The sequence below is a fragment of the Vitis riparia genome, chromosome 5 (genome assembly GCF_004353265.1).
Source record: "Vitis riparia cultivar Riparia Gloire de Montpellier isolate 1030 chromosome 5, EGFV_Vit.rip_1.0, whole genome shotgun sequence".
NCBI classification, from domain to species: Eukaryota; Viridiplantae; Streptophyta; class Magnoliopsida; order Vitales; family Vitaceae; genus Vitis; species Vitis riparia.
The window spans coordinates 20000957-20073045 of record NC_048435.1 but is presented as its reverse complement, the minus strand read 5'-3'; the positions used below and the strand labels follow the sequence as shown (position 1 = coordinate 20073045).

The window sequence follows — 72089 nt, the reverse complement described above, 5'->3', positions numbered from 1 at the left end:
TCTCTCTTTCCCAGTAACCTTCTCTTCCAGTCGAGGGGATTCTCTTCCCAGTCGAGGTCCGGTCGAGGACCGATCGAGGTCCGGTCGAGGCAACGGTAACCTGTCAAGCATTAAATGCTCCAACGACTAGTGAATTGATCCACCCCTAACTCGACCGGTCGAAGTTACCTTTTGCTGTTTTTGACTCCTGAGCTTAGAAACCTATAAATTGAGAGCTCCACTTCATTTATTGATAAGAGAACACTTGCAATCAATTGTCTACCTATCTATTCTTGATCAAAAAGCTCTCATTTCTTTCTTAGTGCATTAAATCATCACTTGCATATCCTTTAGTGCACTATTGTGTGTCATCCTAACTTTGTCTTGTATTTGAACTATCCTTAAGCTAGGTTGAGGGATTCTTTCTTGTAAAATATGAGTGTTAAAGCCTTCAAGAGGTTTGAACCTTGAAGAGATTGTGTAAGAATCCATTGGAGCTAGAATCCAAGTGTAAGAAGATTGGAAGCTTGGTTGAAACTTCAAGTTAGTGAAACCCTTACTCGGTTAAGAGATTGAGGAGAGTGGATGTAGGCAAGGAAGTGTCAAACCACTTTAAAACCCGAGTTTGAATTCTCTAACTCTATCTCTTTATTTTGCTTATATTGTACTTGAATTTGTTGTGATTGAAAAGATTTTAAAAACCCAATTCACCCTCCCTTTTTAGGTGTTTTTCTTAATTTAGCATAACCTTTATTTTCTCAATTTATTTACTAAAAGCAAATTATTTGGATTTTATTATCTAGGAAAATTATTATAGTTGTTTAAGAAAAAAAAAAAAAAACAATCCTAATAGTGATAGCTCTCAAAAGCTTTCAAAGTGAAGCCCAACGATGCAACCAAATCCCTTAAGCTCTCTCACAACACTCCTTAAATACGGAACTCAAAAAATATATATAGAGAACATAGAAACTAGTATCAAAGCCTATAAATAGGCCCAGTCTCTAAATAAAGGAAAGACAGGGGATGAGAGAGAGAAAGAGAGGTGGATGGAGAGGATAAATAAAATGAAGGAAAAATAGCGGGAGAACGGAGAAAAAGAAGATGAGTTTGATAATGATTTTGGAAAACATTTTTTTTTTTTTACTTAAAAAGTGTTTTTGAAGTAAAATTTAGAGTACATTTGGTACTGATTTTACAAAGTGTTTCTAACTTTTTTCAATACTTGAAAAATACAAATTTTCAAGTATTAGAAATATTATAAGCACTTTCTAAAATCACTAAGTGTTCATATTCCTTACACTCGTGAACTTTACCGAAAATGGGCATATTTATAGACCCCTTTATGGACCAAATGTTTTTTTTTTTTTTTTTTTACCACCCGGGAAAAGCTGGCAGTGGGTTTTTGGAATAGAGGACAGTTTTTGGAGGAGCCAAGCTGCATGGGACATGTGGCAAGGATTACCAACTTGTCATGGTGGTGGTTAAGGGTGGTGAGGTTTTCGCTGAACCAAGAGCAGTGAAGCTGGCAACAGGTTGTGAGAGAAGAAAAGTTGGATGGAAAAGACATGGGTGGGCAAAAAAATTGGTGAGCTGAGCATGGAAACTGGGGAGTAGAGAAAATGAAAAGGATAGTTGAAGCAGATTCCAGAGGGTGAGATAGAGCTGTAGGAAGAGAGAGGAAAAAACGAAAAGTGAGAGGGTTGTTATAGAGAGGAGGAGCTGAAAACAGAGAGTTGGGTACCTGAGAAAAAAAAAACGAAAAAATGAGAGAGAGAGAGAGAGAGAGAGAGAGAGAGAGAGAGAGAGAGAGAGAGAGAGAGAGAGATGTGGGGTAAAGGGGGACTGTGAGTAGAAAGCTGATAAGAGAAGATCCATTTTGTTTTTGTGGCAGCTGAGAAGAAGAGAGGGAAACAAAGAGAGGTTTTTTGAAATCTGGGAAGAAAAAATGGCTCGTGAGAAAAAAAAAAAGTTGGGGAACGGTTTTTCAGTGAGGGGTTTTTAGATTAAAAATAGAGAAAGAAACACATAGTTGGGTGAGAAGATCAAGGAGAAAAATGGAGGAGTGAGATAGAGGTGTGGGTTGGCTGATTCTGGAAGGGAGATTTTGAGGAAAGAAACGGGCAATAGCTGCAGGTTGGTAGCTATAGGAAAACGGAGGAAAATATGAGGAAGGAAGAAAAAGGAAGGTTGAAAAACAGAGAAAATGAAAAAAAAAAAAAAAAAAAAAAAAAAAAAAAAAACTAAGCAAGGATAGGGGGGTTAGTTTCTTGAGATTCAGAGTTCTGGGGAATTTTTGAGAGTTTGAGAGGAAAAAGAACGGGAGCAAAGGGCAAAGAAAAGAAGTTGCAAGAGGCAAACCGCGAGTAGCAAGGAGAGGTGAAGACCAAAATAGAGAGAGCTGGACTAAGACGAGAGGATGTTTTGAAGCCTTTCCAGGTATGGCTGCTATGAATCTTATTTATTTTCATTAATGCTCTATTCCATCTCATTTTCCGGGTATTTTGGCTTTTGCTTGTTGTTTGAATGTGGATTGCTTGGGCTGCATTTTGGGTTGGTGGAATCTAAATTGTCTATAAGTTTTCCATGGTTTTGGTTCATCTGATGTTCATTCTATGTCATTTTATCGAATGCAAATTTTGTTGCCTATCATAAGAAAATAATGCCAACACCAGCAAGGCAGTCCTATTTATGCTCTTGGGCTCCACCTTTGCATGGTCATGAGCGGCCATGCATGGCCACTTTTGGGTGCACCATTTTCATACCCACTATACCTGGGCACCCATGGAGTTGCCTCATTCACACGTTGTAGCTCTACCACCTCCAGTTGACACCCACTATGCTTGCACCACTGCTGCCAGTTTCAGTCCACCATCCCACAACCATCCCACTACTCATTCATTTGTTGATTCTATGGCATTTGTTTATGGAGTTTAATTTTCAAATTTGATGATTTGGGTTCTCCTATTTGTTGTTGGATTGAGTTGGTCTGGTTTGAGTTTTCACTTGGGCCTTAACTTTTAATTCTTATTTCTAAAGTTCAGAAAATTGTTTTGTTTTGTTTTTGTTTTTTTTAAAAAATTAATTTTAATGAAAGTTTGGAATTGTTTTTAATAAAAGCCCAAAGAATATTTTTAATAAAAGACCAAAAAGTTATCTTTCAATAAAAACAATCTAGAACATTATTTTCGAATAAAAACAGTCCATAATTTTTTTTATTGAATAAAAATAGTCCAAATTTTTTTGATATTTTATTTTAAAAGGTTCAAAAATCATTTTTCAAATAAATGTAAAGTTCCAAAAAATTCATCTTAGAAAGTTAAAAAAAATGTTTTTTTTAAAAAAAGTTTAAGAAAATTGATTTTAATAAAATTTTAGAAAATTTGTTTTTTTAATAAATTGCACAATTTTTTTTAATAAAACTGTCCAAGTTTTTCTAATTGAAAAAAAAAAAAACTTTTTGGTACATAAAAAAAATGAATAAAGTTTCTTTTACAAATAATTTCCAAATAGTTTTTTTTTTTTTTTTTTATAAAAAATCCTTTTTACTAATAAAATTGAGCCACATTTTGCGTGATGAGTTCTCACTCGAAGGCGTGACTTTTTTTTTTTTTTCTTTTTTTTTATTTGGTAAAATTCTTCATCTTTTGATATCAAAGTTTAATTTTCTAAAATTCCAATTTTCAGATTTAATGTTCAAAACTTCAATCTTCAAATAATTTTCAAAACTTCAATAAAACTCCAATTTTCAAGCAATTTTCAAATTCCAGTTTTTTTTCAAATATTTTTAATTGCATCCTAGTTTTCAAATAATTTTAAGTCATTTTTTCTTCTTCCTTGATTAGGGTTTAGAGTCACTAAAAATCTCGTTTTTAAATAAACTTGCTACATTTCCTTTCAGGTAAGCACTTTCACAAATTTTCTTTGATTTTAAAATAATTTTTTATTTTTTTTATTTTTAAAATAAACATGAATTTGATTTTCATAATTCCAAAACAATGGAATTTGTGGGATTAATTAATGCAAAAAAATCAATTGGGGCTTTGGTGGGGACCCTACATATGAGTTTTCTCTTTTGATTGTCGATCATTATGTTTAATGAATATTGGTTGATCTTTGTCTTGTTCTTTGATATGCATGTGATAATTTTATATTTGAGCTAACCTTGTTTCTATGATAACACACTATTACTTGCTGTTAAGGTACGATCTTACTCCTACTTTGCTCATTCTCATGCTCGATTTGTTTTATTATTTGATCATTTCATTGGTATATATTGATTTCATAGTTAATTGTCATACTTGCTTCACCTTATTTAGTAGAGACTTATTTTTAGGGGCTTAGAGGGGTGCTACGGTCTTTACTGTACATTCCCAATAAGTAACCTGACCCCCGAACCTAGGTTTGGTTTTTCAGATACCGTCTTTTACAAATAAGGAGTCACACTTAGGTTTTCTTTTTTATTTTGTTCTCCCTTGAAAAATAAAACAAAAATAAGTGGAGACTCCAAGTCTTTTCTAAAAATCATATTTTCATTAAATAAATAAAAAGTGAGTCATGTCATCGAGTCGGAACGCATCACGCAAAATGCAGGGTCCACACACTACCAAATTCATTTTTAAAATCCTTTTGGCAGTGATTCTAGGAAACGCTTTTAAAGTGTGTTTAACAATGATTTTAGAAAGTATTTTAAATATTTCTGACACTTGAAAATTTTTATCTTTCAAATATTAAAGATGCTAAAAACACTTCCTAAAATCCTTATCAAACATACTTTTAATCTTTCTAACCCTTGAATGTCTTTTATCATTCAAGTATTAAAAATATTATAAACGTTATCTTAAATCATTCCAAAACACACTTTTAGTATTTGACAAAAGTTAGGAAACACTTTTAAATAGTTAAAAAATCACTTATGGTGTTGAGAAATCATTTGTAAGAAAAACGTTGGATAAGTGTTGATAAATGATTTGAGGATTATTATACTATTTTCTCCTAAATTTGTGCTGATAAATGATTGTTATTGTTGGAATTAGTTGGTTAAAATGGATAAAATTATCATCATATTTGTGAATGTAATCTCTTTTATGTTTTTTTATTGAAAAGTAACTCACTTTTGACATAAATATCCTTAACTATTTCAAGTATTTATATATAATTTTTTTTAAAAAATATTATTTTTACTAGAAAAGAATGAGGCCATTTTTGTCAAAATATGATAAAAAATTTGTAGAAGGTTAGATTTTCAAAATTGAGTTTACAATGGTCATTTTAATTAAATACCCCTATATATATATATATATATATATTAAGAAAAGTAGGTTTTGACTCTCTAATTTAAAAAAAAAAAATTGAAAAATGAAACTAAACTTTTATGAATTATATTTATCTTTACCCATTTAAAATAATATTATAAAATATATGCATTTTTTCATAACTTAAATAATTATTTCTTAAAATGACCTTTTTACATGTTAATTACACCCATTAACATTTTTTTTTTTACCATGAGAACTGATTTGAGATTAATAAAAATAAGAAATTTTAAAAATTAAAAATATAATTAAAACTAAAACAACTTTAAAGCTAAAAATATAAAAATAAAATGTTAAATTTCACTTAATTAAAACACTCTAGTAGAAAATATTAATATCAAGAAAGAGTTGGAAATAGTGAGAGTAAATATTTTATTTTATAATTTTTTAAGTTTTTTTTCTTTTTAATTGTATTTTTTTAATTTTTAAAATTTCTTATTTTATTTTTTATGTCAAGTAACAAAATTTTTATTCAATTTTATTAAATAAAATAAGAAGATGAGGGATTTACATAATAGATAATATAAAATCATTATTAATTAGGGGATTAATAAGATTTTATTTATCACGTGAAAATCCTCAAGATTTTTTTCACAATAATTTATATATCATATTATATGATAAAAAATTTAAAATATATTTATTTGTAAAACATTTTTATCATATTGAAATCATAAATCAATTTTGGATAATTTTATTTGATATTATCAAGTAAAAAGGTATTTTACAAAATAATTATTTAAATTATAAAAATATATATATATATATATATATATATATATATATATATATATATATATATATATATATACATTTCAAAATATTTTTAAATAGATGAAGATCTTGATATTTTTTTTATAATTTTTAAATTAAAGGAATAAAACCCACTTTTTCCCCTTTTCCCTGATCAATCAAGAGGAGGGTGTGAAAAGTGAAAACACACTTTTTTTTTCCAAACCTCCTATCTTTTCTAAATTCAAACCTAACCTACAGTCTATTACAAGCCCAAATGGAAACAGGCTAGCTTGGCCCAAATTCGTATTGGGCCGAACCCTTATGAGGCCCGGCCCATTAATAGCCCTAAAATAAATTCTTCTACACAGTTCGCGTATCTTCTGTTTACCTTGTGTATCAAGACAGCCCCCAAATTTAGCTCCCCTCGATCAACAAACCTTCAATCCAACCCTCTCTCTCTAAATTACAATATTTTTAACCTAACCCTATTTAACCCTAGCTTTCTCTATCTCTCCTTCAATTCTTATTTCTCATCTGTGCCTCTCTCCCTCGCTGTATTCGATATGGTAAGCTTTATTTTTATTTTTATTTTTAATTAATTGTTATTATTATTTTATTTTATTTTTAAACAATGCCTCCATAATGCTATTCTCTTTATATTCTGTTTGGTTGCTGGGAAAATGGCAGGAAAGAAAACTTGTGTTTGAATTTTTTTGTACTAGGTATTTTGGTTGTTTGGGACATGCGGAAAAGGTTATCATTGATACAGCTTTCTCGGCAATCAAAATGGGTGTTTTAGATTTTGGGCTTTGCGTATTCGCTGTTATTTTAGTTTCTTGCTCTCCTTTGATTGTTTGTCTTCTCCATGTCTGTGTTGCCGTGTGTATTGTGGATTATTAATTGTTTTATTTATAATTTTCTTTTGGGTATGATTTTGCATCAAAGAGATGATTCTTGATTTGGAAAAACGTTATTTGGAAGTAAAATGAAATTGGAACATGTATGTAATATGTTGTCATTTGATTTGCTTTTGTTAAATTCATGGTCCTTTCAACTGAATTAATTGGAAAAAGAAAAATGTGAATGGATTATTAGTAGGGAGTCAGATCTTTGTCCAAATATGGTTTTTGAAAAATTATCCACTCTAAAATTTTTAATATTTTTACGGGCAGTCTATCCACTCTCTACATTCATTATGAAGAAAAATATATTAGTATTCATAAATTTTTCAGAATTTGTCTTCTTAATAATAGTCCAGCCCACAAATGAAAATTCCTGCCGTTGAAGGTAAAATGAGGGCCATAAGCATAGAGAGGTTTGTCTTCTCTTTGATGATAGAGTGATCTTGAAATCTTTCTTTTAGGGACAGAAGATGTTGAATATTAGAGTTCCAGACATACTCTCCAAGCTTCAACAACTATCTTCTGTCAAAGAAGTAGAACAAACTCAATGTATCATCACCAAAGCAGGTCTCTTCAATCACCCTTTTGTAATATCAAAGATAATCTCCTTCCTGTCCTTGTCCCCATTAGGTAGCCTAGTATATGCTCAAGCTATCTTTGAAGATACCGCTATGGACAATCCTTTTGTGTGCAATACTATGATTAGAGCTTATACTAAGAGTGTGTTCCCAATCAAAGCTATTTATCTCTACAACTTTATGCACCGTAAGGACATCAAATCTGATCATTTTACGTACCCATTTGGGCTCAAGGCTTGTGCTAGAGTTTTGTGGTGTAATGAAGGAGACATTAAATGCACTCGGTTAGATATTGCATGTAAGGGGGCTGAAATTCATTGCCGGCTTTTTAGGTTAGGGCTTGATCAAGATTGTTTCATTCAAAATTCGTTGGTTCATTTGTATTCTCAATGTGGGTTCTTGGATCTTGCTCGTCGTGTTTTTGATGAAATGACTGAGAAAACCATCACTTCTTGGAATGTAATGATATCAGCTTATGATCAGATCAATGATTTTGATTCAGCTGATTCTCTAATTGGGTCAATGCCTGGAAAAAATGTGGTTTCTTGGAATATGCTAATAGCACGATACATCAGGTTAGGTAAGATTGAGGATGCAAGGGCGGTATTTCAAGAAATGCCTGAGAGGGATGCAGTTTCTTGGAATTCAATGATTGCTGGCTATGTTCAGATTAAAGATTATGCTAGAGCATTGGCGCTGTTTCGTGAAATGGAAATTGCTAATGTGGAAGCAACAGATATAACTCTAATATCAGTTCTTGGTGCTTGTGCTGAAACAGGTGCATTGGAGATTGGTAGGAAGATCCATCTGTCCTTGAAACAAAGAGAATATAAGATTGAAGGGTATTTGAGTAATGCCCTTGTGGATATGTATGCTAAATGTGGGCATCTGAATTTGGCTTGGGAAGTATTTAGTGAGTTAAAGATGAAACATATAAGTTGTTGGAATGCCATGATTGTTGGCTTGGCTGTCCATGGCTATTGTGAAGAAGCTTTAAGGTTGTTTTCAACCATGGAAATGAGTGTTGATGGAGCTCGGCCTAACCGGGTTACGTTCATAGGGGTATTGATTGCTTGTAGCCATAAGGGTTTAGTAGATGAAGGTCGCAAGTTTTTTAACTGTATGGTAAATGAGTACAAAATCATGCCTGATATAAAGCATTATGGTTGCATGGTTGATCTTCTTAGCAGATGCGGTTTATTAAAAGAAGCCCATCATATGATCAAAACTATGCCTTTTGAAGCAAATTCTGTATTGTGGAGGACATTATTGGGTGCTTGTAGGGTACATCACCATGTGGACTTGGCTGAGGAATCTTTTCGACAGCTTGGCAAGATGGAGCCTCTTAGGGATGGGGATTATGTTTTATTATCAAATATTTATGCTGAAGCTCAGAGATGGAATGATGTTGAAAGGGTGAGAAGTGAGATGATTGGTTCTGGAGTTCCAAAGAAGCTTGGATCCAGCCATATTGGGATAAAATAATCAAATTGTCCGCCAATATGATTGCTGCACTGAGTTTTTCAGGTCATACTGCCTAAACTAATGCCTAAACACACGTTTAGTTTCTGACCTCCATAAAAGTAGCTTTCGGATCCAATCTTGAGAACATGTGTTTGACAATTCAGAGCACTCCATTCTATCATCTACTTAAGCTTTTTCCAATTTTTCTTCATGCCAGTGTGGGTTATTTGGAAGAATTGGAATGGTATTATTTTGGAGGGAGGAGGATTCAGAGATTATAGAACCACGAAGCAGTAATTTCTTTGGGTGCAGGAATTTGGCAGGCGTAAGTTGTAAGGCAGCTATTAAATGGCAACACCAGATCCTGGATGTTATATAATTCATGCATATACGATGATTTGCTCTCCAGACTAGAAATGTTAAAGAGTTGGTGTTGTAGTTCAAGACTGATCATGAGGTGATAGCATCAAGCTGGGAAGAAAGCAAAGGGTTTGTTCAATTCCACATTGAATCTTTGGCTGCTCATATTTTAAAAATATTTACTGTAGTTTGATTTAACTACCCTCTGCAGCCACCTTTCCCATCCACTCATTTCTATTCAACAATTTGAACTTATCTCTGACTGGTGGCCTCTTTCATGATCCACCTTCTATGTATCTCTACATTCACTCTCTTCCTCCCAAAGAAGAATGACTTGAGGAGAACTTGTTCGACTGGAACAGAAAAGAAGTGATCTTTTGAGCATATAAAGAATATTATTATAGATGATTGGTAAGAAAAAATAAGGATGCATTTGGTTTAGATGGTTAGCATTTTCTAGTGATTTTTTTTTTTTAAAAAAGCAATTACATTTTAAATATGTTTCTCCATTAATCTCATTTAATTAAATGTGAACGTAGTTATTTGATGGATCACATTTCTAATGCAATTAATTGTTGGATAGGACTTGGACATTTTATATATATATTTTGTAGTGTGTAATATTTGTATGAGTTCCCATTGGTTTTGTGTATTTTATCATTAGAATCCGAGTTAATGAGAGACCTAAATAATGAGTAGGCGAATTGTTGAAAACTTGTGACATGCAATATGTGATAGGAAATAAATAAGAAGAGACATTTCTGATTAAAAAAATTAAGTAGAGAAATTAGTGTATAACAAACATAAACTCAAGGAATTAATAAAACTTCACATGTGATAGTGGAGATTAGAACAAGGCAGATATTTTTTAAAACCTGTAAAAATCTCTTCAAACCAAAATTGACCAGTACAATCATCTCTCTTAAAAGACTCTACTCAATATCCCCCCCGAAAAACTCCCTTAGGCTCTGTTTGGATAGAATTTTTGGAAGCCAAAGAGATTATGACTATGGGAATATTCTCCAAAACGTAGGAAAAAGTATAAGCATACACAATTCTAGGAAGAGAGAGACAAACTCAACTCTTTGAAAATTTGAAACACTGATCACTCTTGAAAGGCCCTACTAAATATACCCCAAAAAATGTTGCCTTGGTGCTCTTTGGATGAACTTTTTGGAGTCCAAAAGCCTTTTTTAAAAGTGAAATTGTATCTGTTTGGGTAATTCTATTAAAAGAGTTTTTGGCTTAAAAAGGATTTTAACTTGGAAATTAGAAGAATATTGCTTCCTGTGGAAGTCCCTTTTCAGGTGAAGTTATATCTTACACTTTTGAAATCATTGCTACAGCTTCAGTTTAGTTTTTAATAAAAACAAAAAGCTATCCCAAATGAGGATTTGAAGTAGAATCCCTTCAAAAAGGGATTGGCACAAAAAAGGCATTTGAGACAAATTACTTAAGAAGAGAACATGCAATATGGTGGTCAACAAAGGCTCTACTTTTATTCTTTTTATTTATTATTTATTTTTAAAATGTATATGCTTCAGCATTCAAGAATTATATGTAATCAATGCAGTCATGGCATGTTTTCTGTTTCTTCTTCAGGAGCTCTTTCTTTTGATTTTGTTATTTTTCCTGCCAGTAATATTTAATTTTTTAGCTTTTTACTGTGTTCTTGTCTGTGCAGGCTTCAAAAATCCTTGCAAACTTGATTGTAATGGGCTCTGGGATATTAGCCAGAGCTTTAGTTCAGGCATACCGTCAAGCACTTGCAAGTAAGTTCCATGCTTGTACTGTCATAATTCTTTGAAATAAATGGAACTTCAATCTAGATCTGACACCAAATATCAGTTTTAAATTCTTCCCCCTGATTTCTTGTTCACTTTCAGTGGGAGCTGGGGTCTTCCACAACCTCACCAGCTCTGATAGTAAAACCTGTGTTCTATTCTAGTGGCTGTGGCTTATCAATTCATCATCTTTCAAGGTTAGGGTCTTGAAGCTAGTTGAAAACTATGTTGCAAAGATCAAATCATTGGAAAATTTTCAGAAAAACACGTTTCAAACACATCAAGGTGACAATAACAAACATTTAACATTCTCCTCTTCTATTCACCTCTCGCCCCTTCCTTTTTTTTTTTTTTTTTTCTCTTCCTCACTTAAAACTTTCACTTCAATCCAAGCCTCCGGGAGCCCAGGTATCAGATTCGCCCCCAAAATAAAGAGCCTTGAATACTAGAAGAAAAACACCTATACCTAACAAGATTAAGTGAATACCCAAAATTGTGGTCATTTTCTTTTTATCTTTCCATACATAACCGAAGAATGGAAAAGATACTTCAAGAGTCTTAGGTACTGGAGTAAAGTCATCACCCCAAGCAGTAAGAACAGTCTGTGTCAAAGAGCTCCATCTGCTGATAAGATAGAGGAGGTTTTGGGCATTAAGATTTATGTATATTTTTCTCTACAAAAACTAGTTTTCTATATTAATAATAAAGATAGATCTATCCTACATGATTACTAGGTGTTTATTATCTGACATTAGCTAAATGGATAACTTTAAGGTGGATAGTGCCAAATACAAGGAAATAAAGAAGGGACATGAGTGTGTTGGTGAGATGTTTGCAAGTGGATCCAGTTGTGGTAATCATGATGTTTTGGACATGTGACAAGAATCAAACAATGCAGGCTTGATTTGATCCAAGTCAAAGGTGCCAACAGGATGAGAAGTACCTGGCTCAAGTGGCAAGGGGTTGGCCAAAGCAAAAGGGAGTGAAGGCAGTCTGGGAAGAATGATTTCCATGAGAAAATAGAAGGAGCTGAATGGACAAGAAGGATTCTTGTAATCGGTTTCAAGTAGTTTGGATTAGGCTTGATTGAATTGAGTTTGACCTAAGGTCTTGCACAGTGGGGAATGGATGTGGGATAATCTGCAAGCTATTTGGTTGACAAAATCCCTTGCTTCACCTTCCTCCATTCTCTCCCTTCACGACACCTGTGAGAGATTTGATTGAAGTCACAAGAAGAAAGAGTAGGCTCCATAAAAAAGGGGCATGGATCAAGTTTGTGAGAATGACATGATTATTTGTTATTAAATGGACACCTGACCCTGGATGAGTTGTTGAAACAGGACTTCTGTGCCTAGCAATTTGTTGGGATAAGCCTTAATATGTGCGTGTGTGTGTGTGTATTCTATTCAAAATTGTTGAAATCAAAAGGGAAGAAAAAAATATTGTAACTTCCCGGGCACAAGGCTTTTTCCAAAATTTGTGGAACCAAGTTACTGAAATAATTTCACAATAACCCATGATCCTCTGTGCCAACCACTGCATCTACAAACTAAGGAAAACAACTTGATTAAACTTCTTCCAAGACAGCTCATTCATGAATTGTATGTTGATAGAAGTTACTTTTACCAGTAGATTCACTTTTTAACTGTTCATCAGCTTTAGCACTGGACTCATGGTCCAGCAGCTAGCTAACTTGCAGGAAGTACCAGGGTTTTTGTCTTTGAACCCTCTAGCAACTTATACGGTTGGGTAACAGCGAAGCCTATATGCTGAAGCACGTTGTCGGCACTATTCAAGGAAACCACTCATCACTATTCATTCTTGACTAATTTGATATCCACTAAGATATAACAAGCTATGAGGTCATATGTCCATTGCCTCATAGGTTTTGGCATTTATATGTTGGAGAAATAATGCAATCTGGGGAAGCTTTGTTTAATCTTTGCAGCAATTATTTTAAAATCCTGCCAAGGAATTATTGTGTTAGATCTCCATCCATCCCTTGCATATGAATTATTTTTCTTTCTATAATGATTACAGATGCCTCAAAATCCGGTGTTGCTCAAGAAACGATACAGAACACTGTCCGCCGAGGAAGCAAAGCCATGATGGAGCAAGAGGCAAGGCAGATTCTTGGTGTGACTGAGCAGTCCACTTGGGAGGAGATTTTGCAGGCAATGTCCCTTTATTTGTATTTCTTTGCCGTACTTGCCTCTTTCCTATGGTAAAGTTCCATAACGTCTTCCTTTTTACCTGTGCAGAAGTATGATACTTTGTTTGAAAGGAATGCCAAGAATGGGAGTTTTTACCTTCAGTCAAAAGTTCACAGGGCTAAAGAATGTTTAGAAGCCGTGCATCAAGGCAACAGTCAGGGTACCCCTAGTTGAGAATCCTATGGACTTACTCTGTTTCCATACCCATGATGACGGCCAGGAATATGAAAATTGTGTCAAAAGGAGCATAGTTCTGCTCTTAGTCTCTTCTTGGAGCTATAATGTTTGTCAAGTTCTCGTCACTTGTGGTAAATAAATATATAGCAATTCTGAAACAAAGGATGGCCTAACTGTTAGGGTTTTGATTTCTACAGATTGATTTGTAAAGTTAGTAAACAAATGGTCAGCTTGGGACTATGAAAGCTGCTTTTGCTGGTAAGCTCTTGAATGCATTGGATCATTGGAGTTGCAATTTTGCTTTTTGTTATTTAATTTCAATAAAGCTGTAGTCGGAAAGCAAGAAATCCTTGGTATATTATAAAGATCATTAGCATCTAAACCTCAGTGATCAGCTTTAGGTGTCTTCTCTATATTGGCATTGAAAAAGGGACTCCCATCTTAGTGGTGCCTAGGGCATCTTTTTCATATTCAGAGTCCATTTTCAGTGACCCAATAAGTAGACAATAGAATATGGGTATCCAAGCTGGCCCTTCTTGTAATCATCTTTATTACAATGCCAGAAACCTTTTTCTTGGTAGTTCCTCAGATTCTCAAACCTTTTTCTTTCAATTTTTTAATACACAATCTTGGGTAACCAACCATGATATATGCTTGAACTTAATTCAATAATTTAAATAAAGAAGAGAGAGAAATGAAGTAAGGTTGGGATGAAATACTAAGCAAAGAGTTAAATTTGAGGGAATAATTTGGGTTGTACACACAGGGCCTAACAAAAGGAATCTTCTTTCAAGAGCATCTGTTTGGTGCCTTTACTTAATTGTTAAAGCAACAACACAATCATTCAATGCAGTCATAATCATCATTATATTAAATTCATCTCCATCCTAACTCATTTGTCAAATGGCTACATCTTCCTTGTTCTTCCTTTTTCCCATTTCTTCTGAATAGTGGGGTTTCAGGCTTTATTTTGCTTCAATTTGTGAAATAGAATTAGAGGATGTTTGGGAATGATTTTGGTTAGGGATGATAATTGGACAGGTTCTCACCAATCGCTCTCTTCTTGACTCCAACCCATTTATATGAATTAATTTTTATCTTATATATATATTATAATTTTTTATAATTTATTTTACTGAAAAGTACCTTTTTTGTTATTTATATATTTTAAAGATGGAAAAATAAAAAAGTTTAGATTACTTTTAAATGTGTTTTAATAAACAAATTTAAATAAATTACCTACAAAATACTAATCTAATAATTATTTTTAATGATTTTTAAAAATCATTTTTGTAACTTTGGGAAACAACTAAAGTAATTCCAAAGTATTACTAAGTTTGGTTGGTTGGTAAGATAAGGTTCCTAGTGTGTTTTTAGGTTTGAAATGATATTTCTTAGTTGGTTTGTTTAAAGCATCTGATTAATTTTGTCTTTTTTTTAAAAAAAAAAAATGATATGGTAAGAAAGTTGACACTAGTGGATGTGTGAAAATGCATGATAGGATTGTCATAATTTGGTTTATATCTTGTAAATATTTTATATTAATTACATAAAATAATAATAATTATAATAATTATTTTATAAGCACAATAATGTTGAATTACTAATTTAATTTTTTTAAGATAAAGTTTCATATTTTGAAATATTTAAAAATTTATTAAGCTAATTTTGATCAAATTAGTAGTTGTTGAATATCTTGAAACATATAAAATAAAAACAAATATGTTAAATTTTTCTTCTTTTTAATGGCAAAGACATCAAATTGTACCATATCAACTTTTTGGAGAAACCATGCGTGAGGAAAATTTGGCTCAATTTATGAATTGTATTGAAAAATAAAAATAAGATATAAAAAAAAACAAATAAAGGGAATGGCGGTTTAATTATCAAATATTTTCAAAGAAATTAATATAACTATTATTTTTATATTACTCATTACTTTGATAGGTTAAATTAAAACAAAAGATATGTGTTGGATGAATCTCATTCCATATTAAAAATTTGGGGTTTGTGTGGTAATTGTTTTTTAAAATAATTTTTGAAAATTGTTTTATAATGTTTTATGGAATAAAAGTCAGTTTGAAACCTAAAATGTTTTTACCTATTTTTAATATTTTTATATTTTTTTTTAAAAAAAAATCCTTAAAAAACAATTGAAAATAATTTAAAACAACTAAAATATGTTCTCTAAAAATACTGTATTTTTTATTCTTAAGAATATAAAATAGAAAATAGTTTTTTTATCTTAAAATGTGTTTTTCCAGTTTTTTATTATCAAATGTATTTTTCTAATTTTTTTGTTCTAGACAACATAAAATTGTTTTAAAAAATAATTGCTAAACAGACTCTCAATATTCCTTTTTTTTTTTCTATAATTTCCAAGACTCTAAACCCCTTATTCTAACAAATTTCCCAGGTGTTGGAAGAAAATGAAGATTGAAAAAAAAGAAGAAAAAAAAAACTTCATTGCCATATTGGTTTAATTATCTTAAATGATGAATATTTATATACACTTGTTGTTCTCTTTCTAATTGAAGCAAAGACTTGTCATTATGCCTAGAAAGACAAATAGAAAGAGGGAACCTATCCGAAAGAGACCCTTTGGTTGCTTCCACCAAGAAGTTTCTTTATTTGAGGGAACATCGGACAAATTTCAAGACATTTTTACCATATAAGGCTCATATGAAGCTTCCATTTATAAACTTGAGTGAATATCATTCCATATTCCATATTAAAGCTTACACCCTGTTTGGACACTACAACAACATAAAACAGTTTTCTAATATTGTGTGTTGCTTATCTCTATGAATATGAAAGAATTTTTCCATTACTACTCACTAATAATCATGGACGAGCCAATCCATGAGTCCATTTATAACAAAACAAGTTTTTATAAGATTTTTAATACAATTAGAAAATATTAAGCACAAGCTAAATAACTCAAAATACATATATATATATACTTTGGACCAAAAAATGCTTTTTGTGAATTTGTTGTGAAAATGGGTTGCTTTCTAGAAGAAATTTGAGATTTTTTTTAATAAAGTTTTGGGTAACAATTGGAAATAAGATGAAAAATATTTTTTTAATAATTATTCTCGAAAATTACTTTTTAAGAATTATTTTTGAAAATATTCCCATCAATATCCTTCTCATTTTATAGTACTTGAGCAAAATTCTTTCTTAATTCTAATTATTTAATAAGGTTAAACTAATTGTAATTTAATGTTACTTCATTGATTTTTTTTTAATGTTAATCATTTAATAGTGTTAGACCAAAATCTTTCCCCAAATTTGATTAACACATAAGGATGTAGTTTTATTTGTGATCAAATTACATTAATTAAATCGGTTTAGTTGTGAAAAATGTGATAACTCGATGGAAAAATAGAAAGTATTATTCTATTTCAAAATTTTGAAGTTTAATTTGAATTATATTTTTTAGTGTTGTATCTCTATCCTTGTATAAAAATTTCTTATTGAATATGACATCCTTGCTTCTAATCAATTTCTTATTTTGGTCATCCCTAAACTTATAACCAAAATCATCATTACTATAACCAATGAAAGTACATTTTAATGATTGAGCATCAAGTTTGTTTCTATCATAATTACTAATATATATATAAGACATAACCAAATACGTTCAAATGAAAAAACTTCACCGTTTTTCAATCCACACTTCTAATATTTTGCGCTCTAATGGTGCTAACAATTCCTGATTAATCAAGTTGTTGTGTTGATTGTTTTTGCCCGAAAGTATTTTGGCAACCTTGCTTGTATACTTGTGCACTCTCTCACATAGTGTTTTGTTCATTTATTCTGTTATACCTTGTTAGGGAGTCATTGGCACAATCTTCTCTTATTTAATTCCATTTTTATAACAAAACTTCATGAACTTAGAGTTTTCATACTCTCCACCATTATCACACCACAATTTCTTGACTTTCATATTTATCTTATTATCCTGTACTGCTTTCCATCTCTTGACAACATCAAACACTTCTAATTTGTGCCTAATAAAGTATACACTTACTTTCCTTGAATTAATGAAGGTCATAAAATAAGACCTTACACCAATTGATGAAACTAAAGCGAGTCCCCAAATATCTATGTGAACTGACTCAAGCTTTGCTTCTTTTGGAGTTCTTCCAACTTTTTTGAAGCTAACTCTTCTCTATTTCCCAAAAATGAAATTCTCACATAGGTCAATGTAAACCGACTTTAAACCTAATAGTTTTCAGTTTGAGTGCATAATTTCTAGTCCCTTACTACTCATGTGGGCAAGACTTTAATGCCACAAATTTAGATCTTCTTTGCTCTCAACAATTACAATAGACCCATAACTATATGTTGTCATGCAAGGAGTGCCACTCTTCTCTTTGTTGTGCCCATACCTTTGTTCTTGATTTTACCTCTACTCTCCATGTTTAACTTTGATCTTGAATTAGAAAAGCCTATTTCATGCTTTTTGATATCGTCAATGCATTATCATGTTTACTACCTCTGAAGACACTAATATTGATTTCCTAGACAAACCACTAATCAAGGTGATGATGTCTTTCTAACTCTCAAGCAATTGACCAAGGATTAATAAGATTTAAATCTCATCATTAAATTTAATGTCAACCAAATTTAATTAATATATAATCTCATTAAATTCATTTAAGTGTTGCTTAAAATTTTTGTTCTCAAGCATTTTCAAATTAAACAACTTCTCTAATCAGGTGTACCTTATTTGTTGTAGAAGGTTGTTTGTACATATTAGTTATGGCAACCATGAGGAATGCCACTCTGTTATTGGTTTTTAATGTGTTGAAAGCAACTGATTTTAAACTGAATTCCATTCCTTTTTATTCATTGACTTCAGCTTCTCTTCCAACATGAAATACAGATCTTTTTGGTACAAATAATCTTTCATCCGTGTTTTCTAAAAACCAAAATTTATATTATCAAATTTCTTAATTTTGTATAAATCCTCATTTGATTCCATTACTTCTGCTTAAATGATGATTGGTCGAACACATCAATCCTAGGATTTGCGAACCTAAGCGCTTTGATACTAATTGTTTACTAAATCACACACACAAGCAGAAGAAAAAATAAGAGATATTTAATGTGGTTCGACGATCAATATGATCCCTATGTCTATAGAGCACACTAACACTCAAAAATCCACTTATCAAACAAAAAAGAAAAGGTTACAATGATGAAGGCTTTCCTACTCGACTCTCAATTGTGGTTGCACTTTAATTTTTTCCTCTTTAGAATAAAACCCTAAATCATAACAAAGTTAAAATACAATAGGGACAAACTCATCATTCAAATATATAAAATATAATAGGAGCTCAACTTTCGACATCCCCTTTAAAGTGCAACAAGATTGATTCGAGTTTCACAATCTAAAAAAGCGTATTGAAGCTTTAAAAAAAATTGATGACAATTTAGAAGATGACGATACTAAAAAAGTTACCATTTTTTATGATTCATATGTCGATCCTAAGTTCATCTTATACGGTGGACCCATGGGTCAATATTAATAATAATAATAATAATAATAATAATAATAAACCTATTTAAAACACTATTCATTCTATAGTACCAACAAAACACTATTCATTCTATAATACCACTGTGTCATTAGGATTCAATTTTCTTCAAGACCGCTTGGATTCAAAAGAAATTCAAGTCCATGGAAGTTCTTTATAAAAAAAGCCCCTCTATACATAAGAAGACAAAGCGAAAAATAGATCTTCCTAGCTAATCACCTTGTTGTTGTAATTTATTTCCATCTTATTCTTCCCTTTATACTCAAGTCTTTTTCCATTCATCAATTCAAGCTCAAACTCTTTGCATCTCAAAGGTATTATTATAATAACAAAATTTTATTTCCACTTTCAATTATTGTTTCCTTTATTGTATTATTATTTTATTTCAATTTTCAATCATTATTGTCTTTATTATAGTCACTCAACAGTAAAATATTATCATATTTTCATATCATTGGTTTTTTTTTATAATATTATTGCTTTATTTCAATTTCAATTTCAATTTTCAATCATTATTGTTTTTATTATAGTTGTTTAGTAATCATTTATTGTCATCATATATTTATTATGCTTGGGCTTGAAATGTTATAACCAAATTCCACTTAAATTTTCATTTAATATTATAAATTGAAATCTTTTATAATCAATAATTAAATCCTTGGCAAGCCCTATTAACAATTTAGTTAGAACATTCGTGTTAGTAATTTTAGGTTAATCCAACCTATAGTAATCACCCTAGAGGGGGGTGAATAGGGTGATGGTCTCTTTTTTTCAAATTTAAACTAAGTGAATGTAAGAGATAATTATATGCAAGTATATATAATAAACAATATAAAAACAATTGCATATAAATTAAAAGAGTAGGGAAGAGAGAATATAAACACAAGATTTATAGTGGTTCGGCGCAACCCGGCCTACATCCACTCTCCTCTAACTTCAATCTCAAGCTTGAGGTTCCACTAATTCAAGACTTCCAAACCAAGCCTTCAAGCAATACAATTGGATTATGATTCCAATCCACCCTCTTGGACTTTTGGCTCCAAGCACCCTTTACACTTCTCAAGAGATACCACACTCTTGGAAAACTTCCTCTCAAAGATTTACAATTACAAAGATCTCACAAAATCATAGTACAAAAGCTTTAAGCTCAAATGATACAAGAAACTAGGATTGAATGGTGCACTAATGATATGCAAGTTTTGGAACAATGGTGCACTCAAAACACTTCTTCAAAGGCTCAAATATATTCAAGAAAGGTTTTGGAAGGTTAAGCTATTGAAACAATGAAGATTGGAGCTTTTTTATAGAAGAAAAAAGCCAAACTAGCCGTTTGGGGTTCGACCGGTCGAGCTGGGGGTCGACCCGTTGACTAGCCGTTAGCATTTAATACTTGGCAGGTGACCGTTGGGCCTCGACCGGACCTCAACCGGACCTCGACCGGACGAGGTTCAACCTTGACCGGTTTGAACAACCGTTCTGGAAGAAATAGAAAATTTTTGCATTTTTCAAACGGTCGACCGGTTACTGTTCATACCCCTCAACCGGTTGAGCTGGGGGTCAACCGGTTACTGTTCATCCGGTTCAACCGGTTGAGCCATTTTTGGCTCAACACCCAACTTTTTCAACTTAAAACCTTTAAAACAAGTTTGGAAAATATTTGACACAAAGTTTTAATTGAAAACATGAAATCATCCAATTTTAAAAGGATTTAAAATGAATTAATTCTTGGATGATTTTGGTGCATAAGTAAAGAATGTAATGCATAAAAAAACCTAGTGCACCAACAACCTTACAAAGAGATCTTATGAAGCTTGGGTCTTGAAAAACACTTCTCTTTGAGGTGGTCTTCTTCTTCATGATTTCTCTTTGGCTTTATATGTCTTTGTAATTGCCACTTTGGAAATCATCTTACCTAATCACACTTAAAATATAATCATTAGTTCTAAACAATGTTTTGTTATCATCAAAACCGAGATTAACCAAACCTTGGTTTCACAATTGGTATTATAAATACTGCTATGGATAGTCCTTGTTCAGAAAATTCTATAAATTAACAAAGAACTAAATTGTGATTATTCTCGATGATAATGAGTAGTATTTAAAAAAAAAAAAGTAGATCTGGCTCATCCAGATCCCTTAGGTCAAATAGTTTTACATCTTCGTCATCATCATTTGCATCATAAAATCAAAATGTTGATAACAGTCAAAAAATAAATGTAACCAAAATAAAAAATCAATTACATAATTGGTCAATACCTCATACGAAAACCAATACAATTTATCGAATAGAAGCTTTGATTTTAGTCAAAACTATTCTATAAAAATAGAAGAACAAACCATATATGTTAATCAATACATTGAATCATTACAACTATTAAATTAAAACATTATAAATCATCATAAAGGGAAATATAAATACATTCATATTAGTTTAACTCAAATAACAATAAAACCTTTATTCTAGATAGGATTATATATTTCAATATTTGCTTGTTTAAAAGAAGTTAGAGCTATAAGATTTTCTAATTCAGTTCTTAACATGATTGATGCAAACCTTGCAAATGGTCTTGTTTATTTTAAATATTTTTTCCAAACTTCTTAATGAATTTAAATGATCCTATTATTTTGTCAAGTTTAAGCTTTAATGTAAAGACAAAAAACACGAACATTGTAGAACAAGCTCAATTGAATCTTAATGTTGTGAGTCAATCGAATAAAAGATGAAACTTCATTATTACAATATAATCTTGAAAATACAAAAGCTTTTGAATTCTAAACCTCTTACACCCTTAATAATCTCAAAAATTATAGAACTTACAAACGATATTCAAACTGAATTTCATATATCTTTAAAAAATCATTTCTGTCAAGAATATCTTTTGTTATGACTGGCCATCTACTTCAAATATTAACTTAAATAATATAAACTTTTCTTCAAATATTCTTATTTCTATTTGTCAAAAAGAATCTACAACTATGTCTCATACACAAACCAACATGAATACTTCTCAAGTAAATGTTATTTAAAAAGAAAATCAATTTATTCTAAACAATGTCTTTATTTAAAAAAAAAAGACTTTTTTTTCTTCTTATAAAAATACCAAAAGAATTATTTCAAATCTCATCCTCCTCAAGCTGGAAATACTATAAGAAAACTATGTGAAAAATATATGCAACAAATTAAAATGATCGTCCTTTTTTTTTTCCATTGGTTTTTTAAACTTAGGAAACCTCTTGAAAATACTATAATCGTAACAACAAAAGTTGGATCACAACCATCAGCTAACATCTTCAATTTAGTTTTGATAATAATTTCATTAATGCCTCACCCTTTAAAATCTTTAGAACTAAGGATGAACAAAGTTATATATTTTACAAAGCTATTATGCAAGTTCAAATAACAATTAAATTATACAAATCAGCCTCTTTAACATCTCGGTGAACAAATTACAAAAATTTCTTAAATTTTCTTTTCTTTTACCTGAGGAGGGGAGATAAGAGAATCATCAAAATCATTTAGCTCAATAGATTAATCTTTATTATCCCAGTAAATGCTACAAAAACAAAAATACAACTTTCAATACCAACAGAAATAATATTACAAGATATACAACTTAGAGTAGATCAACTTAGTCTCACTGACCATAGCCAAATACAAACCATAACAAAAGGGATACAAAAATAGAAATATTATAAAGTCAATTTAAAATGATTCCTACCACAATAATTAATAGAATGACTAATAATTATATAGAGAAAAATTATTATTCAAAACATTTTTTTTTCCAGATATTTAATTAGAAGTCAGAAATTATCAATTAATTGCTAGTTATAATAGAAGTAATTTTTACAAGTGGAATATTAGATGTTATGAAAATCAATAGGCATACGAAAAAGGATGTTTTATTTATAAATGAAACACAACTTGAAGAAACCTTAATATCTTAAGGCAAGTTTTGATTTGCTACCCATAATGTTAAAGTTCTTTAACCTAATGTTTGGTTCAAGGAAAGATCTAAGAAAATGATAATGTGTTAAAATTATTTCTTATATTTAGTTTATCATAAAAAATATGAAATAAAATAAAATATAATTAAAATTAATTAAAAATTTATAAATTTCCAAATTATTTAATTTTTATATATAAAATAACTTATTATCTTTTAAGTTTATTTTCTATTTTCCTTCATATTTTCTATTTTGTTTTTGTTCCTTCCTTTTTGTCTCAAATTTTCTAAAAACTTAGGGTAAGTTTTCCCATGATATTACATTAAAATCAAGCCACAATAATGAAATTGACTAAAAAGTCTCAAAGGTATATTTGGAAGGACAGGAAAATAAAATATTATGAAAAATTAATTTTCAATGTTTGGTTTATTATAGAAAATATAAAAAAAGTTAATATAATTTAAATTAGTAAAAAATTTATACGTTTTTTATATTATTTAATATTTATATAAAATTAAAATAAATGAAATGACATATATATAATTTATTGCTTTAAATATTTCACACAAATATATATATTTTTCAACAAATTTTCCAAGAATCAATAGAAGTAAAGGTTATTGATTTGCTAGGTATTTCAAAAATTCGATTAAGATTTTATTTGACATACAAGTAAAAATGGAATCTTGGTGCTGGTTGGGATGCACTTTATATATTTATATATATTTTTTCTTTTTTAAAATATTAATAATATTTAAATAAAATATAGTAAGTGTCGTATAAAAAGTATGAACTTACCTTATTTTTAAAAGTTCTAAAATTTGAAGTAATAAAAATGTTTAAATACATTAATTTTTTTAAACAATTTTTGAAAATCATTGTTTTTAAGGTAAATTTCAAAAAAAAATTATATTTTATATAGAAATTACTATCATTTTCTATTTTAAAAATATAAAACAAAAATAATATAAAAACGAGACTCAAAATGTTTCAAAAAATTAGATTAAATATGAAATCTCTTATATAAAATAAAAAAGGCCTCTAGATAATCTTTGAAAATAAATCTAATTAAAGTATTTTTTTTAAATGTCAGCTAAAAATTACATTAGCAATATATATAGTAAACAAACATTTCATTATCATAGACTAAATGAGTATAAATGATGTTAAGAAATCCTTATTTAGAGAATAACAATCATATAACTCTTATTAAAAACGGAAAAAACCTATCTACTTTGAGAAGTGTTAGAGGTTTAAATCTAAAAATGGTATAAACAATAATGATAAGATATCCTTCTTTCGGGAATAACTATTATATAACTCTTATAAAAAACGCAAAAAACAAACTTATCTACTTTGAATTGTATTAGCGGTGTACATCTAAAAATGGTTATAAATATAAACTCGATAACTTAGGAGTAGAAAATCCCATAAAGGGAAAGAAAAACTATTTAAGTGATTTAAATATATTTCTTGTTTTTTGTTTTTAAAAATAGAAAATGACAATAACTCATATATATATATATAATACATGAGCTTTTTGACACACATCTTAAAGGTTAATAGTTTTTAAAAATAGGTTAAAAAAATTGAGGTCTTAAAATTTTTTTTACTATCTAAAATTTTAAAAATTTTAATAATAATTTTTAAAACCATACGATCGATACATAGTTTTTATATATAAGTTATTTCATTTTGTGTAGAAGTTACTATTGTTTTTTCATCTTAAAATAGTAAGAAAAAAAAAAGTGTATCCAAACAAGTATTCAACTTACACATCATTATGGCCTAAGGGCCTTGTGAGGTTTCCTTACTTGGAGAATTAGTATTAACTTCCATATTTTGTGACTAACCATGTGAAAATTTTGACTTTGAGTGGGGCTTTAGATTTTTGCAAATAAAATTTATAGGAATAAGGGATTTGTGAAGCTGGTAAAAAGAGAAGACTTTAAAGAATGAATTGACAGGGAATAGACCTAATCGTGTTAAATATCAAATATCAAATCCTTGGTGGAGCCAGTAGGGGCCCACTGGACACATGCTGGTCCCCCCCCCCCCCCCCCCCCCCCCCCCCCCTAAAAAAAAATCTCATATATTTAATTAAGGTTTTCAAATAATAAAAAATAAAACAAAAGATAAATTTAATTTTGATTTTTTAAAATTTGATTTAATTTTAATATGCATTTAACATCTTATTTATTTTTCATTCTTTCATTATATGTACATGTTAATTTTATTATAACTATTCTAATAATACTATTTTTTTTGGTAATTTTATATTTGATATTTTATTAAATAATTTTTAAAAATTGTATTTTCTCTTTTGAATTTATTTTTAAAATATGGAGACTTAATTAAATAATGTCTAATTTAAAAATAAATTAAATAATTATATTAGATTGTGTGCTATTTAATTATTCACATGATGAGAATTTATATTTAGCTTTAAAGTTTTACTTTGCTAATAGTATCATTCAAATGTGATCATATCATAAAAAATTTTAAGGAAAAAAATCTCATTACTTTTAATTGATTTTGTATTTAAATTTTGTTTAGTGACAAATTTCTAAAATAGTTTTTTGTCCTTTTAAAATAAAATAAAAAAAACATATTTTACAATAGAAAATATAATGTTTCAAAGAACATCATTAAGTTGTTTTCCATTCTTTTGACTTGTGTCTTGTTTTTGTTAGAGTTTTTTAAAATATAATTATATAAATCTATAAAAAAAATTAAAAAAAATAAAATATAGTATATAAAATATATTTAAAAATATAGAAAACATGTTAAGAATATGCTAAACAAAATTTTATTTTACAGAGAATAATTTTTTTCAATAACACTTCTTAAGCAGGACCTTATGTATTTGACAAAAAAATGAATTTATTAAAAAAATTATTAAATTCCTAAAAAAATTTTAGTTTTTTTTTATAAGAATTATTGAAAAGTTTATACTCGTAGTGCTTAAGTGTTTATATACATTATGATTGTGCATATTTCAACTTTACCCCTTTGACCAAAATCTCTGGAATTCGCCTTTGCACCAAATATTTTCCTTCAACCAAAGTTTAAAATCATCACCCACTAAAAAATTGATATAAAAAATCATTTCCAAGCATTACAAGCACTTTTAAGTCTCTTAAAATCACTTATAGGAAAGCTCTTAATCTTATTGTTTTTGGAGTTAAGTATTATTTCGACTTTGATTTCAATTTTAAATTTAAATGAAACTTTTAGATTAAATTCGATCATATTTTAGATAAACTAAAGACTTAAAAGTGACTGAAAACCATTTATTGTTTTTGGCTATTAGGTAACCTAGAAGACTAGAAAATGTGTGAGCATGGAGTGGACAGATGAAAGGTCAAGGGGTAAACACTCCCTATCAAATTGAAGCAAGGGGCATTCAGGTAATTTACTCCTACACCACACTCCAGAGCTCTCACCCGACAATATTAACTATTAATTTTATTGAAAATAAAAAATAAAAAAATAAAAGAAATAAAAAAAAAACCCATAAAAACCGAGGAAAATGGACCCATAATTCTTGCACCATCTTCGGAGCTCTCCCTAATTTTCTCCCCCTTGTTCAATTTTCTCTCTCCACCTCCAGCTATCCAGAATTCTGAGATCTTACTCTCTTTGTCCCAATTCGATCGGCTCCGATCTATTGACGCCATATCCAGATCTGGGTTCGTTTCAATTTCCCTTCTTTCAGTTTCTTTTGTTTGTTTGATTTTATGTTTCGGGATCGTCAGATCTCTTTGATACGTGGATTATATTGTTTATTTCTTTTATCCCATATTTAGCTCTGTGTTGTGCTAATTTAGGGCTTGATGCTTTGTGTCTTGGTGGTGATTCTGTGCATGCGCGTTTGGTAGAAGATGGGTTTATGTGATTGCCCATTTTGTGTTTTATTCGGAGAATAATTGTTGGTTTGGCTTTTGGTTTCGGGTTTGAATTCAGCTGGAATTGGTAATTTGTGGAATCGGATTTTTTTATGAAAATGAGAGTGAAGGTTAATGTTTCGGGCTGTGGTTGTATGTGATGGATCTGCTTGCGGCTCATGGGGATCTGAAGGATTTGGACGATGCTTGTGTCCCATTTTATGCTATATCTTTATGATCTGGAATTGGGGTTGGAGATTTAATAAACATTAGAATTAGAATTGGGGTGTTTTCAAAATTCCAATACCAGCTCCCGATTCTTTGTTCATTTTCTGATGATGGGCATTTGGGATTCAAAGACTTTGGTTAAATGGGAATTTCATTTTTGTGTTTCTTTACCGGTGCAATTATTTATGTTTGTGGATTTGGGTCTATTGAGTTCGATTCAAGTTCAAACCTATTGGCCCATGAAGCAACTAGCCAGTGGATTTGGAACTGGGCCTATAATCTCAATCGTCATGTCCAGATTCCATGCAAGAAAAATATGGCCATAGTGTTTTTCTTTGAGATACCATTCCGTTTCTTTCTTTATGAAATGAATTTGTGACTTTTCAATGCTGGAATTCAAAGGATTTGTCTTTGGTTTGATCTAACATTGCATTACATTTCTTTTTGACATTTATAGATGGTTATATTCTGCTCAGGTGATTTGAGTTGTTAATATTTGATTTGGAAGTCAAAGTGGGGCTAAGACTTCTTCTTCTTTCTTCCTTTCTGTTTTCTTTTTGGTTTTTTTTTTTTTTCCTGTTTTAGTTCTTTGCCTTTGATTCAGAAGTCTTGATGATGCATTTATTGTTTAATTCTTTTAGATTCATGTGTTTTTGGTTTTAATGTCCTTCAATTATGAATGTTACATCGGCCTATTGTTTTTATCATAGATTCCTTTTTGATGTACTTTTAACCATAAAATTTATATGATTGGACTTGGTCCAATTTGTTGTTCTTGTGTTGTAAAGCTTTCTTTCCTATATAATTTCTATCAGATTCCCTTATTTGGCACAGTTCTAATTGGTTAACTTCCCTTCTGGCAGCACAGAAAAGCTTCTAAGTCAGCTTCAGTTGAAGGGGAAGGGGACACTGTGCTTTGAGCTGTAGTTACAATGAAGAAGGCCATTGGTCAAACTGTTAGGGACCTGTAAGTTTTGAGTAGTCTTTTAATTTTAGTCCTTACCAAACTGAATTAGTGACATTTATAATTTTTTGAGGTACCCTCAAAATTGTTTTAGAAATAACAAGAAAATGCTTCTTGAATCTTTTTAAAAATGTAAAATATAGCAAAAGCAAAATGGGTTTAGTTTGTTTTAAAAAATTTGTCACATTGACTCATGTAATCATTTATTATCTTCCAAATTATTGAGCACCTGAATTGTCTTATTCTTTTCTGTGCTTTGGCAGTAAGAGAGAGGTGAATAAGAAAGTTCTTAAAGTTCCAGGAATAGAACAGAAGGTAAACAATTTTCTTTCCTTTTTTCTTTTTTAATTTTAATTTTTTTTTAAACTCCATTTGGGAATGCTAAGCTTCAAAACAAATGCATTTGAGAGGGATGTTTAATCGTGACTGACGATGGTAAATATTAAGGATGAAAAATGGAAAGACTCTCCTGCCAGCTGACCATCATGCATGGTAGTTATCTCCTCTCAATTCTTTTCCAATTCAAGGATTTCTGAGCCACTTCAGATCCATTGAAAGTCTCTGAATCCTGCCCATTAAAAGAGCCTCCTGAAACAATGATGAAGCAGACTGTGTTAGTCTTATTCTTGGCTGATCTGTATGGGCTAGGATAGTGGGGCATGGAAAGTTTGTTAGTTATGTTATATTAAACATTCCATGTCTGATGGCTGGATTTAAAAGTTTCATGTTTTGATTTACATCTATATATTATGTCAATTGTAGCTGCCAGAGATGCAGTGTTTAAGATAATTTTCCTTTCAATGCCTGGAAGTGATGAGCGAATGGTAATAGTGAGACTAAGATGATCAGCATCATCATCGTCTTCTGAGGGTCTTTATGCAGTATATAGAGATTTTTGATGGATGGGAAGCAGAGGGATCTCTGAAGCTCTTTGGATGGCAACATGATGCTGTCTTTTTTAAGTTATGGAACTTAGTTGTTCCTCTTAGGTTGTGTTTCCTGAACTTTTAATTCAGGAACCCATGGGCTGTTGGAATGCGTTGTACACTTGTCTACATCTGTGTTAGATATGTGTATAGAGTGTTTCATTCAACATATATACGAGGGTTTTGGGCATGGCAACTCCAATTTAGACACAAGGATGCGCCTCTACTTATGTTGGTTTTATGAATTTCTTATTTTGGACACATTTGTGTGTACTTCAAGCTTTTTATATTTGGAACAACAAAGAGGTTAATTAATGATGAAACTTCAGCAATAACTTTTAAGTAATTTATCTGAGATAATATTGTATATGGCTGTTCCTTTTTACATTGTTGAAGTAATGGATGATATCTTGTAAGTGCCAAAAATGATGTTAATTGTGTTGTCTGTGCTATTTTGTGTCAAAATGTCAATTTTCAAGATGAAGAAGTGTGCTCCATGTCATTGTGTATGTGGGTGCATATCATTGAGATGTAACATGAGTGTGCATGTATTGCTTTTTGTTGCATGAATTAGTATTTGATAAGGAACATAGCTCATCTCACCTTACTAAATTAATATCCAGTACGATTTAATTATAACTTAACCTGTTTTTTCCTTTCTTTTCATTTTGAACAGCAGTATTTATGTCAAGTAATGATCCCTCTTTAAGATGTGTCTGTCTCCTCGTCAAATAGCCACTCTATGTCAACAATATTTAGCATTGTACAGATGTTATATGGATATAAACAATTATCATCAAGGTACTTGAAAAGAATCATATTGGGAACACTCCATTCCCTGGCTGTTAGGATCATCTAATTGTCTTTGGGGCAATTGTGAATGGGTTTAATCGTTTAACTAAGGTCATTGCGAGTGGTTTCAAACTTTCAAAGACGTGTGGTGGTGTTTTGTTTTTCGGTGCCTTGCTTGTATACTTAGTGTAGTTCGGTTGTGCCCCCTTTTGTTAAGCTCTTTTGATTCATCTTTTTTTTTTTGTGTGAAATAGAAAAAAAAAGTGGGTTTCAAGGTGTAAGGGGAAGGTTGGATAGGGGTTTGTCCTTTTCCTAGAAAAAATAGGAAAGTAAAAACATTATTAATAAAGGGAAGAGAGTGTGAAGCAAAGGATGAGAAAGAGAGATTTCGTTTCTGATAAAAAAAAAAAGGATGAGAGAGAGAGAGTTGACCACTTAACTAAGCCCCAGTTAGGATGACTTTTTGTTTTCTAGCTAAAGCTAAAGCCAAAGTCATGATATTTTTTTTTATAGAAAAAAGCACTAGTTTTGTAAAAAATGAAATAACTTCTTACATAAATCATAATAGAGTTTCTACAAGAAATAATACTCTCTTAGCTTCCATGGTAAGCTCTCATTGAAGCCATAAGCGCTCTTAACAAAATTACCCAAACTGGTATAGAGGCTTTTATTGAGCTTAAAAGAACTTTTGACTTCTCAGAAGATGATCCAAACAGTGCCTAGAAGAAAGTGGATAATTCCAAATGGGTGTGCCAAGGTAAGGAATCCATGTAATTGGTAGATCTCTTATTTCTACTTTTACCAGTAGATCCAATCATTTGATGGTGGGATGCTGTATTAAGGCTGGGAACAGAAGAGTATGAGAGCTTGAATTGGTGCCATGTGCAACTTTAGGTCTTTTAGAAAGGCAAGAAAAATGGAATTTTCAAGGACATCGAGTTCTCCATTTTGAAGTTGAAGATATTGTTATCTTGCTGAATGACTTCTATTTTTTATTTTTTGGCGACAGATGTGTTAAGAAATATTTCTTCTGTTTTATTTTTTTAATCTCTCTTAGATTTTGATCATACTTTCCTTTTTGGATAGTTAGAATGTTTGCCTCCCAGTGTGATGTGGTTTGTCAGTGACATAGTCACAAGTTTTAATGCATGACACGGGCAAGTTTCTAATGTGTACTCATATGGTCTCTGGTCATGAAGTCTATTTAAAGTTGAATTGATAAATATTTATTTTTTTATCTGGTCATGAAATAGATTTGTTGGCTAAAACCCATGTACCTCCATTAGCAGATTGTGTGACTGAAACTTTGGTCATATGAAACCAAGTCACATGTAATTGTCCCCTTAATTTATGAATGTGATACTGTATCCTTCTGTAGAAGTTAAGTTACAGCTGTTGATATTTAGGATCAACGATGGTGAGGATGCCAGGGGATGGTGACTCATGACTGGGACAGTAAAGTCCTCAAATCATGAGTAACTTGATTTTGAAATGTTGGGAGTTCTTTTTTGGTGAATGCAGAATAGCTCCTTCTGTGTGAAGTGGTTAAATACCGCATGATATTTGGGTGGAAGCTTTTAGTTGATTTCTTGTTATTTTTTTTTTCTTCCAGGTTCTGGATGCTACTAGCAATGAGCCTTGGGGTCCCCATGGAACACATCTTGCAGATATTGCACAGGCTACCAGAAACTAGTATGCTTATGCTTGAATGATATTTATGGCTGCTTTGTATTTTCATTTTGTTCCAGAGGAATTCATGTTTGTTCATCCATGCAGTCACGAGTACCAAATGATCATGTCAGTAATCTGGAAGCGGATTAATGATACAGGAAAGAATTGGCGGCATGTCTACAAGGTTTGCATTTGTTTTGATGTGTCAAGATTTTGTTGTTGGCAGAGTCTCAATTATATTTTTTCCCCTTTTTGATGAGTTCAATGGAATTGTTTAGGGTTATTTAATCTTTTTTCTAAGTGTACTTTTGCATGTGAGTGCAATTAATTGTACAATGATAACCCTTACGGAGTTCTGTTCAAATTGACTTATTTATTCTTGTAGTTCTTGCTGGACCTTGTCTTTGGTTATTTTATTTACTGTTTCACAATGCCCTGCTTTTCTTTCGTGCACCGCACTTAAAAATTCAACTGACAAACTCCTTTTGTTGAGCTTCAGGCTTTGACAGTTCTGGAATACTTGGTAGGCCATGGTTCTGAGCGTGTCATAGATGAGATTCGGGAGCATATATACCAAATATCAGTAATTTTCAGTTCCTTAATTCCATTTCATTTTGATATAGTTTTGATAATATGTTCTGCGTCCTTCCAACCACCTGAAAATATTTGGTCTGGAGTTGTATAAGTGAAAATGTCCCTTGTTTGACAGACTTTGTCAGACTTTCAATATATTGATTCAAGTGGGAGGGATCAGGGAAGCAATGTCAGAAAGAAATCTCAAAGTCTCGTGGCTCTGGTGAATGATAAAGAAAGGATACAGGAAGTTAGACAGAAGGCTGCTGCCAACAGGGACAAGTGAGTATGCCCTTCAAACGTAATTCATGTTCTGGCATATCTGTTTTTGAGAAACATATCTGCTATCATAGTGTGATATTGCAAGCCTGAAGTCCTGTTTACTTATGCCTTCTATTCATGTGTTATTGGTTCAACCTGCACCAAATCACTTCAAATGTGTTCTGTTTGGTTTTCACTTTTCATGTTGAACTCCAGCCATCTCATAAACAAAGGGAAAATTTCTTTTCTCTTGGTTTTAAAGTTATTAAGATATGAGTTCTCTACTAAAGCGCTCTTCTGTACTCTTGCGTTTTCATAATCTTTCCTGGTTTTCGTCAGCATTATCATTTTCCTGGCATACTTCTAACCAATATAATTTTTTCTTTTCTCTTCAATGTATCTTGAAATATATCAGATTTTTGCACTATAGGATCGTTGTCCAGATTCCTTATTCTTTTTGTTTTGATATTTATTCTGCTTTTGACTATCATTCTGGTTAGGAGCAGCATTCTGACTCCTTTCTCATTGTAGTTCTTTTGACATGCATTCCCCCCTCCCCCTCTCTTCCTTTTTTCCCTGAATTCTTCCTAAATTTCTGTTGGAAAATGTGGTGTAGCGTTCATGGCTTTTTTAGTCATCATGTCCATGTGTCAATATTAAGTTTTTCTTATTTCTTGTTCATCATGTCGCGATTAAACATTAAGTTTTTCATGTGTACTGGGTTTATAAATTTTGTGTCAAATCTCTTTTAGACTGACCAACTGGGGATAAAAAAAGAAATAAAGAAAAAATGAAATTAATGGAGATTACCTATATATGAGATTTATGGTTTTTTCTTGCTTTTTTAATTCTTTTTGTATTTTTGCAACTAGGTTTCGCAACACAAACTCAGCAGGCGGTATGTATAGGCCCAGTTCATATTCTAGTTCAGGAGGATATGGTGACCGTTATGATGATGATCGATATGAAGGCCGCTATGGGAGAGACGAAGATCGAAATGGTTATGGGAGAGAAAGAGAATGGGGCAGCAGAGATGATGACCGGTATGGTAGAAATGGGGACTCATATGGTCCTGAAGGGGATCGCTATGGCAGAGATTCTGATGAACGGTATGGTAGAGATGGTTATAAGGATGATGATTACAGAGGAAGAAGTCGAAGCAATGAGGACTACCAGTATGGCTCTAGAAGTAGGAGTGCTGATAGAGATAGGGACCGTGCTTTTGATGAGGAGAGCAACCATTCATCTAGGTGAGCATCTGCTCTCCTTGGAGAACATGCTATGATTTTTCTAATAAAGAGTAGTATTGATTTTAATTGTCTTTTCCTTTTATTTTGTCATTTACATCTATATTTGGTTACCAAAATAATTGGACCCTGAAAGGAGCTGGTAGTTTAAGCATTTAGCAAGTCACTTGTCCGGTTCAGGTCTGTAATTAGATCAGTTAAGGTAGTACCCCTGACAAAACTGGTTAAATCCATTGAGACAGGAAATCTGACGCAGGCATGTGAACCTGTTTACTTATTAAATGTTAACCAGTTACAGCGCTTTAAGACCTAGTTATTTTTTCTTTTTATTTATTTTTAAGTGCTTGTAAAGGATCTGATAAGAAAAAGTTTATAAACGGGAGTCCGGGTCTGGAGAAAGTGTGAAGCGTCTCTGCAAAAGATAATAAGCTAAAAGGAAAGCAATGACCAAGAATGTTACTAGGAAAACTTTGCTTTAGAACATAGCAATGAATTACTTTTATATTGACTATTGTAGAAACTGGGGCTGGATGGGTGCAATATTTTATTCTTGTTTATGAAGTTATAGTTCTTTTTTATATTAGAAGTAGGATGATATTATCTTATTGAGAATTTTGACCTAGAAGATGTAGCTGACTTAGCCCTTTTCTTGCTGTAGAGGTGGTGCCCGAACTGATGAGCATCCTCAGTATGGAAGGTAATATCTTAGTGGATCCATTCACAACTAGTTGGTGTTTATGCTATAGTTTTAGGTCACTTTTTCAAAATTCAGATTGAATGCAATTAAACTAATTAAAACTCTGTATTTGTTTATTTATTTATTGCACAGGCAGCTTGAACGAAAATTTTCTGAACAAAATCTTGATGCTCCTCCTAGTTATGAAGAAGCTGTAGCTGATGCCCACAGTCCTGTTCATGATGAGAGGTACTAATTTTATACCAAGGACATGTATTAAGATTTTGCTAACCCAATGTTTGGTTATTCCTAACTTTCTTCTTGATATAAGGGATGGAGCAACCCCAGCAGCACCTGCCCCTAAAACATCTTCTCCACCTGTAAGCACTAGTCCTAGCCAAGCAACAACTGCTGTTGGTCCTTCTACATCTCCTCCTGCCAACAAGGAAGTTGATGCTTTTGATGAATTTGATCCGCGCGGCCCAGTTTCAGGTATGGAGAATCCTAGAGATTTGTCTGTTTGCCAGTATGTGCAGCTTGAGTCCAAACAATTTGCTTGCGCTTGTTAGTACAAATTTTATGATAGTTATATAATTCTATAATTTTTTATTAGGTGGCAGTTTTGAAGAAAATTTGAAATGTTTTTCTATAGAAAATTGTTATATTATTGTTAGGAAGTTAGTTTTAGCCTTTAGAAAAAGATATTAAAATTATTCTTTTTCCTTTTTTTGCTACCTTTGCAAAAAAATTCCAGCCATGATTGTCAAAATTTAGTACCACTTATTAATGTTGTCTAAGTTTAAGAAGGCTAATGTCATAAATTATTAATATTCAGCAGTTCATGGAGAATTACCCTCCAAAAATGAAATTTAAAATTTTTTTAGGTACAGATTTGAATGTAAAATGTGTACTAAAAGATCAGGCATAATATATAATTAGATAAGAAAAGTACTAAGTGGAGTTGCACAAACAAGAGGAAGAGAGGCTTGGGTGTTAGATGTCTCTCTTCATTCAACAAGGCCATTCTTTGTGAGTGGAGCTGGCAATATGCATCTGAAAGGGAGGATTCAAAGATACTTTTTGATCAGTTTATTGTATTTTTTAGAGGATTCCTCATCCTTTTTTAGTATTTCTTTTTCCATATTTATTACATTTTTTGTTTTTGAATAAAAAAATGATTTTGAAAGGTAAGCTCTATGGAAGAAAGTCATAGGTGGAAAATATGGGGAGGAAGAACGGTTGGCATTCTTGTAAAGTGAGAGATGAGTACGGGTTTGAGTTGAAAGGATTGAGATCTCTTTAATAGTAGAGCCTCCTTTTTGTTGGTAATAGGAGGAGGGCAAAGTTTTGGAAGGATAAATGGTGTGGTGATAAGCCTTCGAATGCATCCTTCCCCTCTTTATATGTCTTAACCATATCGAAAGAGGCTTGGGTGGCGAACTTATGGGACCAAACCAGTGAAGGGGGTCACTTGAATCCCCTTTTTTAATAGGCATTTGAATGATTGGGAGCTAGATGAAGTAGGGCATTTCTTTTCTAGACTACAAGGGAAGACAATGATTAGGGAAGGAGAGGATGGGGTGGTTTGTATGGATTCGAGTAATGGAACTTTTTCCATCAAAACTTTATATTTCAGGTTGAAGCTAGGAAGATCAATTCTTTTTCCGGAGTAATTTGGAATTCCTGAGTATTGTTTAAAGTGAATTTTTTTGCTTGAGAGGTTAGCTAGGAAAAGTGTTGATTTTAGATCAGCTTCAGAGGATATGGCAATCGTTGGTAAACAAACGCTTACCTTGTGAAGTCGAGGAATAATCTATTGATCACATTTTCCTTCACTATGCCAAGACAAGCGTTTTACTGCAGTTGTCTTTTTTCTGTGTGGCATACCTTGGGTGATATCTTCCTCAGTGAGAGAGACTATCTTAGGCTGGGATAAGGAGCATTTTGATCAAAGACCGAAAAACATTTTTCTTGGTAATCTTTTGGTTTCACTATTGATGACACAATGTGTCATTTTTGGAATGCCTTTGATCTTAATCCCACTTTCATTCTAAGTTGTATGTATCTGTATCTATAGGATCAGAAACCACCATTTTATTGCAATAAAGTATTAAATACAAAAGAAGGATGAGGAATTCCTCCACCAAGTATACAATCAGCTGTACAATTGATCAAAAGCAGAAGGTAAGTGTATGCTACTCCAAACATCAATGCTAACTAAACATCTAATGATGGTTGCAAGAACAAAAAAAAAAAAAACTCAATATAACTCAGGAAGGTAAAGAATCCCTTGTGAAAAACATCAAATGTTTGGCTCCAAGCTTTTACTAAAGGTTTGCTCTGTGATTGGCTAAGTGAGGGATCAAAGAAAAGAACAACCCAACTCTGATCTTAAGGAATGAATATTTGACGCTTATTTGTCATGTGAATAAACATCACTTGTTATTTATCATTTTTCTCCAGTAATAGCTATATTTTTTCATTTAGTTTTCTATTTCTTTCCTTTTAAAAAAAAATAAAAATTCCTATCATATCTTTTATATTGATGCAATATGATACATGTTAGAAGTGTAGAAGTACAGAAATGAATACTTATTATGGTACCCCATTCAACAACTATTTTCTAGGTCCTTTGTGTTTTGGTGCTTGCCTGATCGATGTTTCTTCAATGCTAAAGAATTATACTTATTGAAGCCTGGGCCATCTATGTATTTTTGCTTTATTTTTTAATTAGCTTATAATTTTTGGCTCTGCTGATGCATAGGTTAATTAGGAAGTTGTGCATTTATATATTTCCTGTCACATTTCTTTTTTGGATGTATATTGCCACTATTAGTTATTTCATGCAAAACAGTTATTTTGCAATATCTCATCTTGGTGGATAGCCGTCTACAGTTGTTCAATTGTAAAGCAGGTGTTTTTGTGATTCAGTTGTTATTTTCTATTTCTTCAGTGGAATGATTGCTATGCATCTCTGTATCGAACATGATGTATTTTGATTGGAAAATTTTGTGGTGTTAAAAATATTTCTGGAAAAAAATGGTTTGTGGAGGATTCAAGAATGGGATAGGGTTACTGTTCTACTGGTATTTTTGTAGTAAATATAGGTTGCAAATGGGAACTTAGAGTTTTATCTTCTCTTTGAACAGCTGTCCCAGCTACATCAATTAGTCCGGAAATGGACTTACTTGGCTCTCTGTCAGAGTCATTTTCTTCAAATTCATTGGCTCTTGTGCCATCTGGACCTGCAACCACAACATCTGAGGCTGCTGTCCTTGGAAATGCTGGGTCTGCACCCGCATCAGCAGCAATGCCATCTGGATCTGCTGTTATGAGCCAGGTAAATTTAATTATATTTAATTTGAAAAACTAGTGAGAAAACTGTGATAGTCTCATTTTGATTTATAAATAAACCCAGACTTTTAAATTCTCACAGGAGCCCCTCCTTTTTTTTGGGTCAAGGTATAAATGCCCTATCTACAGTATTATAATTGCTGGATTGACTGCTCATGTCAAACTTGTGTTAATTGGTTAGGGTGCATTTTGTACATCCCACATAGTGAAATTATTCCATTCTGTTTTCCAATAGTTTTGACAGAACTGCTTTACATGGAGTTTACAAGAAATGAAATATGATAGTGCAATGTTCCCAGCACTTTCACCCTGAACAGTGTTATTATACATGCAGTGATTCTGTTAAGGGAAAATTAGATTCTAATTCAAATGCTGTATTGCACATTACAGAATGATATCATTTCTGTGGGATGTCAAAATGTGCAGCAAGGATCATGTCCTTGACAGAAAAAGTGAGGAATCTCCAAATGAAGCCAGGCAATGAATTGCTTTGTTTTAAGGCTATTCATAACATTTGTCCATAAAATGGATGATTTTCATAGTTAATGTCAACCAATAATAAAAACTAAGACTTTATTTAGCTAGTGATGCTCCATGGTATAAGTGAATGTGTAACACCTCTTATTCAATTTTTCTTTGTTTCGAATTATAATAAATCAATTTTTTTTTCTTAAAAGTATTTCCTCTTGATGCAGTCTTTTGAAGACCCATTTGGTGACTCCCCTTTTAGAGCTTTGCCTTCAGCAGAGAGTGTACCAGCTCAACCCCAGGATTCAGCTTCCACAACTTCCTTCCAGACCATGAATCAAACATCAGGACCACCCTTCCCAGTTACCCAAGGAGTGGACACGGGTTCCAACTTTGACTTTGGGGACACTTTCCCTGGCATAACTTACACGCCATCCGGTGTCTCTACTGCACAACCTCCTTCTGCAAGCCCACAATTTTCACCCCAAGAGCAATGGATTCCCCAGCAGAACAATGATATCCTAGCAGACATTCTACCACCTTCAGGATCTTCAGCTCCTGCCATTTCACAGGCTGCTTTCCCAGCTCCAACTGGCCAGTCTGTGCTGCCAAACCCTAATGTTGTTGGGGGCTTTCTTGCACAGTCAGGATCTGCAGATCATGCAGCTTCACAATTTTCTCCTCAGATTCCAACTGGACCAGCTGCACAATATAACAATGGGAACTTCCTTTCACAGTTGGGTTCTGCAGCGCCTGTACCTTCACAGTCTCCTTTTCAAGCTCCTGTACCTTCTCAGTCTCCTTTTCAAGCTCCTGTACCTTCTCAGTCTCCTTTTCAAGCTCCTGTACCTTCTCAGTCTCCTTTTCAAGCTCCGGTATCTTCACAGTCTCCTTTTCAAGCCCCAGTGCCTTCACAGTCTCCTTTTCAAGCTCCAGGACTTTCACAGTCTCCTTTTCAAGCTCCAGGACCTTCGCAGGCTCCTTTTCAAGCTCCAGGACCTTCACAGGCTCCTTTTCAATCACCAAGTGGGCCAGTTACACATCCTAGCAATGATAACCTTGGTGGCTTATTTCCACAAGCTGGACCGCCTGGATCAGCGATGTCACAGTCAACTCCCCCTGCTTCAACAGGTTCACTTGCTATAGTTCCTCAAGCATCCAAGGACAAGTTTGAAACCAAGTCAACGGTTTGGGCTGATACACTGAGCAGAGGATTAGTCAATTTGAATATATCTGGAGGTAAGTGCTTGCAACTCTTAATTTACGCATGTGAAGGTTTTAGTAATTTTATATCTACTTTGTCCCAAAGGCTAAAATAGTGTCTTCATATGCAGCTAAAATTAATCCATTGGCGGATATTGGAATTGATTTTGATGCCATTAATCGGAAAGAAAAGAGGATGGAGAAACCTAAGCCTGCTACCACAGCTCCTGTATCTACTACTACAATGGGCAAGGCAATGGGATCTGGCTCTGGAATGGGTCGTGCTGGTGCAGGTGCACTCAGGCCTCCACCAAATACTATGATGGGTTCAGGTATGGGAATGGGCATGGGCATGGGCATGGGCATGGGTAGTGGCCCTGGTGCAGGCATGAGTATGGGTATGGGTGGTGGTCCTGGTTCAGGCATGGGTATGGGTATGGGTGGTGCCCCTGGAGTGGGCATGGGTATGGGTATGGGTGGTGCCCCTGCAGCAGCGGGTATGGGTATGGGTATGGGTATGGGGATGGGAGGAGGCATGGGCATGGGAGGATATGGAGGCATGAATCAACCTATGGGCATGGGTATGAATGTGGGCATGAATATGGGAATGGGGCAAGGAGCCCAGATGCAACAACCAACTGGATTGCCTCCTGGGGGTTATAACCCCATGATGGGCTCAGGTGGTTATGCTCCTCAGCAACCATATGGTGGTGGCTACCGATGAGAATGATATACATATATATGTATATATATCCCCTTGAACCAAAATTGGGGATGGTCATGGATACCTATTATTATATCATAAGATGAGAAGGAGAATAGCATAGTGAACCCCCCAGTGTTCTAATGAGAATCCCAAAGCAGGCAGAGAGAGCTGTATTTTGTTTCAGTGGTGTAAGCGGTGGTAGCACATGCCCATGTATGTTTATTCAGCTTAAAAAAGTTTTACTTACTGTCAGTTACCCTATGATTCCTTTTTGTGCTTCAAGAGTTGTGTTGTGAATGTGTAACAATGAAGATAAGCCTTTAACAGGTTGTTTTTGAGATAAATATATTTTTTTGGATGACTTTTGTGGAATATTGAAGTTTGTTTGATTACTTACTGAACAATAAATCAGATTTAATTCATTTTTCTGCATAATGGAATTTGAAAGATTTGGTTATAGAATTTGGTGTGGTAGTCTTGATGTCTTCATTTTTCCTTTTAACAAAGGTATCAGAGTCACAGGTAAAGGCCTTCATCATTCAGTAAATGTGAGGGAGGGGTGGATGGCTTTGGGTTTTGGTGAGTTGATGTGTGATTTGGCTGCCTTCATTTTGTGCTGGGTTACTTTGATTGAATATTCATCCATCTGATTGACGGGATTTAGTTCCCCATTAATTCCTTTTGTCATCAGTTTTGGTGGGGGGTTGTGGGGTTGTTCAGGGAATTCAACCTCCACTTTTATCACTGAGCGCTTCGGGCTGTTTCCCTCTGTATCTCTACGAAGCTTATCCTCCATTGTCTCACAGGCTGACCTTGACCCCTTGGGTTAGCTCTAGTATTTAGGGTTTGCCTTGATTTACTTTTGTGGAAACACAATGCTTTTCTCCTAGATGTACAGGCAACCACTGTGCTTAAAAGCATTTCAGGGAGAACCAGCTAACTCTGGACCCGAGTGGCATTTCACCCCTAACCACAAGCTTAGACATTCAATAAATATGATTTTGTTGTGAATGTAAAAGAAAATAAGGTTTCATTATAATTTTTTTTTTTTAATTAAATATAATTAAATTAGTTAAAAATTTATATATTTTAAAATTATTTAATTTTTATATAATGAAAGAAATGAAGTAAAATAAATTTAAAAAAACATGTAAAAATAATTTATTATTTTTTAACATTTTTTATTTTCTTTCATTTTTTCTTTTCCTTCCACTTTTCCTCTTTATTTTCTTTTCCTCAAATTTTCTGAAACCAAACATACCCTTTATGTTTTTCAATTTTCTCTTTGGGGTTGCAATTCCCTTTTCCATTTCTCCGGTTCTTATCTCCACCACCCCCCCACCCCAAAAAACGCAAAAAGCCATAAGATGAATATTAATTTATCTTCCACCACTTCAAAATGATTTGTGAGTGAGTTACATGAAGGAAATATGCAAAGCTTGGTTAAAATCATTCCATCCAAGATATTCTTCATACTGCTGGAGATTGTTGACTTCTGTTACTCCAGAAAGACCTGAATCCTATCGCCCATTGCATCGTTAAAATCTATTAACAGCTTCCCGCCTAACTCTTCTGCTGCATCATCCAACAGTTCTTTGATGTTAACCCCCCCGAGAGCTGTGGAAAGAGAACGTTCAAAATTTTTAGTTAATCGTTTCGAGGACTAGCATGAAACAGACACCAAAATTTAGTATTTCTTTTTAAAAAGCAGATGATACCTGGAACTATATTTGTGATTCCTTCCAAGAATCCAGCCTGTGACAAAAGAAAAAACAAACCATGGTTGCTTTTGTTAACAAATTCCAGCAAGATATGATTAATCATATAAGAACAAACCTTTATGCTCATATAGACATGTAGATTTGGACCCAAAAAAAAAAATGTAAAAAAAAAAGGAAAGGGAATCTTGCAGAAATTCCAAAGCAAGCTATGCATCAATGGGGTGTGCTTCTCAAACAGTTCATTCATTCAAATAAATAATGTGTACCCTTGGAGAAAGAAATTTAACATGATTATGACACAGTTTCATTTGATGGAAAATCTTCAGGAATCAGGATTGTTTCGAACATTCAAATTACTTCATCACAATGAGAGAACTACATGCAATCATGTGAGGCAGCAGGGCCATGCTATCCAATCCATCAGACTAATTGCATAATCATAGATAAATATTATTATACAAGACGGTTTGACCAGAGAAACTAAACTAGGGTAATTATCAGTCAGTTCTAAACTTTGAAGGCATTACTCTGACATAAAATCCAAGTTATATAAAGTACAATTAGAAGGCATCAGTGCTCGCTTGAAGAGGATAGGTGACTTACAGGAATCCTGACATCAAGTTTATCAATTCCATCTCTTCCAGTGATTTTGATTCTCAATGTGCGAGACCAGATCCCTGCAAAAGGAACCTTTGAACCATCCGGACCATAGTACGCATCAGGAGTTAACACTTCCACAACAGGATCCTGTGAATTTTGACCTCTTTGCTGTGTATCATCTTGAGCCCTCTGTTGACTGCTGTATGTATTGCTGCTTGCTGGCATGTAACCCATGTTTATAAGAATTAGAAAAAGCAAAAGGGATGCTATTTCAGTCAGAAAGAAACTTAGGAGCTCTTCCAGAATCAGGAAAACCTGGCCAAATTATATTCTGACCTCAATTCAAATTATTTGAACAATGTTTGATACTATGTTGCAAAGTGCTTGCTTTCTAAGAAAACTTTCAAAATAACAACATTGTTGTCACATGACCGGCTGCATAGAATGAATTTTTCTATTTTCAGAGAGTCCTGGAGAGAGAGCCAGTTGATATTAAGTTCTAGGCCAAAGGTTTAGACTCCATGTCAGAAGCCCAATAAGATCAAACCAATTAGACTCCATACTAGAAGCCTTGCAAAACCAACTAAAGGCTAATAAGACCAAACTAGATAGACTCCATACCAGAAGCCTATCAAAACCAAGTAACAAAATTTATAACTTAACTCACCTCTCTGCCAAGACACCTGACCCGTGCTGGTTGCATAGCGCTTCTCTTCTTCATAATAAGAGTTGAAACCTAAAGTTTCCTTAATTTCCTCAAAAGTTGGCATGCTTCCAGGAGAAGGGATTCGGCCTCCTTTAATGGCTCTTAATGCATCCTGCAAATAGTTCAGTAAGGGTAATTAACTAAAAATACTAGTGTTTTTTTATATATGAGCTTGGTTTAACCAAATTAAAGAGAAATCCATTACTCTATTTTTTTTTTTTCTTTGATAGGTTAAAAGAGTGATTAAATTAAAATCGCTTGAAAGAGGCAAATCAAAGTGTATCAAAGTACACAAACAGTATACAAAAAGCCAAAGGAAAGGGCAACAACAACCTACCCCCGAACCAAGTCTAAAGCTTACCATAACTGTCTAATAATGTTAGTTATATTTGACCAGCAACTTCAGTACATTAATCTACATACAATTTAACTTTGTTGGGTTCTCAAGTGACAGCTTTCTTGGAATTAACTCAAACAAATAGTGGTCTAGGTAGCCCTATGTCTAGCATTATATGTGTGTTCCAAGGTATACCACTAGACATGGAAGAAATCCTCGATTATTGGGGTGTCAATACATATCATGGAATATTAGAGTGAACCTTTTATTTAAATCACATATGTTCAAACCCATTTAAATAAATATGCTCATAACAAATTGTCAGCAACATTTAAAACTAAATGATTGTTGCCTCAGTCAAGACAGGGAGCTGAAATGCCATATTTTCAATGTTTCCTGTCCCTCAATGGACAACTTTATAGCCTAAGTGATCATACTTACTGGAATATAAAGGAGAATTATTGAAAAAGAATTGGCAAAAATGATAATTTGAACCTTCTTGTGTAGCAGCTTTGGAAAGAACAAGTATCCTAGTGTGTTGCAAGGCCAACTTGACCTACTCTTCAATGTGGAAGAGTGTTAGCCCCCTGATGGCAACAATGCTGCACAAGGCCAGTGGGTGACACCTCATACCCACAAGCATGGCTTATGGCATGAAGGTAACATGCAAAAGGAAAAACAAGATGGCTTGACGGTGGTTGATGCAACTCAAATGCATAGGAGACACTAGGGTTGGCATGAGTAGCAAGCTGAGTTCAGCATGTGTGAATGGTTGCAGGCCATAGGCATGCAAAGTGTGCAGAAGATAGCAAATGCAGCACAAAGCACATGCAACACATGGAACATGCACACGTGTGGCATGACACTTATGTGAAAAATGAAGGTTGGAGTTCAAGTGTTTGATAATTTTTCCGTATGAAGTTTATGATTTTTGAGGGAATTTTTTCGATTGTAGATTACTTGGAAATAATTTCTATATTTATTAGATTTATTAGAAAACCTATCATGTTTGCTCAAGCATACTTAATATCTCTTCTTGTTAAGAGTGGAAATGGGTTAAAATTCTCTTTATTGGGCAAGGTGGTTGTTTAGAGGACCATGTGAGGCATTGGCTAGGTTAGCTTCCTAAGGCCACGAGGCACACTTAGGGACACCCCTACGGGCATCACTCTGTTGGTTGGCACAACGGTATAATGCCTTAAATGCATGCCATGGGTGCAGTGTCATGTCATGGTGCAGCTTGACCTGGGGCTACAAAAAAAGCGGGTAAAGCATCAGTGTGGGTAATAAAGGCATTTTACCACATGGCACGACAAGTGCAAGGCGTGAAAAGCTTTGAAGGGCTGCATCATGGGCATAATGCTATGGGCAGTGACTTGAACAACATGGGCATCATGCCCTGGTGAAAACAAAGGAGTCATGGGCTGGCATGACTTCATAGCCACTAATATGATGGTGCCTTAGAGCTTGGGTTAGACATGCATATGTGGGCTGAGGCAAAGTTAAGACATAGACAGTGACAATGATAGGCTGTGCTGAGGCAATGCAAGACTGGGATTGAGGCAATGCAAGACTGTGGGATTGAGACAATGCAAGGTCCTGTGCCAAGATAAGGTGTTGGGCAGGCAATTTGTGGGTTGAGCATGACAAGGTTGGCAATAGATGTGTGCTAGATGTGCTATTTATGCTGATAATAAACGTTGTTTGGCATGTGTATGCAAGACAGTTGTTGAGTCATCCCATGCATGGCCTTTGTTGAGAATAGACATGACTATTGGCATCCAACTGATGAGACGAAGGGTTGTTGGGACAATACATTGGATGTTTGACATTAGGGTAATTACGAGGGTTACATAACTACTCTTACCTCACAAAGCTGACTCGTTTGAATCCAAATGGGTTGCTTGAATTCAAATGGGCAGATGCATATGTGGGACCAGACACCAGCAATGCATATTTAGGCATCCAAAACAGAGAGGATGTTTTTTGTGTAGTCTAAGTGTTGGAACACTCGAACAATTTTGTATTCTTGTAGGTTGAGTAAATATACAAGATGAGAGTTGTCTTCCTTTAATTGTAGAGTGTTCTCTTTCCTTACTATTGCCTACCTGACTCAATTGAGGGTTGGCAAAGTAGGGATTTAGTGCCATACATTACAGGGAAAAAAAAAGACGGTTTTTGCGGGTGTAACAAAGAGCATGGTTATCCTTGGCTGTGATTCCAGGATGTGATTGAGGAATTCTGCAAACCCAACTTCCTTTCTTCAGTAGTTTCCTCCTCAACAAGAAAGTTATCCATAAATTACATCCTTCCTAGTTATTATCTCCTATAACCATAATGCTGTCTGGTATCAACAATAAGTTATGCCTGTCTTGGGTAAGGATAAGGAAGAACATTATCAATTTAACACAATTAGTTTTGAATTTTCTCAAATTTGTTCCTATAAATTGTGACCAGAGCTGGAATTATTGCAAAACAGACAACATATTGGGCATCATTGAGGTCCAGAGACTGACCTTCCTGCAAATCTTGGGGTGATTTATAGATGGGCACACATATTGGTTAACTTGGGGGCAGATTTCTGGCTGGATGGGTTGGGGGATTGGGTCACGCCATTGAAACTTTCAGTGGACACTATATGAGTTGCTGTTTTGTTTTACATTTTAATTTTTTTTTTTTCTTCTAATTTTCTTTTTACTGTCTCCATATTGTTTAGAAGGACTTCCCATCCTCTGCATAATGTCATCTTCAAAAAATTTATTCTTTGTTTCTTAGTTTTAAAAAGGTAGAAAAAAGACAATCTTGAAATCCGGGTACAGTAAAACTGAAATTCCTATAGCATAGCAATCAAGTACACAGAAAAATCATATTTCTCAATGATATACAGTAATAGTAATAAGACAACCATGTATCTTATTTCCTTTAGGTGTTTAAACAAAATGGATCATGTTCAAGTTCACACCAAAAACTCAGATTTATCATTGTGAAGATTAAATCCTGCAGTTAGTGCTCCATCACATCCATGACATTAGCCAAACATTTCAGACACTTGAAGTAAAAGGAAAAAACAAATGAAGATATCTGACCTGCATTGCTCGAATAGATACACCAATCAAGGAAAGTGGATAAACAACAATTTTATATCCAACATCCTCAAGTTCAATGGGATTGAGTATTGGTGTTTTCCCCCCTCCTTCAAGCATATTAGCCTACAGAGATAAAAGAGCTTTCTCAGTTAGTACGACTTATTTATTGTTCTTTCCTGAAGTTCTAGAATCATTGATGATAGGATCAATCAGGTTCTCACTTCTAAATGGACTCATAAAATGCATATAGTGAGCATGTAAAAATTTTTTTTTACCATTCATATGAAAGGAACTAAATGTGAAATCATTGAGAGTGCAGACCATATCAAATGAGGTGAAAGAAGCTTCATATATTCCTTATGCAACTGGAAAAATCCAAATCTTACAGGAGGATGTATAAGATGGTTCGTGGATGTGCAAAATTCAAAATACATGCTTATAAAATTTATTTTCCCCAAGGAAAGAAACAATGAGCACAATACTTCTAGTCAAATCCTCAACTTTTGTCTCTTACCATAGATTAATCAACTCAAGTTGCAAACCAGTTTATAGAATTCCAAGATCTTCGGCAATAACAATTACCAATAAAATCAGTCCTATCCAATGGTAATAAACACTTTCCATGTTGCCAACCACATACCAATTGTATCCATATGCACAAGTAAAATGTAGGACTTAAATGTAATAGTAGACAAAGTTAAACATAGTAAGAACTTTGAGTTACTCGTCTGGATTGCCATAGATCCCATGTAAAAATACTGGACAAACTATTAAACAGTATGTTAAATCATTGTGCTTACATTTAGAAATAACAATAACCAATTTTCAAATAATATGATCAATTGAAGAGGACCTTTTTTGAAACAATTGGTGATCATGAATAGGTAAAAAGAAAACGTGTATTAAAAAGAGAAACGCCAAAAAGCACCCCAAAGTGCACAAGGAGAATACAAAGAGCATTGACAATGCCTACAAAAATGAAAGAGGGACTAACAAAAAACACCGCCCCTCAACGAGCCCCTATCCAATCCACAAAATCTACAATAGAGGAAAAATCCAAAACTATAAACAATTTGGACCATGCCCAAAGATTACAAAGAAAAACAAGCTTAATTCCCTTATCAGAAAGCTCTTTGTTGTCGAACACCCTATTGTTCCTTTCCTTCCAAATCGTCCAAAAAAGACACAAAGGGGCAGCTCACCAAAACTTTTTCCTTTTCCTACCCACAAAGGTGTCAAACTTAAGAGCAACTCTCTCATTGAAGAGGGCAACACCCAAGACACACCAAACAGAGAAAATAGAAGGTGTCAAATAACCTGGGTCTTGCCATAATAGATGAGAATGTGATCAACCGATTCTTCCTCTTCATGACAAAGAAAACATCTGTTTGCCATTGATCACCCTCTCCTCTTTAAATGATCCAATGTTAAGGCTTTATCCTAAGTAGCCTCCCAAGCGAAGAAACTCACCTTAGACAGCACCCAAGAATTCGAAATGACTACAACTAGGAAATTCAAAAGACCTCCTGGCTCCAAAACCTTGTACATAGCTTTAACAAAAAAATTTACACTCTTCTCCCCTGTCCACACTAGTCTATCCTCCTCATCACTACTTGAAGAATTTCTGAATTCCTTTATTGATACTTTAGGTACACACCATACACATATATATACACAAATGACTGAATAAGAAAAAATCAATCTAGCTTGATTCTCTCCTAAAATTAGGAAACTGAATCATCCTAAATGATCTCTCATTTTTTATTCCTAAAATACTTTCCTAAATTAAAAACCCTAACTTTGAATGCCAAATTTCAACACTCCCCCTCAAGCTGGAGAATATATATCATATAATCCCAGCTTGCAAGTTAAGTCTTCAAAGTTAGGCCTAGGTAAAGCTTTGGTGAGGATGTCTGCAGTTTGGTGCTTGGTAGGAACATAGTTCAATCTAACCGTCTCACTAGTCACCTTCTCTGTGATGAAGTGTCTGTCAATCTCAACGTGCTTGGTCCTGTCATGATGCACGGGGTTCTTTGCTATGCTTATAGCTGCCTGATTATCACACATCATCAGAATTGGAGATGAACTCGTTTGCCCCAGTTCACTAAGAACCCTTTTTATCCAAATCCCTTCACAGATTCCCTGTGCAAGAGCTCTGTACTCAGCTTCTGCACTACTTCTGGCTACAACTGATTGCTTCTTACTCCTCCAAGTAACAAGATTTCCCCAGACAAAAGAACAATATCCAGAAGTGGACCGCCTGTCAATGATGTTTCCTGCCCAATCCGCATCTGAGTATACTTCAGTGTCACGGTTCTCTGTCTTTCTGAAGAATAGACCTTTCCCTGGTGTCATTTTTAAATATCTAAGAATCCTGTAGACTGCTTCCATGTGTTCCTCAGTGGGGCTGTGCATGAATTGACTTACAGCACTCACTGCAAAGCCAATATCTGGCCGAGTGTGTGAGAGATAAATCAAGCGCCCGACGAGCCGCTGATATCTCCCCCTGTCTACCGGTGTACTTTCTTTCTCGATACCAAGTTTCTTCTGACTATCCATAAGAGTATCAATTGGTTTGCATCCAAGCATACCGGTCTCCTTAAGAAGATCAAGTATGTATTTTCTTTGAGAGACTACAATTCCCTTCCTTGATCTAGTCACTTCCATACCAAGGAAATATTTCAAATTTCCAAGGTCTTTAACTTCAAACTCCTCTGACAAATACTTCTTCAAATTCTGTAATTCCTCCATATCATTCCCAGATAGAATAATATCATCAACATAGACTATCAATATGGCCATTTTCCCGGCATGAGACTTCTTGACAAATAGAGTATGATCAGCCTGACCTTGTTTGTAGCCCAGCTTCAGGACTGCTTTTGTGAATCTATCAAACCAGGCTCGGGGAGATTGTTTAAGGCCGTACAAGGATTTTTGGAGTTTGCAAACCTGATTCTTTGCCATACTTCCTTCGAAACCAGGTGGTATTTCCATGTAGACTTCCTCTTCTAGGTCACCATTTAGAAACGCATTTTTATGTCCAGTTGTTGCAAGCACCAATCTTGATTGACAGCCAATGAGAGAAGAGTCCTGATAGTGTTCAGTTTTGCAACAGGTGCAAAAGTCTCCTGATAGTCTATCCCATAGGATTGTGTAAACCCTCTAGCTACCAAACGAGCCTTGAATCTCTCGACTGATCCATCTGCTTTGTATTTTATGGTGAAAATCCACTTGCACCCCACGGGCCTCTTCCCAACTGGCAAATCTGTGATAGTCCACATCCCATTCTTCTCAAGTGCATCAATCTCATCTTGTACTGCCTTCTTCCATTCTGAAATTTTTAATGCCTCTTGTATTGTGTTGGGAACCTGAGTATCATCAAGAGAAGTAGCAAATGCTCTGTAAGATGGTGATAGCCCTTCATATGTAACATAATTCCCAATTGGATGATCTGTACATCTCCTAACACCCTTCCTCAATGCAATCGGCAGAGTAGAATCATCAATGCTGGGAATTAACACCTCTCCAGCCCTATCCTCACCTATGTTCTCTTCAGGAAGACTTGAATTGGAGTCAATATATTGGCCACATGTTGACTGTGATCCGTGCTCTAATTCCTGTCTTTTCCTCCTCCTGATGTAAACTTGTAAGTTCTCATTAGCAAGTTGTGGGCTATAGGTTGAATAGGCATGGGAGACTGGATGGTCACAGGAGATGGCTGGACTGATGACGGTATGGGTGTGGACAACTCAGTGGGCGCGAATTGGAAAGGATTTGGTGACTCTGAGTGAAAAGAAGGTACACCCTCAAGAAGAGACTCCCAAACTTGATGTTCATTCATGCTCTCCCCCTGAACATGAGATTTGGGATAGAAGAAGACATGTTCAAAGAAAGAGACGTCCATGGTGGTGTAAAATCTTTTGTTGGTTGGAGAATAGCATTTGTACCCTTTTTGGGTTGGAGAATACCCTAGGAAAATGCACTTATTCGCTCGAGGAGCAAATTTGCTACGATTTTGAGGATACACATGAACGAATGCCGTGCAACCAAATACTTTGAGTGGTAAATCAGAAGAGGCTGCACGGGTGTGAGGAAATTGTTTTAAGAAAAGTTGACGTGGGGATTGAAAGGTAAGCACTCTGGATGGCATACGGTTAATCAAATAAGTAGCTGTGAGAATAGCTTCCCCCCAGAAATAGTTTGGAACATTAGAGGAAAACATAAGGCACCGGGCAACCTCCAAGAGATGTCTATTCTTGCGTTCAGCCACCCCATTTTGTTGTGGGGTGTCAACGCAAGAACTTATGTGGATAATGCCGTGATTTTGAAGATAAGTACTGAGACTACTAGTAAAGTATTCCTTTGCATTATCTGACTTGAGGACTTGAATTTTGGAATTGAATTGATTTTGAACCATAAGATGGAAGGTTTGAAAAATGTGCCCGACCTCTGACTTTTCTTTCATAAGGAAAACCCATGTTACCCGTGTATGATCATCAACAAATGTCACAAACCATCGAGTGCCAGAAATATTTTTTATCCGGGAGGGACCCCACACATCACTATGTACTAGAGAGAAAACAGTCGAAGGTTTGTATGGGATTTGAGGATAGACTGTTCGAGTATGCTTTGCAAACTGACAAATTTCACAGTGATAAGATGCTGGATTTTTATTGATAAATAATTTGGGAAACAATTTTGCAAGGTAAACAAAGCTAGGATGACCAAGGCGATAGTGTAACATTATAATCTCACTATCTTTATTGACCTTAGAATTTGACACATAATTGAAAGACTCTAACATACTTTGAGACCGTACGCAACTTGCTTGAGAGACTTGGTTTGAGAATTGGCCACATGAGAGGAGGTAGAGCCCGGAACACAGTTCATCACTGCCAATCATCTTCCCCGATTTCAAGTCCTGAAAAACACACAAGTTTGGATAAAATTTAGTAACACATTGGAGATCACGGGCCAATTTGCTAATGGACAAAAGATTACAATCCAGGTTTGGAACATGGAGAACAGAGTCAAGATATAAGTCTTTAGTAAGTTTTATAGAACCTGTCCCGGCAATTTTTGACTTTGAACCATCAGCAATATGGACGGATGAATGACCATTACTTGGCTTGTAATTTTGAAGAATGGTAGCATCTCCTGTCATGTGATCAGAAGCACCTGTGTCCACTATCCACGACTTCATTCCTCCTCGATTAGCAGTGAAGGCTACACCGGTAGTACTGCCACTGCCAACTTGGCTTAATAGTTTCTGTAGCATCTCCATCTGCTCTTTGTTGAATGGACTCGGCTCGGGAACAGATGTGCTCTCAGAGTTGGCAGCCACGTGTGCTCTGCCATCTCTGTCAGACCGTGGCTTTGGTTTCCAATCAGCCGGTTTGCCATGAAGCTTCCAGCAAGTCTCCTTATAATGGCCTGGTTTCTTACAATAATCACACCAAGGCCTATCCCGTTTCTGACGATCTCCACCACTACTATTAAATGACCGAGCCACAAGGGCAGAGGCATCCAATGTTGGGGCAGGTTGCTCTTTGGATCCCATCATCACTTTCTTTCTACTTTCTTCACGCCTAACCTCTGAAAAAGCCTCCCTGAGACTTGGCAGGGGTTTAATGCCCATGATTCGGCCTCTAACATCATCCAATTCCCTGTTTAGTCCTAGGAAAAACTTGAACAGTCTCTTTTGTTCCACAATTTTCCTGTATGTTGCTGCATCATCAGGACATTTCCATGAGTGAGTCTCGAATAAGTCAAGGTGCTGCCAATACCTTATGAGTGTGTTGTAATACTGAGTAACTGTCTGCTCTCCTTGGCGGAAGTCATGTAGGGCTGATTCAACCTGAAAAAGTTCTGAAATATTTTCAGAACTTGAGTAAGTTTCTTTGGCTGCATCCCATATGTCCTTTGCAGTCCTAAACAGCAAGAAATTTTCACCTATGTCATTGTTCATGGAATTGATAAGCCATGACATGATCATGCTGTTTTCAATCTTCCACTTCCTGAAACCCGGTTCTGTAGTTTCTGGCATGACTGCTTCTCCAGTGAGGTACTCATCCTTTCCTTTACCGCAAATGAACAGCAACACAGATTGTGACCACTGTAAGTAGTTATGGCCATTTAATTTGTGTCCTGTGATGAGAATAGGAGAGGAATCACTGCCACCAAGGTTTGGAATTTCAGATCTGCCTCCTAATTCTGGTGACGTGACGTTGGATACTTGTGATGATGCCATTCCGTATTTCGTCATGGACCGGAAAGGTAGAAGAACACTTCCCAAGGCACGTGCAGGGATTGGAGTTGAGGAAAAATAGCCGGAGGACGTCGGAAAAGCTGATCGGAGGGCTCGCGAAGGCAAAAAGACCCCAAAAGAGGCACGTGCAGGGCTTGGATGGCAGAAACAGGTACGTAGGGTGGCTGGTCGGCGTCAGGCGAGCTTGGAGTAGGAAGCGCGTCCCCGGAAAGTGGCTCACGCGCCGGCGCGTGAGATACAGTTGCCGACCGGAAAAACGCGCGTGGGCGGCGCGTGGATGGTTTTCTGGCTCCGGTGTTTTGGGAAAAGTTGTAGATCTCCTCCAGACGCTCCTTGCGGTGTGAAAAAAACCGTCGCCGGAAAAGTTCGCCGGCGGTGAATGTTTTTCTGACGACGATTCGACCGACCGGAAAGCGTTTTCTCCCTTGGCTCTGAGAACAGGGACTGATGACCGGAATGAGAGATGGTCGGATTGAGAGATGGCCAGAGAGATTTGGCCGGAATGAATGATGGCCTGAATAAGAGGTGGCCAGAAGGGATTAGGGTTTCAGAAAACTGGCTCTAATACCATGAAGAATTTCTGAATTCCTTTATTGATACTTTAGGTACACACCATACACATATATATACACAAATGACTGAATAAGAAAAAATCAATCTAGCTTGATTCTCTCCTAAAATTAGGAAACTGAATCATCCTAAATGATCTCTCCTTTTTTATTCCTAAAATACTTTCCTAAATTAAAAACCCTAACTTTGAATGCCAAATTTCAACACTACTCACCCTCCACCTTTGCAATCTCAAGAGAAACCTTTCGACCAAATCCACCTCCCAATCATTGAGCCTCCCTAGAAAAGCGGGAAACCCAAGAACCCCTTTCAAAATAGGGATGACAACAGGGTAGGTATGGGACTAGCCACCCCTACCCCATTCCTATCTCGATTATATAATTTTGATAATCCCATCCCTGTCCCAAATGTGTTTTTGGGACGGGATGGGACGAGGCTGGTTGGGTCGGAGTGGAGCAGGGCATGTATATTGCAACTATTTGACTAGGCTCAAAAAAATATTATTCTATGACTACCACTGCTTGAAGCCATGCATCTATATTATGTTTTTTTCCTAGGGAATTATGTCTTTGACAACAAATAGAGCCTATTAAACATAACATGAGTCTCTGGAATTTCAATAAGCACTATCTGGGTTCTCAAATTTAAGCTACAAATAAACAACCCAAAAAATCTCAAATCCATCAACTAAAACTAGAAAAATATGAAAAACAAGACATATTTCTAACAAAGCCTCAAAACTTAAGAGTTTTCTTACCTAGAAGGGAGGAATCCATAGAAACCCTAATAATTTGTTGTCTACAAATTTGGCATTCTAGTTTTTAGAGCAAAAAGTGTGCTTTTGGGTTGATACGGGAAGAAGCAATTTAGGAAGAAATGAGAAAATGAGAGCTCTCTTACTGTTTTACGAGCGAAAAGAACCTTAGAAATTTAGGAAGAAATGATTATATATATATGGATTTTTTGGGTATTTTGTAATGTTATAAGGGTAAATTGGTAGTTTACATACAGGGTAGGGCAGTTACTATGAAACCCATCCCCGCCTCGAACCCAATTCGGGTTTTTATATACTCCCCAAATCCGTTCTATACCCAAATAATATATTCCCATACCCATCCTAATAGGGGCGAGTGACCCGATTTACGCGCAAAATTGCCATTCCTACTTCAGAAGAAGGGCTTCATGTGTTTGCCACCCAAGCCTCTTTGGAAATGACTAAAGTAAATAAAAAAGGGAAAGTAGATCTTAGCGGTTTTTCTCCATACCACTTGCCTAACTAGAATCTCACCCTCCTCTCATTAGACACAGAGAAAGCCACTTTGGTTTCCAAACAGTCTCATCCCTTCCTTGTGGCTTTTCAGAGATCGACCTCATACCCATGTCTCACTTCACTGGATCTTCACCCACCATCCTCTTTCCCATATTCTCTGTTGATGACTTTTTGCCAAAGAAGCCCCCTATCCACCACAAAATGCCAACTCCACTTGCACAACAATGCTCTATTGAGGGATGCTAGGTGCCTCACTCCCAACCCTCCCTTGCTTTTATCAGAGCAAATTATGGCCCACCAAACCAAATGGGGTTTCCGTTCCAAGGCCCCTCTTACACAAAGAAAGTTCCTTTGAATTTGCTCTAACCTCAACCTGATTGTCCTCGGGATACAAAAAAGGGGTATAAAATAAATAGGCATACTGGAGAGGGTGCTACGAATTAGAGTGAGTCTCCTGCCTTTGGAAATGTATTGCCTCTTCCACAAAGCCAGTCTTTTACACGACCTCTCCTGCACACCATCCTAAATCGTAATGGACTTAAAAGGAGCCCCTAACAAGAGGGCCAAATTAGAAGAGGGAAGGGCACCAACCTTACACCCAAACCAAAATGAAGACTAAGCCTTATTCCGTGCAATGCTAGCAAATTTTGTCCTCAAATTAGAGACAATATTTGGGAAAATGGAAAATAAATGAATAAAAAATAGAAGTATTCACAATTTAGTACTGATACAATTGAGGCAATTGTGTGCAAAAGACATTAAGCATGAAAGGAACATCTAATATTTTTACAAGTTACATTCAAGCGACAAGCAAAATACACAACTAGCAAAAATATTATTAAAACTATGTTCCAAATTATTTTACAAATGAAAACCTAACTACACAAGTATTATAACAGTAAAATGCTAATTTTCCTAAGTATAGAAATTTGACATAGGATATATATCAGATTCTTCATATGGCATGTGAAACAAAAAAATGTTACCATTTTTGGAACAAAAGGAGCAATCTCACAGAAGGCCTTCATCTCTTCTCTTGAAGAAAGTGCATCAATGAAAAGGACATCTGCTCCAGCACTAGCAAAAGCCCGTGATCTCCAGAGTGATTCATCAAAAGACACAGCCTGACGAGAATCAGTTCGTGCTACGATAACAATGTCAGAGCCAGTCTCTTTACGAGCATCAATGGCTGCTTTTATCCGCATCACTGCTTCCTCCCTAGACACCACTTTCCTACCACGTGTATGACCACAAGCTTTTGGAGACACCTTGATATAACATTATATCATAAGCAAGAGTTCTAACATGTTCTGAATACCATGTACGCATATATTATACTTGTCAAAAGACAGAAAGTTATGCATATATTTGTTTCTTTTAATAATTAGAAAATAACAAACTTAATAGTCTATCTGACAAAATTGGCTGCAGAAGAGGAAAGCATACTTTTGACTCCAAAAGCTTATGTTTATTAATGAAAAACAATGGGTTCAGTTAAGAATAGGTTGTTTCTGATATATAAGAAAAATACAACAATGATGACAAAGGGAAAACATTTGATACAAGCTAATCGAAGTGAATTGAAAAGTTCTCAAAAGAACTTAAAAGCCCAAGTAAAAATTCATAATAATCAAGTCTCTTATGTGGTCACAGATTTCACTTGTAATAACTTTATTTATTTATTTTGATAGATTAGGTTTCACTTGTAATAACATAAAACCCTAAGAACTGACTAAAGTTCATGTTAGTACTTAATTAAGTTTAATATACCCATAGTGATGTAGGACAACCCTAGGATGGTTGTCTACACTCAAATAAGTGGGCTAGGGTTTTTACTTTTAGGGTGTAAAGAGAGGAACAAGGAATAAAGTTTATGGTAGAGAAAAATTAAATGAAAAAATAGTAAAGAGAAAGAAGATATAACGAAGAAAAGATGGAAACCTTAGAGGCTCATTATGGCCATTTAGAAGTTTCACCTAGAAGAAAATCGATGGAGTCTCATCATTGAGGATTGCAATACTTGCAATAAAAAAAAAAAAAAAAATAGTATTATTAATATTACTCAGTTCATTCATTTGATTTACATTGATTAGCCTTATTTATAGGCTTCTCTAAAAAATCCAAAATCTACTAGGATTCTAACAAGCTCTTATGACTCTAATTCTAATTATCTTATAACCTAACTAGCTAATCCTAATTTGACTCCAACAAATACTAATACTAATTTAATTCCAATTAATATTAATCCTAATTTAATTCCAAGTAATACTAATCCTAATTTAATTGCAACTAATACTAGTTCCCTTTTTTGATATATATCTTGGATATTCATCCCCATCACATACATTCATAGCATAAATGAAAACTAACAAGAGAATAAAAAATTCTCATTAAGCCTAGCTAGAGTAGTTGAACAGCATTGCCACAGTACAACACCACTACAATTACTAGATGTGATGTAAACAGGAACTGCTTCAACAAACCCACTTTAAAACAATTGCCTCGGCTGTTGGATCCTAAACATGGCATCTGTTCTACATTTCTCAAAGACGAATCTCTGGAACTCTGTGGTTCTCAGAAGCCTCCTACTTCTATTGCTCACAAGCTCTAAGATACACAATCCATTCCCTCTTATCAGTATCATGTGCTTGTCCAATTCCATCTCTTCTTTCTCAAAGTTCAAGGTTATAAGAGCATGTCTACTTCTCTATATGATTTTGGTCTAAGAACCTCTATTCCCATCTGCTGCCTTGATTTTGAAGAATTCTCTCCTGATGATGCAGAAGCAGGACCTTCTATCAGTCTTCTGCTCCTTCTCATGTCCCTTTCTTGTTACATATATATATATATAATGTAACAGATGAAATGTTATCAATTATAGATCAATATTTTTTACTACTTGATAACTAAACCCTCTAAATATCCACACTAGGCATTTACTTAGACAAGTTCTCAAATCCAAAGAAGTGGGAATCCATTGAATCCAATGCCTAGATTTGTGCCTGCATCCTACAATCACACTTGAACTGGTGAAACATTTTAAATTAGTGTAAACCAATTTTGAAATACTACTGAGAAATATGATTACCAATTCAAAGAACTCTTCACATCAATCTTGAGTAAAAACTAAGTAGCCACAAACTTGATAGTGTGATTGTGTGTGAGTGTGTGTGTGTGAGAGAGAGAGAGAGAGCTGTTGATCAATTAATGAGAAAGATGAGCAGATTGAGCAATTACCGAGAAAGATGAAAAAATTGTTTAATACAAAGGAACTACTGATGAATATCAAAATTTTCTTAAAGATATCAACCTGATCTTCAAGAATGATCCCTGCAAAGCCAGCTCGAATAAAGTCTTTGACGGTTCTCTTAACATTCATTGCATTCCCATATCCATTATCCCCATCCCCAATGACAGGAATTGACACAGCTTGGGTGATTTGTCGCCCTTGATCCAACATTTCTCCATGGGAAATGAGACCCACATCTGGCAAGCCCAATCTAGCAGCCGATATTGAAAATCCTAATGAGAGCACAAAGCATAATTCATAAATTTGTCCATCTACTTAAAATGTTGGGCGAGAAGAACTTTGAACAAGACAATAAAAACTTCAGACCCCCATGCAATAATTCAAGCTTGATACAATTCATTTTAGATAGTAATCTCAAAAGCCTTTGGATTATGCTGTTAGTATAATCATCAATATTTTTTTTTTATCAGAACTTGATAATAATATATATGATTTTCACCATTTTATATTAAGAAATTTCCATATCATCTCATCTTTTGCTACTGACAGGAAAATTAAGGATGAAGAAATTGATGAACCCATTAATTCCCAACAAAATATAATTTGTGAAGTTCAAAGTCCTTCTCAAACTAGTTGCAGAATAATCCTTATGGGAACTGATGGAGACAAGTGGAAGCCATCTTTAAAAGTTTATCAAAGGTGAAAAGGAGCGGGCTCTAAAGCCCAAACTTTAATTTGACACTCTCTGGATGATAATGGGCTTAGTTAGGACCTTATATAATTCAATATGGGTTCAGCCTAGAAAGTATTTTCCAAAATCAAATTATGGGCCTAGTCAATGGTTATAAGTTACCATTTCTAGTCATTATTATTATCATTTTCCAATAGTCTTTAATATGGTCTAGTAGTCAGTCCAGCTTTTGTTATTTTCAAGTTGCATTATTACTATGTGACTAGTTCTAAGGAGTTATAAGTCCCTAGAAAGTGTTATATGGTAGTTGATTAGTCTTTTGAGAGGAATCAATGAATGAATGAATTTCCAGCAGCCACCGTTTTCTTTGTGAGATACAAAGAGTACTTGGGTGTGAAGCCTAAACGTTTCTAGGAGTGATTCCTAGGGTACTTTCATTTATACACTACTCTCCTTGCATTTTACTTTCTATACTGCATCAAGAACTCATCATAACAATGAATTCTAGATAAGACATGTCAGCATACTGGGTCATCCAAAAATGTGGCAACAATAATAATTAAATCCAAACCAAAAGTTTAAAAGAGATAAATTCAAGTAAAATATTGATTGGCTTTCCTTTTGTATTTTGGGTACATGATCAGGAACTGTCATAATATCACAACAAACATATAACACCAGTAAAATGTATATGAAAAAAATTAAATGCAGATGGTATAGAATGAAAAACAATCAACTTATTAAAAAAAAAAAGAAACCAGGAAAACACACTCTTTAGCCCTTAACGAAGGCAGTATAATCAAACCATGCAAGAAAGAAACATTTGTACTCAAAATAAACTAATCATTCCACATTATATGTTCTAGGTATGACTTCAAGAAATGATTTTAGAATGTGAAACAATGATCCCTGCTTGTTAGAGGCGCATGGTCTCAGATTTGATTCCCCTCACAGGGAATCCTTGGATCATCTAATGCTAGTTGTGGCGGGCACGGTCGGTCACCTTGGGGTTTGTTAACCAAGGGGTGGGCCTAAAGGACCCTGTTGTTAGCCCCTTAGCCCCTTGACCCAATGATGGAATAAGGGCCTCATGGGTAGGCCTTGCACCCATGGGGACCCTAGGCCATGAGCAAGGAGAACTTTGAGGTTTGGTGGTTCAGCCTCAAGAAACTAAGTGAGGAGACTAGCACAAATTGTTACGGCTCCGCGCGCACCAAGTGCGCATCAAGCATGAACCGCACATGCATTAGTCCAGCGTACGCGCGCTCGCACCAAGCCGCACTTGTATGCACACCTTGCACACATCCTGCGCACTTGGGCATCTCCAATAGTGGACTCGCGCCCTAAGAAGGCTATGGTGACGGTGCAGATGGAGGGTGAGGTTATTGATGTAATATATTTATTAATTATTTAATATTCCATTATGTCTCCTCAAGGGGGTCTGATGTCTCTTTCAAACATCTTGAGAACGACTCGTAATGCTCTTTAAGGGTGGGTAGGTGACTTAAGGGGTCACCAAAGCCAAGTCTTGGCTACACCAAGGGGGCACCATGGCACAGCCTTGGGCATGCCTAGGAAACACGGACGACACACTAGCATGCACACATAGGCTCCACGACATGTGTGGTGTGCACCCTGTGGCCACAAAGGCACGGGGCCTAGCGCGGCCTATCCCCTCCTCACGTTGGCACAAGGGTGCCTAAAGACTTGTGCACTAAGTTGGTTCGAGAAGCCATATACGCAATGTCATGGCTCGATGGGGCGACTAGACATGCAACCGACGCAAACCCAACATGCCTATGCATGGCACAGGGCTGCAATGCCTTGTGCACAAGGATGACCAAGCCATGGGCACAATGCCATGGCTCAGTGTTGTGACTTAGGTGGCTTACAGCAGACAGACCGGTGGGATTGGTGGTGCATGGCATGAACAAGACATCAATAAGCCTTGCAATCAGTGGGAGCCAGACACAAGCCCTATGCCATGGGCACCTTGACATCAATGTGGGGGAAGGCACGTTAATGAATCAGATGCACATGATCAGATGTGTGACGTTGGTCCAAAGAGCCTTTGATCAGAAGCACCTTGATGGACATCTATTCATAGGAGGCACCTTGTTAAGGGAACTCATCAACAGTAGCTCTATGAGAGATGGCTTGAGACAATAGCTAAAGGCATCTTGAAGGTTGGTGATCAGTGCAGCACATGGGAGGGCTCAACTTGACTCAATAAAGGGAACATACAGGTGGTTGATGGGTTGTAGCTAGTGCGAAGAGACACCTTGGTTCGAAGGGGTATCTCCAACTAGGGGGTTATGGGTAGTTGCATAACCACTAGCAAACTCTTGGTTTGAAATTTGAATGGGAAACTGTAGGTTGTGAGATATAAAAAGGCTCCTGCATAATAGAGACAGGGAGATAGACATTTGAATGCTTAGACAAGATTGTTAAGCATTGTGATTCTCTTACTCTTATAAAGTGTTGAGACACTTGAGACAATTTTGTATCTTGTAGTTGTTGATTGAATAACACAAGTTGGGAACATAGTTGTGAAAGGTGCGCCTAGGCTCTAGACGGCACAACGCAACCCTTCGACGCCTCCACTGAAGGCAAGTGACACCTCTTCACAAAGGCACCGCTTAGGTGTGCAAGGCGCTCGCCTCCGGCAAGGTGCAACACGACCCACAAGTGTGCCTCCATCCCTTGTCTTCTTCTTCTCCTTCTTCTTCTTCTTCTTCTTCTTCCAAGCGCTCGCCTCCGGTAAGACATGACACGACACAACCCACAAGTGCGCCTCCATCCCTTATCAGGCGATGAGTTGCAGAGAACAGAAAGAAGCCCTATTTTTTTTTTTTTTTTTTAATTATCTGAGACCAAAACGTCGTTTTGGTCTGCTCTTTTAAAATAACAAGGTCCAAAATGATGTTGTTTTGGACCTTCAATTTTTTTTTAAAAAAAGGGTCAAAATGATGTTGTTTTGGCCCCTATTGTTTTAAAAGAACAAGGACCAAAACGGCGTCATTTTGGCTCTTTTTATTTTAAAAAGAACAAGCCAAAACAACGTCATTTTGAAGCATGTTCTTTTAAAATAAAAAACAGGCCAAAAAGACGCCATTTTGGCCATGTCTTTTATTCTAGCCCCTTTTCTGGTTGTTATTACCCGACAACACCCAAAAAAAATTGCCCTAGCCTCTGCTGTGTTGTGAAGAAGCGAAGAGGAAAAAGAAGAAAACGAAAAATAGAGGAAATATAGACATACCTTTCCGGGACCTTGTTATTTTTCTATTTTCTTCACTTTTCTGCATTTTTTTTTTGTTCTTGTCTCATAACTCTCATTGGCATTTTTTTTTTCAAAATAAATATTATATTTTGACATGAAAATTTTACTAAATAAAAATAAACAAATAAAAAACACTTTCATGTGCATATTTTTTTGTTAATATGATATGCATATTTATTTTTTATTTTTTTTATTTTCTTAATTTAATTATAATTATTTTATTGTAATATAGATAATTTGTTCGCAAGATGGATAATGAGAATGAAACTCAAGTGGACTCTAGTGCAAGTGGAAGAAAAGATCCCTGATGGAACTCGCTTGCCAAATGAAAAAAATTTGAACTCCATCATATGCATTTTTTTGTGATAAAGTAACCAAATGAGGCATATATAGACACAAACAACATCTTGTAGGTGGATATAGAAATGCTAAAAAGTGTAGAAAATGTCCGGAACATGTTAGAGAAGAAACGGAAGAGTATATGAGTTCTAAAAAAGTCAAAAAGAGCAAATGAATATGGGAAGTGAAAATGTTAATGAAGATTTGTTTGGTTTGGAAGATGAAGATTTTGGTGAGATTAATAGTAGAATGAATGTCACCAACATTTCTAGTGGAGGTAGTAACCGAGAAAGAAGTAGTGGTAAGATGTTTTCTTCAAAAAAACCAAGACAAAAAGGTCTCATGGATCATTTTTTCACTCTTAATGCAGAGATGGTTGTTCAAAATCGAAAGAATGGGAAGATGAACCAAACTACTATCAATGATGCCTACAAAAAGGAAGCAAGAGAAAGAGTTTATATGCTTATCACAAGGTGGATGTATGAGGCTACTATTCCATTTAATGCAATCACATATCCGAGTTTCCAACCAATGATTGAGGCTATTGGTCAATATAGTGTGGGTATGAAGGGACCAACTCTTCATGAGGTAAGAGTTACTAACCTCAAGAAAGAATTGACTCTTACAAAAGATTTGATGAAGGATCATATGGTGAAATGGAAAAAAAAATGGATGTTCAATTATGTCGGATGGATGGGCCGATAGGAAAGAGAAAACTTTGGTGAACTTTTTGGTTAATTGTTCAAAGGGAACCATGTTTATGCAATCCATTGATGCTTTTTCGATGATTAAGATAGGAGAAAAGATGTTTGAGTTATTTGACAAATGGATAGAGCAAGTTGGTGAGGAGAATGTTGTTATAACAGATAACCACTCAAGTTATGTGATGGCAGGTAACAAATATTATTTCTTGAATTTTTATTTAATTTTAAATTTTGAATTATTTATCTTGAGAACTTATGTAAATTTATTTATCTACAATGTCGCATAGAGAGGTTGTTAGAATTAAAGTGCCCGCATTTGCATTGGACATCATGTGCTGCACATTGCCTTGCCTTGATGTTGGAAGATATTAGAAAGCTACCAAACATCAAGAGAACATTAGAGAGGGTTATATCACTAAATAAGTACATTTATAATTGCTTAGGGCTACTCAACATGATGAGGCGATTGACTAGACAAAAGGAATTGCTTAGGCCTGCTAAGACTTCGTTTGCAACTGCTTTCATCACATTATCGCAATTGTATGAACAAAAAAAAAAAACTTGAGGAAGATGTTTACAAGTTCAGATTGGTCAGATTGTAAATGGGCAAAAGAACAGAAGGGGAAAACTATAGCCAACATAGTTCTAATGCCTTCATTTTGGAGCACTATTGTGTTTTGCTTAAAGGTTTCGAGTCCCCTTGTTTGTGTGCTTTGTTTGGTTGATGGTGAAAAAAAAAAGCTCTTATGGGATACATCTATGAGGCCATGAATAGAGTTAAGAATACAATTGTGAGAAGTTTTAATGGAAATGAAGAGAAGTACAAAGAAATCTTCAAAATCATTGATGAGAGGTGGGAGATTAAGCTTCCTCAGCCTTTGCATGCGGTGGGGTATTTTTTTAACTCGAAATTCTTTAATGATAAACCAGAAATAGAGCATGATGCAGAGATTATGATTGATTTGTATAAATGCATCTTAAGGCTAACAAGAGACCCCTGCTAAGCAAGAAAAAATTGCGGTCGAAGTGAGTTTGTACACAAATGCCCAAGGACTATTCGGGAATGAGTTAGTTGTTAGGACAAGGAAGACTAGAGCACTAGGTTAGTTATTTAGTTTTGTTTATTTAAATGATTAGATTGTATTTTTGCTAAAATAGGTGAATTGTTTCACTAAATTATTAATATCTATACTACAGCTAAATGGTGGGCTGCATATGGAGCTTTGGCTCCAAATTTGCAAAGGTTTGCAATGAAAGTCCTCAACCTAACATGTAGTCCATCGGGTAGAGAATGGAATTGGAACATCTTTGAAAATGTAAGTGACCAAAATAATTACAAGTAATAGTCTAATAGAGTCTTACATGTAACTTAAAAGTTAAAAGTTAAAACTTTAAAATATATTTATGAGCTTATAAATTTTTGCAGATTCATAGCAAGAGGAGCAATAGGTTAGATCATCAACGCTTGAATGATTTGGTATACATTAAGTATAGTCGAGCCTTGAAGAGAAGATACAATGAACATGACACCATTGACCCAATTTCCTTTAAAGATATAGATGATAGCAATGAATGGTTGATAGGAAGAATGGAATATGGGGATTCTCATGGAGGTGCACAAAATGATTTTGTATTTGATGATGATAATTTGATATGGGGTGATGTGGGTAGAGCTACTGGAATTGAGAAGGCTAGGTTTGATGCTAGAGCTCGAGCAAGCTCAAGCATAATACCACCACCAAGGGGGATAGCTTCAAGCTCTAAAACTTTGCCTTCTCATTCACTAATAGATGAAGATGAAGATGGAGAAATGGTTGATTCAGCAAATGAGGAAGATGGGGAAGGCTACAAATGTGATGATGGAAATGATGATGATGATTTTGTTGATTTAGAGGACAAGTGATGATTGATTGTTGTAAACAAATTTGTTATTTAAGTGATTTTTAATGATGTTTTTGAATTGTAGACAAATTTCATGTTTTGGTTTGGAAACTTTGGATTTGGATATGTATTAAGCTATTAGCAATCATCATGCTTTGTTTTTATGCTTGGACTTCTTTATTTTTATTTTTTTGTTGATTAAACTAAAGTTTTGGATGATATTTGATGATTTATGTGTTTAGGACAAATAAATGATTGTTAAATTTGATTATATTATATAAAAATATATATGTAAATTAGGGTGCACCTCACTTCACTAAAGCCCACGCCTTAGGTGCGCCTTACGCCTCATGCTCCAGGAGTACTTTGTGCCTTGGTGCGCATTGAGTCTTTTAAAATTATAGTTGGGAAGGATTCCAATAATTGACTTGGCCTCTTTACACTGCTTTTGTGAGACATTTAGAGAAGGTTAGCTAAGAAAGGGTTCTTAGCACCGCACACTCAGAGAAAAAAGTTGGGTGTATCTCAGGGGTGTGACACCTGCCATGGTGAGGATCCTTGCTGATCAGGGGGGGAAAACTTGATCCCTAACATAAAAAGTCTCAAATTCCATATATCAGAAACAAACTATAGCTTTCATTTTTTTACAGAAAAAAATCAGACATGCATTTGCAGTAGTTTCTATGTTGGACATTAACTACATGCATGATGAAGTGTCAAAATCTAATGGGAAGGCAGAGTGGATTGAGAAGAAAGAGGGTGTTGGAGGGAATGGCTATGTAACAAAGGGTGATTCTTGCAAGCGGAGAGGTCTTATGGGCCAAGAAACTGGGGCCTGCTAAGAGGGGAAGGCAAACCCCTGACATAATAGACTCCACATTGATACTAACACCAATTCCCTGAACATCAGCATGCCCCCTTCTCTCACATCCCAGCTGAAACAAGCTCGATTTGCATTTGACCTATCCTTGTCTCAATCAACTTTCAACTCTAACCATTAAACCAAGATTTTCAACCCAATAGTAAGCACTCACTAGTGGCATGACTAAGCTGGATATTAAAATGCACCAAGTCCATGTCCGAACACCAATAACAAAACCAATCACCATCACTGATGTGTGGTGGCCTGCAGCAATAGGGGTCCTTCTTTCAGAAACTAGAGGAGGGGGATTCCCCACTTAAACTGAGGAATTGGATCCCTCCTAGACAAGAGGAGGGCTTCATCTCCAACTCAACACATTAAGAGGAGGAAGGGGTTTTTGCTCCTCATGTCTTCACAGAGGACTCTTGCAAAGTAATCCTGCCAACAAGGAAGAGAGACCTTCTACAACATCCACCATAGACATTAGCATTGAAGGTGGATATTCATGCGAAGACCAAACAGTTGTGTCCAACAAAGAAATGAAAATTTCCTAGTTCATCATGAATAACCTTAAACACATTAGACGTTCTTAGTTATACACTTTAATTTTGCTTAAAGATAGAACGAGGAAAGAAAAGGAAAATCAGGTTATTTAGTTGTGGCCTTGTGTCCTAAGTTATGAGGATGAAGCAAGCAATACATCTAGAAACACTCCAACATTGGGAGACTTGTACCCAAACCCATATAATATATGATATGGAATGTGGATCAATATGACTCATATGAATGGAAAATTGTCAGCCCACATGATATGGAATTGCCTCCATGCAGTACATTTTTTAGAAATGTCATATCATGAAGCTAATGTGCTACATTGGAAATATAGCATGAATCCAACAGGTGCACATGACATGCTAGCAATCAGACAAACAAAAAGTGAAATAACAAAGAGCATTCAAGATCTCAGTACAGGTATATAAAATAGTAAAATAAACTGGATCTAAACCAAACCTAGATGTTACAGAATGAAAATCCTCTTTGGTTTTATCTAATACAATGGTGCTCCCTTTAAAGAGTAAAAACAGTTTTCCTTAACAATTTAGTCCTTACTAGTTCATCTTCTATTGCAAGATCCTCCTTGAAGACTAGAACATATACTTCGTGAAATGAAAAACTGGACTTAAACAGAAGGATCTACAACCTATTCTATTATATTGAAGGTTATGGATGTCTGACATGAATTTTCTAAAATACCCCAGATTTTTTTTTTCTTTTTTGGAAAAATATAGGGGATAAAAGGAATTTAAAAAAAAAAAAATCTTTAATAGGTAGCAATTAAAGAAATTAAAACTGGAATTTTAAGCAACTCAAAATTTGGAGACCAACCTTCCACACCTAGTAGTAAATCCTACAAACTTTTGAACTTTCTTCATCTAAACTTTTAAGGTGAGGAGCAATCTCCAATGCCTCTATTAGCAATCTAAATTAGGAATATATTTCCAAAACATAACTAGATGCAATGCTCATTGTTTTCAACGAAAACCGAATAAATTATTAGTGGAATGCGATGATAACGTCAAGCGAGGAGTTTGTGCCAATGCCTCTATTAGCAATTTAAAATAATAACACCATGAAAGAAAATTTTCTTGTAATGCCCATTTCAAAGGATGTTGGGCAAATCATCAAAAGTGGGCAAAATGCATTTTCAGAAACGAAAGAGATCCAATTAAAGCCCCTTAGATAGCCTATTAGTGGTTTTCATTGACTGTTCCTAAATGGCTAAATGCGTTTTATTCCATCTCTGCTACCTTCATCATTAATTTCCATTTCATTTTCTTCATCGATTTTATTGTTTATTCTTTCACAACAGTGCATCAAAATGGAATTCCCAAAATCATGCTTAACATTCACGGACGCAAAAAATTAATCAAATCGAACAAGACCTATAACATGAAACCACTGAAACAAACCAAATAAACATACATGGAGCCCAATCAAACAACACCCAGTGGTGAAAACCGGTGAAACAAGTGAAATACACATGCATACGAACCAATCAAGCAATAACCAAATCACGAAATCACCAAAACAACCCAAATACGCCGGCATGTAATCCAATCAAACAAATCACGAAATCGCCAAAACAACCAAATAAGCCGGCATGTAATCCAATCAAACAACACCCATATCATGAAACCACTGAAACATCCCAAATACAACACAAATACCGCTAGTAAAACAGTATTGAAATCCAGCTCTCTCCACAAGCTGTGCACTGAGAGCATCGAAACAGGCAGGGCCCTGATGAACCCCGGGCGAATCGAGAATCCGGCGGAGCACCTTGGCTGGAGCCTCAGGCAAGGGAGCTTGATCTCCATAGGCAGCTGAAAGAGGAGGAATTGGCCTTGGTTCTGTTGAAGAAGGAAAAGAAGTGGACATTTTGGGCAGGAGAAGTAGCCGTTGGAGAGGCGACCCCGATTTGAAATTTGAAACAATCAGAGATGATGATGATGATGATGATAGAGGTGTTGAGTGAGCTTGGCGGTGGAATGAGGATAAGGTGGGGATAGAGAAGTTGGGGCTTTTGATGACCGCTGCTGAAGCCTTCAGCATGATCCTACTCTTTCTGTTGGGGTTGAAAACGGATAGTGGGTTACTAATCAATGGTAAGTCAAAGCATTAGGCTAGTCTTCATCCATATTTTCGCCTGTGTCAGGACTCGCAATGGGGACCCTCGTGGTGCTGACCACGGTATAAATTTAGGGTATCATCACTAGGCAGGATTCAAACCTAACACATGTGTGACTTCCTGGACCACACTCCACTATTCCTCCCCCAAACCACCTGACCTCCCCTCACAGATTGGTTTGCTAATGTTATTCGCTCACCCATGGTTTTAGGTTTTTCCATTTAAATTGGTGGCTTTTACTCTTAAAAATTTAAATTACAAACTTAATAAAACGCGTTATTATTTCAATTTCAACTTATTTTATTACTATTTAAAAAAAATCATTTTAATATAGAAATGTTACACAAGTAATTATTTTTAATATTGTAACATTTCTATATTAAAAGGGCATCAAGTCTACTAGCATACCATGTTATCACTAATATTAAAATATGAATTTATTTGAATTGAATTTTGTGTAAATCTTAAATCTTCAGTGAGAGGATTGAATGTTAAACTTGTCACTTTATTTTCTTGTAAGTTTATGTCCATAAAAAAGGTCTTATTTTAATTAAACTTTGTGTAAATCTTGAATCTTCAACGGATTTTGTGAGAGGATTGAATATGAAAGTTGTCACTTTATTCTCTTGTAAGTTTATGTCCATAAAAAGGGTCTTATTTTGACTAAACTTTGTTTGAATATTGAGTCTTCAACAGATTTTGTGAGAGGATTGAATATGAAAGTTGTCACTTTATTCTTTTGTAAGTTTATGTCCATAAAAAGGGTCTCATTTTGGTTAAACTTTGTGTAAATCTTGAATCTTCTACACATTTAGTGAGATGATCGAATATGAAAGTTGTCACTTTATTCTCTTGTAAGTTTATGTCCATAAAAAGGGTCTTATTTTGATTAAACTTTGTGTAAATCTTGAATCTTCAACAGATTTTGTGAGATGATCAAATATGAAAGTTGTCACTTTATGCTCTTGTAAGTTTATGTCCATAAAAAGGGTCTTATTTTGATTAAACTTTGTGTAAATCTTGAATCATAAAAGGACCTTGTGATCATCAAACATAGCAGACAAGCCTTTAGAAAAGCAACAATTGTTTTTGAGGGAATAAGGTCTATGAGACCTTTGTGAGAGAGCACTACCATTTTATTAGCCTCTATCCACAACTGAAGTTGTTGGAAAAGCAAAACAAGTCACATTTAAGTTCCTTGTACCAATTAGTACGATGGTTTATAGGGGTGTATTTGTGTGTCTGTGAGAGAGAAGTCAAGGTTTCAATACTTACAATAGATTTACTAGGTTGGAGGCAAACAACAATCTCAACCCATGCCTAAGCATGCCAATCATAACATCCTCATACTAGAGAAAATCATATTTAAGTGAAAAGGTCATAAAATTTATAAGTATAGTTTGATATTCAATTCAAATATCATCTTGGTTCAATTCCAGAAAATTCAGTGCACCTTTCCCTCCCCTTAAGTTCAATAACAAAAAAACTTTTGAATTTTAATTTGTCCTTACCACATATGGATTTATGTGAGACAACTCGAAGGGTTTCACTAGTATGCAAGTTAAGAAAATCCATATATAGATTTAAACAAGCTTGTTACCAATGATAAATTAAGTTTTGCAATAGCATAATAAGCTTTGGTTTTCAAAAAATTAAATTTGAAGAATGTGTATACGTGAAGGTAAGTGGTAGCAAGTTCATCTTTTTTATGACATATGTGAATGATATATTACTTGTACTAATAACTTGACCTTGTCACATGGAACTAAAAGTTTTCTTTCCAATACAAAAATGCTCACCAAGTTCAACTCCCATTGTTAAAGATGTTGAATTAAATCCAACTCTGGTTGTTAAAGATGATAAACTAAATCAAAGTCAATCCCAAGTGAAATAAAATATGAGCAAATGTAAAATATTTTGTATCCTTATATTGTTGGTAACCTAATGTATACCTTAACAATTACATGCCCATATATTAGTCTAGCAGTTGGAATGTTTAGTCAATATCAAAGCAGTCTTTGATTGAATCATTGGAAAGTGGCTAAAAAGGTGATGCATTATCTACAAGGTACAAAAGGTTATATGTTTACCTATAAACATAGTGGTCACATAAAGATTATTGACTATTCCGATTAAGATTTCATAGAGGGTATTTATTAGTTGATGGTTGTTAAGATAGAGCCCTTAAAAGCAAAATATGATATAACAAAGTTAGACTTAAGTTTCCACTATTCTATCCATTAACTTCATGAAGATTTATTTGAGCATTCAAGCCTACATTACTTACATTGTATATGACTTAGGTGCTTTAGGAGTTACATGAAAGTTTCAAATCATTGGTTCCTTGTAAGTTGATGAGTTGTTCATAGCAAAATCAAGGACTTAGGCAATCAAACTAAGGGTGTAGTGCACTACCTCCTAATTAGAGGGATGTCTTATCTTGATCATTGAGATGAGTTTCCTATAATAAGTGCACTAGTATAAAGACTTACAATGATAGGTTTCACATCATATAAGACTTATAATTAATCATGACATGGGCTATTAGATAGTCATAACTTCACTAAGCTACTATGTTAGATGAACTCTCAATCTCGATAGAATATTGAGCTTGTGTTGAGGTTTGTAGTGGTAAGTGGTAACAAGTGTTATCAAGATAAACACTATGATATCTTATGGGTTTGAGATGGTCTATCCTTTTAGGTGATCCTAAAGATTTGTAATGATAAAATCTATGACACCGAAATAATTCCTTTAGTGGAATTTGACATATGCTTTTAGTAAGTTAGAATATGTTAATTGATCACATAATAGGAGAATCTTAAACTCAAGGATTGTAGAAATAATCTCAAGAGAATAATAATATTTACCTCATTAGATTATGGACATCAATTCATAGAGAGTCTACATGTTGCAGATGATAAGTCATGAACTAAAGGAATTGATTGGATTAAACTTAATCAATTCTTATATAGATGTAATAGCATGAGATATTGAAATGTAGTTGACTCTCTTTAGTAGAATATTAACTCAACTTCAAAATTAGATTATGAAGAAGCCCCTATTTTCCTATGAGTCTCAATGGTTCCTACTTAAGCTCACATTCCTTAGTAGCACATTGTGTTGAGAATTTTGAATTACTCTTTTCCTTGACCCTAGATCATATATGTAAATGTTTTCTCTACCCTAGGCTTCTCTAAAAACTATTATAGTGGAAATAATGGATTCAAAAACCATAAAAACATAGATCTAGAGAAGTAAAGACCATACTTTTGATTTGAATGTTCTTAGATCAATTCCAAGCTGATGGAGAAGTCATAAAAGATTTAGTAATCGTTCAAAACTCTTTAGAAGTCATTTATCTGGTGCTCTCCTCTAAACCAAACATAACTTATGATTTAATAAATATAGGTAAAATTGTGCTTCGAAGTCAATTGGGCCTAATAATTGGCTCAACATCCTTCTATCTTCCATGTTTGAGTTGAAGACTCAATAAAAGAGTAGAAATTGAGGTGAAATATATTACTTTTCAAAAATCCCTAAAATACCCTTTATTGTTAAATAAAAAACCAACTGCCACACTCTTTTTTTTTTCTTTATTCACCTCACCCTTCTCTCATCTATTTTTTAGTAGGACCAGATTGAATCATTCATAGGGAGCTAACACTATTTTTGCTAATCACTTTTTCTCCAAAAAAAATTGAATATTGGAGATAAATGGTTAAAATGATTGTTGTCAAATACATTTTTGAAGTAAATATTTTTTAAACACCTCATCAAATATTATTTTTTTTTATAAAAAAAAAAACTTATAGTAAATATTTTTTAAATACCTTAGAAAATATTTTTTTTGTTTCTTACTAATAGAATAATATACA

At 34.6% G+C, this 72089-nt stretch overlaps 3 protein-coding genes and 1 long non-coding RNA gene across 6 annotated transcripts; 3 read left to right on the top strand and 1 right to left on the bottom strand.

Annotated features, from left to right (window-relative positions):
- The first annotated feature begins 6420 nt into the window (after positions 1–6420).
- Positions 6421–13799, top strand: LOC117915110 (mitochondrial import inner membrane translocase subunit PAM16 like 2). Its single transcript, XM_034830681.1, has 4 exons — positions 6421–6592; positions 11015–11102; positions 13155–13288; positions 13376–13799. The coding sequence occupies exons 1-4, from the start codon at positions 6590–6592 to the stop codon at positions 13499–13501; spliced, it is 351 nt and encodes a 116-aa protein (XP_034686572.1). The 5' UTR covers positions 6421–6589; the 3' UTR covers positions 13502–13799.
- Positions 13800–26542: 12743 nt separating this feature from the next.
- On the top strand, positions 26543–40349 carry LOC117914151 (clathrin interactor EPSIN 2-like). Of its 3 annotated transcripts, XM_034829372.1 has the most exons (15): positions 26543–26693; positions 27980–28083; positions 28344–28395; positions 31411–31490; positions 31575–31653; positions 31969–32052; positions 32179–32324; positions 33176–33553; positions 34209–34247; positions 34380–34475; positions 34558–34718; positions 37376–37566; positions 38276–38785; positions 38816–39287; positions 39383–40349. In XM_034829372.1, exons 2-15 carry the CDS (start codon positions 28049–28051, stop codon positions 39973–39975), a joined length of 2916 nt encoding a protein of 971 aa, XP_034685263.1. In that variant the 5' UTR covers positions 26543–26693; positions 27980–28048; the 3' UTR covers positions 39976–40349. The 3 variants fall into 3 exon arrangements, with proteins under 3 accessions (XP_034685263.1, XP_034685262.1, XP_034685261.1); XM_034829371.1 differs by having other exon boundaries at positions 27985–28083; positions 38276–39287; XM_034829370.1 differs by having other exon boundaries at positions 38276–39287.
- On the top strand, positions 34730–36485 carry LOC117914152. Its single transcript, XR_004651230.1, has 2 exons — positions 34730–36200; positions 36304–36485. It is a non-coding gene; the product is annotated as an uncharacterized LOC117914152 (long non-coding RNA).
- A 971-nt stretch (positions 40350–41320) lies between the features above and the next one.
- LOC117914417 (2,3-dimethylmalate lyase) lies at positions 41321–68223 on the bottom strand. Its single transcript, XM_034829764.1, has 8 exons — positions 67751–68223; positions 57826–58037; positions 55502–55783; positions 46408–46530; positions 42946–43096; positions 42282–42496; positions 41676–41712; positions 41321–41574 (listed from the first exon to the last, which is right to left on the bottom strand). Exons 1-8 carry the CDS (start codon positions 68133–68135, stop codon positions 41456–41458), a joined length of 1524 nt encoding a protein of 507 aa, XP_034685655.1. The 5' UTR covers positions 68136–68223; the 3' UTR covers positions 41321–41455.
- Positions 68224–72089: the final 3866 nt, after the last annotated feature.

Excerpts from the sequence above, each read along its gene's own strand:
- LOC117915110 (XM_034830681.1), top strand. Across the intron at positions 11,103-13,154 it reads ATACCGTCAAGCACTTGCAA|ATGCCTCAAAATCCGGTGTT; the intron begins GTAAGTTCCATG and ends TAATGATTACAG. Across the intron at positions 13,289-13,375 it reads CTTGGGAGGAGATTTTGCAG|AAGTATGATACTTTGTTTGA; the intron begins GCAATGTCCCTT and ends TTACCTGTGCAG.
- LOC117914151 (XM_034829371.1), top strand. The coding sequence starts at position 28,049 with ATGAAGAAGGCCATTGGTCAAACTGTTAGGGACCT. Across the intron at positions 28,084-28,343 it reads GGTCAAACTGTTAGGGACCT|TAAGAGAGAGGTGAATAAGA; the intron begins GTAAGTTTTGAG and ends GTGCTTTGGCAG. Across the intron at positions 32,053-32,178 it reads AGCATATATACCAAATATCA|ACTTTGTCAGACTTTCAATA; the intron begins GTAATTTTCAGT and ends CTTGTTTGACAG.
- LOC117914417 (XM_034829764.1), bottom strand. The coding sequence starts at position 68,135 with ATGCTGAAGGCTTCAGCAGCGGTCATCAAAAGCCCCAACTTCTCTATC. Across the intron at positions 58,038-67,750 it reads TCAATACTGTTTTACTAGCG|GATTTTCAATATCGGCTGCT; the intron begins GTATTTGTGTTG and ends TGCTCTCATTAG. Across the intron at positions 41,575-41,675 it reads AATCACAAATATAGTTCCAG|CTCTCGGGGGGGTTAACATC; the intron begins GTATCATCTGCT and ends CTCTTTCCACAG.